This window comes from Pituophis catenifer, unplaced genomic scaffold, assembly GCF_029215685.1.
Source record: "Pituophis catenifer annectens isolate HBS135680 unplaced genomic scaffold, rPitCat1.0.hap2 SCAF_2, whole genome shotgun sequence".
Taxonomy (NCBI): domain Eukaryota; kingdom Metazoa; phylum Chordata; class Lepidosauria; order Squamata; family Colubridae; genus Pituophis; species Pituophis catenifer.
The window spans coordinates 285744672-285816760 of record NW_027256882.1 but is presented as its reverse complement, the minus strand read 5'-3'; the positions used below and the strand labels follow the sequence as shown (position 1 = coordinate 285816760).

At 43.6% G+C, this 72089-nt stretch overlaps 1 protein-coding gene across 1 annotated transcript; it reads right to left on the bottom strand.

Annotated features, from left to right (window-relative positions):
* Positions 1-11464: 11464 nt before the first annotated feature.
* SMAD7 (SMAD family member 7) lies at positions 11465-70976 on the bottom strand. The gene is made up of 4 exons (XM_070938942.1): positions 70048-70976; positions 68097-68150; positions 57813-57887; positions 11465-14192 (listed from the first exon to the last, which is right to left on the bottom strand). The coding sequence occupies exons 1-4, from the start codon at positions 70748-70750 to the stop codon at positions 13654-13656; spliced, it is 1371 nt and encodes a 456-aa protein (XP_070795043.1). The 5' UTR covers positions 70751-70976; the 3' UTR covers positions 11465-13653.
* Positions 70977-72089: the final 1113 nt, after the last annotated feature.

The following is a 72089-nucleotide window of genomic DNA, read 5'->3' as shown; positions in this document are numbered from 1 at the left end:
TTCTTGCAAACCGGTCCAAAGCGGGGCAACCCACCGCTGTTCCAAAGATGCTTTTTTCAAAAGGCTACTGGACTGTTTTTCCTTGAAGACATTTTGCTTCTCATCCAAGAAGCTTCTTCAGTCCTGACTGAATGATGGAGGATGGAAGGATTTATTCCTCTACCATTCAGTCAGAACTGAAGAAGCTTCTTGGATGAGAAGCGAAACGTCTTCAAGGAAAAACAAAGAAAGTCCAGTTGCCTGTTGGGAAAAAAACACCTTTGGGACAACCATGACGTGGATGACTGAGAATCTCCATAGATAGTTACAGTACTATTAAAAAGGGGGTAGGGCTTTGTTCTCATGGCCGCCATCTTGGCTTTTTTGAACCATCTTCTCCCTGCAAACAATCCCTGCATCTGAAACAACATTTTCATCTCTGCTCAATGGCAACGCCAGTTGAATAGTGAAGTGGAGCATGAGACCTGAATCTGTGGTGTTGTGGAGACTCTGGAAAGAGTGCAGAGAAGAGCAACCAAGATGATTAGGGGACTGGAGGCTAAAACATATGAAGAACGGTTGCAGGAACTGGGTATGTCTAGTTTAATGAAATGAAGGACTAGGGGTGACATGATAGCAGTCTTCCGATATCTCAGGGGCTGCCACAAAGAAGAGGGAGTCAAGCTATTCTTCAAAGCACCTGAGGGCAGGACAAGAAGCAATGGGTGGAAACGAATCAAGGAGAGAAGCAATTTAGAACTAAGGAGAAATTTCCTGACAATAAGAACAATTAATCAGTGGAACAACTTGTCTCCAGAAGTTGTGACTGCTCCAACACTGAACGTTTTTAAGAAGAGATTGGACAACCATTTGTCTGAAGTGGTGTAGGGTTTCCTGCCTAAGCAGGAGGTTGGACTAGAAGACCTCCAAGGTCCCTTCCAACTCTGTTATTCTATTCTATTCTATTCTATTCTATTCTATTCTATTCTATTCTATTCTATTCTATTCTATTCTATTCTATTCTATTCTATTCCATTCCATTCCATTCCATTCCATTCTATTCTTCCCTTAGCGCTCAAACCAAGCAAGGATTTTAATATTTTTTTTCTCCGCTTGGCTTTTCGTTTCTCCTTATAATGCAAGAACTGTTTAGTCACAGTTCTGGAATGTTTATTGCTTTCATTTCAGGAATCACAGTGGTATTTTTATTGTTTTCAGGACGCTTTTTCCAGGCACCCTGCATGGGAAAGGCAGGATAATAAAATACTTGAAACAAATAAATAACTGATAAAAGAACAAGGCCGCAAATGAGAACACTTCCCTGGCAATCTGTCCTCTGATCTCTGACAAGGAAGCCATCTGTGTTGATCCTGCCGGGGATCGTAACTCCTTCCCTTTGCAGGGCACATCGGATTAAGCCATCAGGATTCAAGAACAGGGCAAACTGTGCCAGACAACAGGTAAATGCCCATCAGATGCTGAACATGGAAAGCATTAAGTGTTGTACCTTATGATTCTTGACGAATGTATCTTTTCTTTTTATGTATACTGAGAGCATATGCACCAAGACAAATTCCTTGTGTGTCCAATCACACTTGGCCAATAAAAAATTCTATTCTATTCTATTCTATTCTATTCTATTCTATTCTATTCTATTCTATTCTATTCTATTCTATTCTATTCTATTCTATTCTATTCTATTCTATTCTATTCTATTCATAGTCCTAAAAGTAGCCACACCAGTCAAGAATGGTTGCAGGAATTCGGTTTATCTAGTAGTCTAGTGAAAAGAAGGATTAGGGGTGACATGATGGCAGTGTTCCAATATTTGAGGTGCTACCACAAAGAAGGGGGGGTGGTCAACCTATTCTCCAAGACACCTGAAGGCAGGACAAGAAGAAATGGATGGAAACTAACCAAGGAGAGAAGCAACCTAGAATTAAGGAGGAATTTCCTGACAGTTTGGCAATTAATTGAGAAGTTGTGGGTTCTCCATTACTGGACATTGTTAAGGACAGATTGGACAACTATTTGTCTGAAATGGTATAGGGCAGTGATGGCTAACCTTTTCTGGACTGAGTGGCCAAAGCGTGTGCATGCATGCGCTAATGCGTGCATGCCTGAACTCCCAAAATGCAACGAATGCGTGGGCCCCCCACACATACCCCTGTGCATGCATACGCGGCCCCCTACATGCACCCTGCCCCACCATGCATGCACACATGCACAGGCTGCCCTCACAGTACCCCCCTGCCCCCCCGCAAGTGTCCCGCCCTGCGCTTGCGGTCACAACCCAAACGCGCCCTGTCTCACCGGGTTCCTCCCGGTTCAGCCTGGTTCGGCCAAGCCAGTAGCGGTGATGATATGATGTCACCGAACCGGTTCTGGCCCCCACTCACCCCCCCCGCCCCCCATTCACCCCCGCGTTATTCTTACCTTTTATTTGGTCCCACCCCCAATCTATTGCTGCCTCCTGAGTCCCAGCTGATGACTAGAGGGAAAAAAACTGTTTAAACTCTTGCCGCGGGGCTTCAAAGGGCCGCCCTACAGCTGATCAGTGTTAAAAGAAAACAAATGAGTAGACCAGTGCTTGCAAAAATACATGAGTAGTTCAGTGCCTGCAAAAATAAATGGGTAGACCAGTGCCTGCAAAAATACATGAGTAGATCAGTGCCTACAAAAATAAATGGGTAGACCGCTACAGCTCTGCAAGCAGTTAAAAGCCTGGTAGACCAGTACCTCTGCTAAATCCTAAAGAATTGTCACATGACCATCAAGCCACGCCCACAAAATAAGCCATGCCCACAGAACCGGTAGTAAAAAATTTTAGAACCCACCCCTGCGTTGATTCTCTACCATCCATCTCCAAAGTCATTCCAAAGTTGGAGAGCAGATAAACCAGAATTTTCCAACCATGATAACTTTAAGATGCTTGGATTTCATCTCCCAGAATTCTCCTGACAGCTTGCTGGCCTCGGTTCCTAACTATGAGAATGTCAAAATGATGAAGGATGAGTTGGGATATCATGATATAAGCCAAGTCCTTTTTTACCTGCATTAGGGTGTCAGGATGATGCACACAAATACATAAAGGGTGGAGTTCGTTTAATGGAACCATAAAATACAGGGGTGGGGAGCAGGGGTGGGCTTCAAAAATTTTAGCAAAGTGTTCTCTACCCGGTTGCGGGGTGGGTGTGGGCCTCCTACACCATGGCAGGGAGGGTTGCCCTCCCCGGGCTCCAGAGGCTTTTCTTGAGCTTCCGGAAGGGCAAAAACGGCCTCCCCATGCTCCGGAGGCCCTCTGAAGGCTGGAAATGGGCCCATTTCCGGTCTTCCCAAACTTCCGGTAAGCCCATTTTTTTCGCCCTCCCCGAGCCTCCACACACACCCTGCATTTACCTGCATCCAAAACAGGCCGCGTGGGGACTCCTGGGAGGGGTGGGGAGGGGTGGGCGGGGCCAGCCAGGAGTGAGATTTGGGGGTTCGCCAAACTGCACAGAATCTTAGGTAGAGGTTCTCCCAAACCCCTGCGAACCCCCAGCAGCCCACCCCTGGTGGGGAGATTCCCAGCTAATCAGAAGACTATCTTTAATATACTTTTGGGGTTATCATTATCTATTTTGAAGAAGTAAGAGAGAGACAGTTTGGTCTAGTGCAGTGATGGCTAACCTTTTTGCCATTGAGTGCCTAAAGCGGGGGGAATGCGGGGGGTTGCGCATGTGCGTGCACACATCCATAATTCTATGAGCCCCAGCCCTCGAGCGCGAACCCCCCCCACTCCCCCCACTTTTGGTATGCGATGGCACGGTGGACCAGGTAGGCCCGTTTTAATTTAATTTAATTAATTAAATTAAATTAAATTAAATTAATTAATTCAATTTATATGCCGCCCCTCTCCGAAGACTCAGGGCAGCTTTTCACCCTCCCCTTGCTCCAGAGGCTTACTAGGAGCCTGGGGAGGGCAAAAATGGCTTCCCCCCCCCCCCCCGGAGGCTCTCTGAAGGCTGGAAATGGCCCATTTCCCGACTTCCTGTGGGCCCGGAAGGCCCGAAAATCAGCTGTCCGGCACATGCATGTGCGCTGGAACTGAGCTAGGGCAACGTTCGTGTGCCCACAGATATGGCTCCGAGTGCCACTTGTGGCACGCGTGCCATAGGTTCGCCATCACGGGTCTAGTGGTTAAGGTGCTGTCCTATAAACTGAGAGACATGGCTGACTCAGGAATTCTGGGAGTTGAATTCGACATATTGTAAAGTTGCCCACCTCTCGCCTGGAGCAATCAGGCCAGGTAAAGGATGAAAGGCATTTTTAAAAAATGCCCTCTGCACTGTCCCAAACAGTTGCCTTTTTCAGGAGGCAACTGGACTTTCTTGTTTTTTCTTTTGAAGACGTTTTGCTTCTCATCCAAGAAGCTTCTTCGGCTCTGACAGGATAGCGGGGAATGTAAGGATTTATATTCCTTGCAGATTTATATCCTTCCGTTCACCGCTATCCTGTCAGAGCTGAAGAAGCTTCTTGGGTCAGAAGCAAAATGTCTTCAAAGAAAAAAAAATCCCACAAGAAAGTCCAGGATGACCTGGATGACTGAGAAACTCTACAGACTGTCTGCACTGACAGCCCTTGAAGAAAATTTGACATATCTGATTAGGGAGAAGACAATAACTAAATGCACCAATGATTGGAAACCTCTTATGGACTTTTGGCTGTAAGTGGGAAGAAAATGAACATGGGATTTACGGGTTTGACTATTAGAAAGGGTAAAATGTTGGAAAAAGAACTTATGAATTTTAGGCAGGGGATAAATATGAAGGATTTATAACTGCTGTAAAAAAGATTGGAACTCTCTCTTTTCCTTTTCGTTCTTTCCCGACTGTTCTCCTCCTTTTTAATCTACCATCTTTTCTTACTTTTTTAGTTTTCTTATTTTCCTAAGTTTTTATTGCTTTCATCCTGAAAAAAAACAACAACCCATCCTTAATGAAAAAAATCATTTAAAAATGCTGCCTACGCTAAGCACTAAGGAAATATTTTAAATGTTTATGATGTGGAAAGCGAAGCAGGAAAGTACTGTTGACTAAATGCTGATGCGTGCCAAGCTCATTAGCCCTTTACTTTAAATCCCCAATTTCCTATTGGATGCTAAGAAAGGCATTTCATAAATGTACCCAAAAATACGGGTAGGATTGCGAGATACGTGTTCCATTCGGAATCTCAGTGTTAATCACGTCTTAGAAGCTGGATTGCTTTTAAGAAATGATTCCAGTAACCAGGTTCTGATTTTGAAATGGCTCTTATGTGTCTCTGAAGCAGTTTTCAATTTTTAAATTCTAATTAGGAAGCATAAGCTTGCAGAGAAAGCTTTTTAAGAAAGCGATGGGGTTGCATTGCCTACTACACTTTATACCATATATACAGGGAAGAGGTATATATATATATATATTCAAAATTTATAAATACCAAATTAATATTTCGCTGATAAAAAAATAAAGGGAGACTAGTATAGATCTATTTCAAGCTATTTAGCTATCATCAGCTAGCCATGCCCTTACTTGGATTCAAACTTGGACTGCCTATATGTTAGGCAGTTGTATTAACCTCTGAGCCACAAGTTCTCCTCCCTTCATCAGCTTGAGCCAGGGGAGAGATTAAGTGTTTTTCTATCGAGGCACCTGGTCTACCCCAGCTTGTGGGAGGGAGCATACTGCATCCTTTTCGCCTTTCAGCTCCAATCCAGGAGCCCTCATGCAGTCGCATTCACAACAAACCATTTTATACCAAATTTATATTTCTTTATCAGCGGTATAAAATGGTTTGTCGTGAATGCGACTGCTTGAGGGCTCCTGGATTGGAGCTGAAAGGCGAAAGGGATGCAGTATGCTCCCTCCCACATGCTGGGGTAGACCAGGTGCCTCGATAGAAAAACACGTTATATATATATATATATATATATATATATATATGTATGTATGTATGTATGTATGTATGTATATATTATCCTCTTTCTGTTACAATACAATATAGGTAGTCTTCGACTTACAAGAGTTCATTTAGTGACCGTACAAAGTTACAACGGCACTGAAAAAAGTTTTTCAGAGTTATGACCTTTGCAGCATCCCCATGATCACGTGATCAAAATTCAGATGTTTGGCAACTGGTTCGTACTTAGGACCATTGCTGTTTCCCAAGGTAATGTGATTATATTTTGTAAACTTCTGACAAGCAAAGTCAATGGGGTAGCTGGATTCACTAAATAACCGGGTTAGTAACAAGTGACGCACGCACTCACATTTGTGAATCGGTAGGGAAGGTAAGTGAATCCCACCTCTGGTGAGCACATGACCCCGGGACACTGCCACTGTCATAATTTTCAGTGCCATTGTAACTTTGAATGGTCACTAAATGAACTGTTGCAAGTCCCTGTAAAAGGCTGGGTTCAGACACAACATTAATAATGGCTGTTTAGGTACAGAACATTGTTCTGAATTCTTCTGAACAAAGAATTGTTTTTAACTTTTGTATTTCTGTATTTTATCCTGTGCCTGTTCACTGCCCTGAGTCCTTCGGGAGTAGGGCGGTATACAAATTTAATAAAACCTAAACCTAAGAACATTAGAATTTTCCTCTCCTCTCCTCTCCTTTCAGTTCTCCTCCCTCCCTCCCTCTCCCTCGTTCTTCCTTCCTTCCTTCCTTCCTTCCTTCCTTCCTTCCTTCCCTCCCTCCCTCCCTCCTTCCTCTCCTCTCCCCACCCTTCCCCTCCCCTCCTTTCCCTTCCCCTCCTTTCCCTTCCCCTCCTAATCCATCCATCCATCCCTTCCTCCTCTCCCTCCCTTCCTTCCTTCCCTCCTTCCCTCTTCTCCTCTCCTCTCCTCTCCCCACCCTTCCCCTCCCCTCTTTTCCCTTCCCCTCCTAATCCATCCATCCATCCATCCATCCATCCATCCATTCCTCCTCTCCCTTCCTTCTCTCCCTCCCTCCTTCCTTCCTCTCCTCTCCTCTCCTCTCCTCTCCTCTCCCCACCCTTCCCCTCCCCTCTTTTCCCTTCCCCTCCTAATCCATCCATCCATCTCTTCTTCCTTCCCTTCCTTCCTTCCTTCCTTCCTACCTTCCTTCCTTCCCTCCCTCCCTCCCTCCCTCCCTCCTTCCTTACTTCTTCTCCTCTTCTCTCCCCACCCTTTCCCTCCCCTCCTTTCCCTTCCCCTCCTAATCCATCCATCCATCCATCCATCCCTTCCTCCTCTCCCTTCCTTCCTTCCTTCCCTCCCTCTCCTTCCTTCCTCTCCTCTCCCCAGCCTTCCCCTCCCCTCCTTTCCCTTCCCCTCCTAATCCATCCATCAATCTCTTCCTCCTCCCCTTCCTTCCTTCCTTCCTTCCTCCCTCCCTCCCTCCTTCCTCACCTCTCCTCTCCCTGCCCTGCCCTTCCTCTCCCCTCCCCTCCCCTCCCCTCCTTTCTCTTCCCTTCCCCTCCTAATCCATCCATCGCTGTTAGACTCCTCAACCCTTATCTTTTACATTTCTTGGCATCCAGGTGAATGAGTACCATCTCCTCCATTTTAAACCTCCCAGTTATAATGGAATAAAAATCCGTTTCCCACTACATCAGGCGTGCAAGGAGGCCTGTCTAAGGAACCTCCCGAGTTGTGCTGAAATCCCACCCCACCGCAAGTTAAATGGCAAGACAGCTTCTCCCCTCCATCCTCCCATCCTCCCTCCTGGTGCCTGAAACCTGTTCCATTATCAGCTCTTGACAATCTTTTTTTTTCCCAGGTGGTTTATTGGGTCCTTGCTTTGTGCCTATTTTTACTGCACTCTGCAATTATAGCTCAGCCAAGCTATAGTGAGAAAGGCCCACCATACTGTAATTTACTGAATGGGGATATATCATTAGAAGATTTAGTGCTGATTATACTGGAGTCTTGGTGGAAAGCAAAGATTACAGGCCCCGACGACATGAAAAGCGGGATGTCAGAAGTTGGATGCAAACCTATTTCTCAAGAAGGTCGCGCACGACTTACCAGAAGCACCAGCTCAGTGCTTCTGGTAAGTATCACTTTTTTGGCTTCCATGAAGATTGAGCCATGTAGACCAGGAATGAGATATACAAGAAAGGCGGCATACTGGTTTACCTGTTGAAGTGTGGTAAGGAAGGCCATAAAATGGAACAATGGTCATTTAACAACTGTTTCGTTCAGCAACGGGAATTTTGGGTTCAATTGTGGTCATAAGTGGAGGAGTACCTGTATGATTGGAGTGTGCTGGCAAATGCTGTGCCAGTTCAGGCTAAGGAAGGGTGGAATTCTGCAGCAAATCTGTTATCTTCTTTAGTCTCTTTCATCTGACCCCTCCTTTCTCTTTAGGTCTTTGATGTTTGAATGTATTTGTCAAATTCGGAGGAAGAGATGGGAGCCATCCCTTGAATTCCTTGCGACAAGAGGCCCGTCCTTCTCTCATCTTGCCAAAGGAAAAGATGGGAGAGGATGATTGAAGAATTCCTGATAGGAAGCAGCAGAAATTGAACTGAAAGCCTTAGAGGGAAATTTTCACAACCATTCTTTCCAGCATTCCTTGACGGTAATATATCTCAAGGCATCCTCAGGGTTTTGAACCCATCTTATGGCCACCTTCAGAACCTCGGAGGTTAGAGTCATGCACAGTGCCCTAAACCCAAGTTAACACAAGTTCCAATATTTGAGGGGCTGCCACAGAGAGGAGACGGTCAAGCTATTTTCTAAAGCACCTGAAGTCCAGACAAGGAATAATGGATGGAAACTGACCAAAGAGAGATTCAACCTGGAAATAAGGAGGAACTTTCTGACAATGAGAGCAATCAACCAATGGAACAGAAGTTGCCTTCAGAAGTTCTGGGAGCTCCATCACTGGAGGCTTTCAAAAAGAGACTGGACTGCCATCTGTCAGAAATGGTGTAGAGTCTCCTGCTTGGGTGGGGGGTTGGACTAGATGACCTACCAGGTCCCTTCCAACTCTGTTAATCTAATCTAACCAAATGGCACAGGTAATTCCTGACTGACAACTACAATGGAGCCCAAAATTTCTGTTGCTGAGCAGAATTTTGTGAAGTGACATACCAATTTTCTAAATAAATTGTGCTGTTTAATTACTATGTACTAGTTAACTGTATTGACACTTTCCAATCAGGCTTTTATTACTGATAACTGTCCAGAAAAGTCTCTTCAGTTTTCTTGGCAAGATATTCAAAAATTGTTTGCCATCAACTTTCTCCTTCCCAGGGCTGAGAGGGAAGGACTGGCCCCATATAACCCAATTGGCTTCATGCCTCAGGCAGGAATAAATCTCCACTACTACTAGTAGTAGTAAATACTACCTAGTGCCTTTAACCACTGCACTAAACTGGCTCTTACCAACTTTTAGAAGTCTCCTTTAATTAGGACCTGAACAGCTCTGGAGCCTTTTCAGAAGCCGGACGACAGGAAAACAACTGCTCTAACATCTGGCTGACCTTGGTTGTCCTTTAAGCAGGTTTTATTGTGTGTGATACACCTTTACGATCCTGGGGTTTTGCAGCCTTGTGTTGTGGATGACACAGATTGCAGTAACCTCTGGAGTTCAAAAAGTCACAAGAGGAAGGAAGATCCCAGAAGCTGAATTTTTGTCTTCTGAAAATAAATGTCAGTCAACCCCAGAGGGAAAAACAAAAGGCATTCTTGCATTTCAAAGCCGGACTTCAACTTTGACAAATAGCCTTGAAAAATAGCGTTATCAACGTATCTTTTGACTATTACCTTAGTTGTTTTAGAAAGAATTGCACAGACTAAAAAGCTTGGGCAACATCCAATGACTTTTGGTTCATTTACGAAAATATTAGGAAGTATTTTTCCCATTTTTTTTTATAGAAAAAGTGCAGAACAAAAAAAAGTTTTAAAAATTAAGTTTTTTTCTGAATACACGTAGTCCTCAATTGACAATTGAGCCCAACATTTCTATTGCTAAGGAGCCTTGGTGGCGCAGCGGACTAAAGTGCTGTTAAAGTAGCACTTAGCTGCCAGCTGCCTGCAATTACTGCGAGTTCAAATCTCACCAGGCTCAAGGTTGACTCAGCCTTCCATCCTTTCGAGGTAGGTAAAATGAGGACCCAGATTGTGGGGGCAATAAGCTGACTTTGTATATATAAAAAAAGAACACCGCTTGGGGGGGCCGAAAGCCCTACTAAGCAGGTATATACAAAAGTATGAAGGCTATTGCTTAACGCATTGTAAGCTGCCCTGAGTCTCCGGAGAAGGGTAGCATATAAATCGAACCAATAAATAAATAAATAAATAAATAAATGAGACATTTGTCTGAGTTTTGCCCCATTTTATGATCTTTCTTGCTGCTGTTAAGTAGTTGTTAAGTTAGTAAACGGTCGTTAAGTGAATTTGGCTTCCATATTGACTTCGCTAGTCAGGTCAAAAAACACTGACACTGCAACCGTCATAAATGTGAACCAGTTGCCAAACGTCTGAATTTTGATCACGTGACTCTTGGGATGCTTCGACTGTCGTATATGTGAAAAACAATCTAAGTTACTTTTTCCAGTGTCGTCGTAATTTTGAATGGTCACTAAACAAACTGTTGTGAGTCAGGGACTACCTGCATTGTGTCTTTTCCTTAGGTTTTTCACATTGTATGAGGGTTTACAACAGGGGTAACAGTAACAGAGTTCGAAGGGTCCTTGGAGGTCATCTAGTCCAACCCCCTGCTCACGCAGGAGACCTGCAGTAGGGATTTGAACCGCCGAACCGCCAACCTTTCGGATCGGCAAGCTCAGTGTCTTAGCCACTGAACCACCTAGTCAGGCCAGATGTCAAAGTCGATTTCATTGAGGGCTGCATCAAGGTTGTGTTTGACCTCGGATGGAGGGAGGGGTGTGTGTGACCAGCTTGACGTCACTTGTGTCCCGGGAGGGGGGGGCGGCCCCTGTGGCGGCTGAGCGCTCTGCCAGTGAAAACGGGCTCCCGAGTTCCGTTTTCACTCACAGAGGCACCAAGGGCCAGTCCTTCACTGTTTGCAGGTCAGCCCCACGGGCCAGGTCTAAATCCGCAGGCCGGATTTGGCCCACCGGCCTTGAGTTTGACACCCCTGGTTTACAACATTAATGTCAGTTCCAAAGTTGATGAGAAATTGAAGTCCTTGGAGATAACCTTCTTTCTTTCTTTCTTTCTTCCTTCTTTCTCTCTCTCTCTCTCTCTCTCTCTCACACACACACACACACATACACACAGAGCCATGACCTAGCCTCGTGTCCCTTTTTGGTCACAATTTCCATCTTGTACGAAGCTGAGTCCACTACCCTTTCAAGCAACAGGCTACAAACAGCACACCATAAGAGAGAAAACGGCCACCAATTGTTAATTTTTATCTTTTTTTTTTTTAATTTGGCATTTTGTTATTTGCATTTATATTAAAGCAAAGTGCATCTTTTCTTATTTTTCTTGTTTATACACATTGCACAATACATAAATAATGATGCTTATAAAACGTCTTTGTATTTACAAGTAATAATATATTTATATATAACATAAAATACATTTTTCTTTAATAAATCTCAGGGTTTTTTGTTTTTGTTTTTTTAAAAAGAAGTCTGTTGTTATTTTATTTTTTTCCAAAGCACTTCAATGCTAAAATTCCAAGGACGATGCTTTTCTTCTTCACTTATTCCTCTTTTGCATTTAGAAAAATAGCTTATGTTAAGGTCTAAACGTGCTCATTGAGCTAAGAACAGTGTAAAATTATCATACTAAGTGTATGAATCGAAGAAAAAAAAAATACTAACATACTAGCCAAATGACTGCAGTTTCTGGATGCAAACAGTTATTATCTTAAATCTGGTCAAAACAGGGGACAGGGAGTAAATACTGAACTTCAGCTTTGTCCATTGAACAGAGAAGAGGGGGTACGAAGTCTGACTTGCAAATCCATTTGAAAAGCCCAGGCCAAATAATTTTTTGGGGGGTGTTTACAGGCATTGTAAGTGATAGCCAAGCCCAGAAAAATGGCCATTTCTTTCCCAGCTTCTTCTTTTTTTTTTCCATCCACAAGGTCAGTCAAAAGGATTAAAGTTACAGGTAGATATAATAGAGAGGAAGGGAAGGAAGAAACTTTCTTACACCCTGTTGACAGTGACTCTTGCGAATTGTGCCAGTGGCTATGCGCCACCCTCATACCGGCAAGGAGCTGCTTTGCTTTATTTTATCATTTTATTTATTTATATTTCATATTTCTTGAACCTCTCGTCTCCCTCCCTGCATCTCTCTTGCAACAAAGAATAGATGGGAGTGACCTGAAGCAAGGTAGAAAGATCCATGGGTTTCACATTATCGGAAAGGAAGGCATCTCGTCGAACAGGAGTGTTCCAGAACCATTCATCTGATTTCAAGAATGAAACACAGGTAGTCCTCGGACTTACGACCGCAATTCAGCCCCAAAGGTTCTGTCGTTAAGCAAGGCAGCTTTTCAGTGAGCTTGGGCCCATTTGGTGATTTTTTTTTCACCACCGTTGTAAAGTGAGTAGCTGCAGCTGCTAAGCTAGTAACATGGTTAAGCGAATCGGGCTCCCCCATTGACTTTGTTTGTCAGAAAGTTGCAAAGGAGGGGGGGAAATCACGTGACCCCGGGACACTGCAACCGTTGTTAAGTATGAGCCCGTTGCCAAGCGGCCAAATTTTGATCACGTGACCATGGGGATGCTGCAATGGACGTTAAGTGTGGAAAAAATAGACACAAGTCACTTTTTCCCCCCAGTACCGTTGCAATTGGCCGCTGAATGAATGGTTGTAAGTCAAGGACTAATTGTAATAGCTTGCAGGAATCTGTCCTACCAACCTCTTGCAAGCCAGATAAAACTCCAGACCTTCCTCCCATCTATGGTCACTGAAGGAAACCAGATCTTGGTGTATTATGGCACTTCTAAGTGTGGATTGATAAGCTCTGCTGAAATCAGCAGAACATCCCAAGTGTGCAAAGAAGGTGTGTATTTATTGGGGGAACCACAGGATTCTCCTGGGAGAGGAGAAGCGTGTGTTAGCCCTGACAAAGGGAGGCGAGAAAGATAACACAGCCTGAATTAAAGAAAAGGTACAGTGAAGATGGTAATCTGCAAATCCTGTAAACTGTGATTGAATCCCAATTGAAAAGAGATCAGAGTGAGCCTCTCTGTAACCACGTCCAACTTAAACCTTTCCCAACCATCTTCCTCTCCGTGTGTCTCCTCTCCTTCTGGGTTGTTGGTCATCTACATTTTTAAAAAAGTATCTCCACATTGCCCGCCCACCCCAAAATAAAAAGACAGAGAAAAGGAGGGAGGGAGAGAGAGAGAGAGAGAGAGAGAAAGAGAGAGAGAGAGAAAGAAAGAAAGAAAGAAAGAAAGAAAGAAAGAAAGAAAGAAAGAAAGAAAGAAATCTTCCCATAAGCTATTTCTCAAAACAGAACAAACAAACAAAAAACGTTTGCACACCATAGCAAGCACTCAAAAGGAAACATTTTAGCAGCAAAGTCATTATAAAATGTCACTGGTTAAGCAGCGGTTCCCAAGCTTGGACACCCTGGAAGAAAGGTGGACTTCAATTCCTAGAGTTCTCTTGCTGGCTGGGGAATTCTGGGAGTTGAAGTCCACCCCCCCCACACTTCAAGATGCCAAACTCGGGAAGGCCTGCGGTTGAGTCATCGGTTATTAAAAATAATCTCCAGCCAGCACGGACAACTGCTGATGAACTGTCTGGTGTAGCACTGGCCCCAACCTTTCACGAAGCTGATTTGCACCGTGAAACCCGTCCAAGGTTGCTGCATGAATTCGTGGTCGTTGGGCCTCTGCAAGCTGTACGCTTTCTCGTAATCGAACGCTTTGATGGAAAAACCCGGAAACACTTTGTGAACCAACAACGTCCTGGAATCCGGGTTGTCCAGTGTGGCCGACTTGATAAAAATCGGATAACTGCTGCGGTTATAAAGCCATACGCCGTCGACTTCCTTGCTCAACTGGATGCCATAACCGATCTTGGCACGGACCTTCTGCACCAGATGGTTTTTATTGTCCGAATTGAGCTGTCCGAGACAGAAGCCGTTCCCCTGAGGTAGATCGTAAAAGATATCCAGGGAAGGTTCTTGGACCGAGTACAGGCGCCCCACACGGGTTTTCTCTTCCCAATAGGCCACCACGCACCAGTGTGAGAGATCCCCAGGTTCCTGTAGAACTTGAGAATCTAGGAGAAGACGAGAAAAAAAAAAGAGAGAATATCTCAGGTTAATCTCACAAAAGGCCAGCGTTTTGGACTGAAGCAATTTAACAGGCCTGAATACAGGAAGTCCTTGACTTATGACAGCTGCTTAGTGACCAGAGTTATGATGGACCCATCCAGAAGATACATATGACCCGATTCTGAAGTTCTAAGCTCACCCCCACAATCATGTGGAGGTTTAGGATGTTTTTGCTAAAAATCAGCATTTATTTCCACTTTGTGACAAAAACACCCAATAGTTCACTTAACAGCTGTCATGTTTGCTTAATAGATGTTGTGTTTGCTTAATGACCACTGCAAAAAGTCAATAATATCGGGTCAGTCGCATGGGTGATCTCTTTATGACTATCATGACATATGTCCATAATGGGTATGGTTGTTATGGTCATAAATCAAGGACTTCTTGAGGTGGTGGGTTTTTTGGTTTTTTTTGCATCTATAAACATCATTTGTTTAATGATAGAATAACAGAATACAGAATAATAAATGATGTGGCTAGTAGCAGCGTCACTGTGAAAGAAACCTTAACGCCATTTGTGTAATTGAATGTTATTATGTAAATGATGTTGGCTTACAATCGCTCTGATTTAATGGACTTTCATGAATAACAGACCATCTCACCCCTTCGGTTATAATGAACTTTATACTTCTCAAAACCTTTTGAATCAAAAGGGATCGAAGTGAGAAATCTTGAGAGCGTATCCATTTTCAAACTGTACTTTAGCAATTTTCAATGTTTTAAAAACACTTTTGTAAAAAAATAATTAAAAATCCTAGCATTTCTGTTTTAACTTGGCCAGATTTTTACTGATTCCATGAAAGTTCAGCGGCGTCTCCACATCTTAGAACAGTGTTTCTCTACTTCGACGACTTGAAGATGTGTGGACTTCCAATTCCCAGACAGGTTTGCTGGGGAATTCTGGGAATTGAAATCCACACATCTTCAAATGGCCATGGTTGAGGAAAAACTGCCTTAGAAGATGATCCAGGGATTGTACTGTCACTTTCGAGCACTTAAGGGTAATATTTGGCCAATGGGTCTCTTGAAACTGATGGAGACTTCATGGCTTTACTCCCAGACATGATGATCAGATGTGAATATGGATTTGGAAGGGAATGGATTCCAGTTTAGGTGACAGCTTAAAAACCCTCCATACATACGGAATTCTACACCGAGGGATGAACCAAGAACATTTATTTGAGATTCATATTTGCATCCCTTTTCTTTCAATCGCCAACAATTTATATTATTCATGGACCGCGGCCAAGCAAATCAGTTGTGAAAGTAATAGGCGAAGAAGCTGCTTTCAAAACTGCTTTATGTTGTGTTGTCTTCTATATGAAATAATTCTCCCACCCACCCTGCAATTCCCACCTCCCCCTCCTCTCTCTTGGCATGCACCCTTTCAGTCCAAGCCAAGAGTAAATCAATGGCAGATAACATCTTATCGAAGATCTGCTAATCAACCACAGATGTCTTTTTGTGATGTCAAATGTGTGTAAGCGGAACTGACAACACACAGCCTAACCCGCTGAATGGATCAAACGTTTCTTAAAAGGGAGTCCCCCTCCATTTCCTTTGGCGTCCTTAATTTTCTTCTGGCTATATCACAAGTCATTAAAGGAGAGGCATCCGTAATTCTAAACTGGAAAACTAAACCGAGCTATCCCTTAGCACAGGTATAGTCCTCGAGTTACGACCACAATTGGAACCAGGATTTCCACTGCAAAGCAAGGCGGTTGTTAAAGTGAATTTCACCTGATTTCAGGACCTTTTTCTTTTGCCACTGTTATTAAGCAAATTGCTGCAGTTGTTAAGTGAATCATGCGGTCGTTAAGTAAAAACCTGGCTTCCCCCATTGATTTGGCTGGTCAGAAGCCAGCTGGGAAGGTTACAAATCACATGACCTCAGGGCATACTGCAACCATTGTAAGTACTGTACAGGCCAGCTGCCAAGCACCCAAATTTTGAGCATATGATTTTTGGGATGCTGCGACGACGGTTGTAAATGGAGGACTACCTGATTTAGAGGCATTGCTTATGCTAGATTTCTGCTCATAAATATTAAAAAGGAATCAAAATTAAATTGCAGGCTTCAAATCTGGCCCACCGAGCCACCCTGGAAACAGCAAAGGACTGGTTCGCAGTGCCTCTGCCAGCGAAAACGGAGCTCGGGAGGACCAAGAGGGTTGCAGGAGGCCGTCGCAGCCAAAAATGGGAGCTCGGGAGCCTGTTTTCACTGGCAGAGCCCTCGGGCCACCACAAGCGCCCCCGACACAAGTGACATCGAGCTGGCCATGCCCCCACCCCCCGAGGTCAAACACAATGCGGCCCTAATGAAATCGAGTTTGACACCCCTTACATTAAAAGAAGGGGGGCGAAGCAATTATTACAAACTTTCCATGATGGAAATCAAAGGCCAGTTCTTGCTCCATGCTCTTCTTCAAATCTTGAGGTGTCTGATTATTTTATACAGTTTTTTAAAGAACCAGAAAGATACAGGAGAGCTTTGCCAATGTTTGCAAGGATAAATTTTTGCCGGAGAAACCGATTGAGTTGCCCTTCCGCAAATTTTTAGTCCATACGCTGGGCCAGTAGCCTAAACATTTCCAAACCTTTCGACTGTTTATTTATTTATTTACGCATTCTCAAAGCAGGATGGATCAAATTTCCATCTAAAAATTATTTTAGCCAAAGGCGGAAAATTAAAATCAGTTCTTCTTCACTGTCAAGGAAGTCCCCCATGTCTACTTGAAAATCAGGCCAACGAAGCGATAGAAAAAAAAAAATCAATACAATTTCTAGACAATCACAATGAGCTCCACAAGCAAGTCTATGCTTGTTTTTATTTATTTATAGCATTTTTGCCCTATTTTTAGTCCCGGAGATTCACAGAGCAGTCTGACACAGACAAAATAAAAATGGCTAAGCTTCCCACAGCTAGTCTGGAAAAGGGGTCTCCAACCTTGGCAACTTTAAGCCTGGTGGATTTCAACTCCCAGAATTCCCCAGCCAGCAAAGGGAGTTGAAGTCCACCAGGCTTAAAGTTTCCACACAGTTGGTGTGGAAGATACCACACCACAGGAAAAAAAGCAGGAGGAGGGAAGAAGAAATAAAAACATTTCAAGGTGGAAAGAAACACAGTTCCGACACTGAGCAACGAAATTTAGGATTATATCAAACATTTCTTTTGATGCTTGCTGGGGAATTCTGGGAGTTGAAGTTCAAATATCTTAAAAGTTTTGAAAAAAACACGGATTTAAATGAATCGGTAGAGAAGGGCACCTCTCTTTTTCAGCACACCTTTGGAGCAGAAGTGAAATGCTCCCGGATCAGACCGGATCAGCTGATCCGGTAGCAATTTTTCCCTGTAGTTCGGCAATTCGGTAGCGATCACCGCCTGGGTGTCATTATTTCCTGGTTTTAACCAGGAAGTAATGTTTTTTTACCTTCTACGCATGCGTGCACGCACATGTGATGCGCGTGCACTTCCAAACCGGTAAGGAAGGTAAGTAGATTTTACCCCTGCTTTGGGGTTGTTGTTTTTTTGCTCTCTCTGCTTCTTGTACCCGTTTTTAGTACCGCACAATTTTTTTTTTTTAATTTGATTTATATGCCGCCCTTCTCCGGAGACTCAGGGCGGCTTACAGTGCGTTAAGCAATAGCCTTCATACTTTTCTATATTTTTATACAAAGTCAGCTTATTGCCCCCACAAACTGGGTCCTCAATTTACCTACCTTCGAAAGGATGGAAGGCTGAGTCAACCTTGAGCCTGGCGAGATTGGATCTTACTTTAATTGCAGACAGCTGGTGTTAAATTACAGTGCTTAGTCTGTAGAGCTATCCAGGCTCTCTAACTATCTGTTGCCTCTAACTATCCCCACTGAAACCCAGGATGGGAGAATTGAACAAGTCATGGTAGAAACAAACTTCAGTGTTTGCCTCAGATCGCCTTTCACCACACTTCCGCCCCCAAAAGTCTACAGGACACAGTTCTTGCAACCTGGACAGGGAAAACTTGGTTCAAACTTTACAACTCTTCGGGGAGGCGTTTTTCCCCTTAAAAGAAAAAAACAAAAAACAAAAGTCTCTTACTTTCATGCCAAAAGCAGCCAATTGCAGACAAAGAGATTGGCAGCATGAAAAGAAAAAAAAAGAAAATAAATTGGGTAGGTCTATGGAGATTCTCAGTCATCCAAGGTCATGGTTGTCCCAAAGGTGCTTTTTCAAAAGGCAACTGAGCTTTTGTTTTTGCTTGAAGATGTTTTGCTTCCCATCCAAGAAGCATTATCAGTTCTGGGTATATTTTACATCCAGGGTATATTTGTGCTGAAGGCTTTTGGGAGCCACCATATTGTAAGAAAGAAGGTGAAATTCATTCGCACCTTCCTAAAACCTGCGCTGATGCCCCCAAGCAATCCTGAGACAGACCGATGTTAGTTCAAGAGATGTTTTCGGATTACCTTAATAGCTGGAGCCTAGATAAATTGCAGGGCTCCCTCTGGGGTGTGTGTATGTGTGTGTTTGTGCAGAAAGAGAGAAGGAGACAAACTTTCATTATATAGTTCCCTTAGAACAGGGGTCAGCAACCTTAAGCACTCAAAGAGCCATTTGGACCCATTTCCCACACAAAAGAAAACACCGGGAGCCACAAAACCCAAACACTGCATATATCGTTTTTTACCTTTATGCTATGTATAAAAAAAAAAAAACTATTGTGTGTTGAATTTATGAAATCAATGAATTGCTACAGAGTTTTATTTTTGCATGCAACACATATATTTTGAAACCCCCCCCCAAAAAAAGATGGGTCAAAAAGCTCAAGAAATCACGTGCCAGCGGATGTCACACATTGGTGGTTGTGACACATATTTTGAGCGACAGGGAGCCGCAACAGAGGGATGAAAGAGCCCCATGTGGCTCCAGAGCCACAGGTTGCAGACCCCTGCCTTAGAACATAGCGGCACACCTGTGGTGTAGGGTTCCCTGCCTAAGCAGGGGGTTGGACTAGAAGACCTCCAAGGTCCCTTCCAACTCTGTTATTCTATTCTATTCTATTCTATTCTATTCTATTCTATTCTATTCTATTCTATTCTATTCTATTCTATTCTATTCTATTCTATTCTATTCTATTCTATTCTATTCTATTCTATTCTAATCTAATCTAATCTAATCTAATCCTACCTCACAAGACATTGTGGTGACTTCTCTGAGAATGAAGGGTGGGTTTGAGATGTCTTTCCCAAAGAGCGGCCTAGTTCAGACTGAACACAGATAATCCTCAACTTACGACCACAATTGGGACGAGAATTTCTGTTGCTAAGCAAGAGGGTTGTTAAGAGAGCCATGCCTGATTTTATGACCCCTTTTGCCATGATTGTGAAGGAATCACTGCAGTTGTTAAGTGAATCGCATGGTTGCTAAATGAATCCAGCTTTCCTCATTGGCTTTGCTTGTCAGAAGCCAGCTGGAAAGATTGGGAATGGAGTTCATGTCAGCCTGGGACTCTGCCACCATCTTAAGTATATGCTGCTTGCCAAGAGTCTGGATTTTGATCACATGAACACGGGGATGCAGCAAACAGTTTTAAAGGCAAGGACTGGTTATAAGTGACTTTTTTCGAAATATGCTCAACAGCTATTCAAACTCTTCCTCCATATTTTGATAAGCTATGGACATTACTTAGGGTTACCATTGGAATTGCCACAAAAATTTCCATGAATGAGGCAACGCTTCTGGATTTGATTCAAAAAGAGTTACCTCAAATGCCAAAAGATTTGCTGTGTGTTTTAGGCCCGTATTTCTCAACCTTGGCAACTCTTATGATGTGTGGACTTCAACTCCCAGAAATCCCCTGGCGAAGTAGCTGGCTGGGGAATTCTGGGAGTTGAAGTTCGACATCTCTTAAAAGAGTTGGCAAAGTTGGATAAAACCAATCTAGGCCGGCGTAAAAGTCAAACGAGATGCATTTGTATCAATACTTTTCAGATTCTCCCATCGCTCACTATTCTAAAATTCACAGCTGTCTAACTTAAGTTACACCTGAAGACGCACCTGCTCGAATGCAGATGAACATCAAGTTTACAACTCAACTGAAAAGCGATCTCTTGATTTGTTGCCTATTTTAATGAAAACACCTTATAACCACCTAAGTTCTCCTTCCTCAATTGCCTTCCACTGTACAATTTCCAATTGTTTTGTGGGAGCCCACTTCACAGATTGTCTCATTATTCAGGCCCCCAGCTGGGCAATTTGTTCAGAAGCGAAAGACCACATTGGCAAATACGTCATGAGACAGAAGATCCCAGCTTATTTACATGTCAAGCTGCAGGCAATTAGCATAATTTGCTAATCATTCTGGAGAAAGAGGCAAGCTCCAAGCTGTTGGGTGATTATGCTGCATTCAATCTTAGTTTATAGCTCTACTGAAATGGCTTGGCTTCCATGGTGAAAAATTCACATTTTTACTTCTCCCCCATGTCTCAATAGACCAGGGGTGCCAAACTCAAGGCCTGGGGACCAGATCCGGCCCGTGGGGTCCTTAGATCTGGCCCGTGGGGCCACCCTGGAAACAGTGAGGGACCGGCCCACGGAGCCTCTGCCAGCGAAAACGGACTCTCGAGCTCCCGTTTCCAGCTGTGATGACCTCCTGCAACCCTCTGCCAACAAAAACGTAGCTCAGGAGGGTCGCGGGCAGCCCTCCTGAGCTCCGTGTTTGCTGCCACAGGCTGCCACAGGCACCCCTGACATGAGTGACATTGAGCAGGCAATGCCCCCCCCCCCGATGCAGCCCTTAATGAAATCGAGTTTGACACCCCTGTCCAAAAGCTAAGTAATAAATACTGTATTCATTTATATTTGACAACTCATGAACAGCTGAGGTAACTCTTTTATTAACTGGAACTGACAACCTAACCAATTAACATATACATGCGAACGAACACCCGAGCCCTTCTTGACAGCTCTTATATACTCCCCTGTCAGCTAGGTCAACCAATCACAACACGTTCCCATATATATTCGTTCCAACAGGGGGCCTAAACATTGGAGTATGCCCAGTACATAACACCCCTTTATCCCTAGAATGCACATGCGTAATCCCGCAGGTGCCCCGGCCAACGGCGGACTCGACTGGAGCGGCGTGGGACTACTGGTTCTGCTTGCTGACCCTGACCTTCGCTTATTTCCTGTGCCGTACCGCGACAGTTACTCCTCGAGTCAGGTAAGTTGTTATTTGGTTCAGGGACATAGCTAGGAGTTTGCCCGTTATTTGTCTCGGTGGCATAGCTAGGGGTCTGTCTCTCCGCAGATGGCCTTTCGTTTAACGAGGCTGTATCCTTCTGGCTGCTTGCCATTTGCTGGTCTTGTGGCAGCCGGTCCCCCGACAACTCTTGGAGCAAGGGCAGGTGAGCTTGGTTAGGGCGGGCATTGGCTTGTGTCGTAGGGGCCTCATCATCCTGATTAATGTCCGTGTCTACCTCGCGTGGCCCCGTCCCCCTGGCTCTAGGGTCGTGCCTAACCCGTATCTGGTCTAGATGCCGCCTCCACATCCGATTATCCCCCATGTCTATCTTATACGAACATGGGCCGGTAACCTCTGCTATAACCCCAGGAAGCCATAAGGGCTGGCCCGTATAGTTACGGGCATAAACCAAGTCCCCTTCCTCCAGCCTGCCAGTGGCCCGGCTGGAGAGTAACGGAGTACGGTGCGTGTATTCAGGATGTAATCTGTCCAGCACCGTACGCAAACGGCGGCCCATGAGAAGCTCCGCAGGGCTGCGATTGGTCAGGGGACACGGAGTGGAGTGCTGCGTAAGGAGATACTCAGATAATTTTGATTGCCAGTTGCTAGTTCCCATGCGCCCCAACGCCTCTTTCGTTGACCTCACTGCCCTTTCAGCCCGGCCATTACTGGCCGGATGGTAAGGAGAAATAAGGCAATGGCGAATCCCATACCCTGCAAGGAACACTTCAAACCCCGTGGAGGTCAATTGAGGGCCATTGTCGGACACGAGTTCGTCCGGCAATCCGTGGGTTGCGAACAGGGTGCGCAAAACACGGCAGAGTGCCTCTGTGGAGGTGGAGGCCATGGCCACCACCTCGACCCATTTGGAGAAAGCATCGACCAGGACCAAGAACATCTGACCGCGGATGGGCCCCGCAAAATCCACGTGCACACGGGACCAGGGTCCTCTCGGTTCTTCCCACTCCCTGGGCACCCCTCTAGGTGGCATTGGCCGGGACTCTTGACACACCTGGCACGTAGAAACCCACGTTGAAATGCAGTCATCCAATTTTGGCCACCAGAGATACGCGCGTGCAAGGGCCTTCATCCGGACAATCCCCGGATGGCCCATATGTAACGTTGACAGAACTGAGTCCCGCAGGGAGGCGGGGACTATTACCCTGTGTCCCCAGAGTAGACAGCCCTCTTGAGTAGAAAGCTCAGACTTCCTGAGAGTATACGGTCTCCATTCGGGGCCCAACTCATCACTAGGCCACCCCCTGAGAACCCATTTCAGAACCGTGGACAACTCTTTATCCCTAGCGGACGCCGAAGCAATGTCCGCTGCAGTGACAGGCAGGGGGGAGTCATCAATCAAGAGGACGGATGACACCGGGGCTGGGTCACAGAGGAGCAATTTAAGGGGGCAGCGACTCAGAGCGTCTGCATGTGCCAGATGTTTTCCAGGCACGTATGTAAGGGAATAGGAATAAGCAGATAGGAAAACAGACCAACGGGTAAGCCTAGGCGATAGGAACTGTGGAGATTGACGATCCCCGGCCAACAACCCTAACAGGGGTTTATGGTCCGTCAGAATGGAGAAATGCCGGCCATATAAGTAATCGTGAAACCTCTTAACCCCTGCGATAATGGCTAATGCCTCCTTGTCTAATTGCGAATAGTTTCTCTCTGCAGGGGCTAAGGTGCGGGAATAGAAGGCAATAGGAGCCTCACGGCCATCAGGGAAGGTATGACTTAACACTGCGCCCACCCCATAGGGAGAGGCGTCGCATGCAAGAACCAAGGGGAGGGTAGCAGAATATTGAACAAGAACAGCATTAGACACAAGTAAACGCTTAACAGCGGCAAAAGCAGTTTCAGCCCGGGTATCCCACACCCACTTAGCCCCACGGTCCAGCAACCGGTGTAGGGGCTCAGCCACAGAAGCCTTATGTGGCAGAAAAACGGCATAGAAGTTTAATAAGCCGAGGAAGGCTTGAAGTTCAGCTTTGGAAGTTGGAGGTGGAGCATCCAGGATGGCCTTAGTCTTCGCGGGGGTTGGGTGGATGCCGTGGCGGTCGATAAGGAATCCGAGGAATTCCACTTGTGACACAGCAACAAGACACTTGTCCTTCTTAACGGTGAGCCCCGCCTGCTTAAAAACTGTGAGGACGCGTCGGAGACGAGACAGTAGTTGAGGGACAGAGGCAGCTGAAACGATGATGTCATCAAAGTAAGGGGCGACCCCTGGGATTCCATAGAGTAACCGCTCCATAAGACTTTGAAAAATCCCAGGAGCAACCGAAACACCGAACTGTAGGCGGCGACAACGAAAAGCCCCCCGATGTGTGATGATGGTCTGTGCGTCGGCGGTGAGATCATCCACAGGCAGTTGCTGGTATGCCTGGGATAGATCAAGCTTTGCGAAAACTGACCCCTGGCCCAGGGAATGCAGCAAATGCTGGACTACCGGGACAGGATAGGCATGATCCTGCAGGGCGTGATTAATCGTTGCCCGGTAGTCAGCGCAGATGCGGATGGAGCCGTTGGCTTTAATTGCGATGACAGTGGGGGTTTCCCAACGGGCGTAATCTACAGGTTCTAAAACGCCTTGATGAATAAGCTTGTCCAGTTCTTCGTCTACGCGCGGTCGTAATGCAAGAGGCACCCGGCGTGGCTTAAGGCGTTTTGGAGGAACCGCAGGATCAAGGCTGAATGATACGGGAGTGCCAGTGTATTTGCCCAACGAATCGGAAAAAACAGACGGGAATTCACGCGCCAAGAGGTCTAATTCAGATGATTGGATAGAGTGAATGCCCTGTATAGTAAGGCCCAGGGCGGCGAACCAATTCAGGCCGAGTAAGCTAGGTAATGGGCCATCAACGACTATTAAAGAGAGACGACCCTGAAATTCACGAAAAGTAACTCTGAAGGTACCGGTTCCCACAACCGGAATCAGGGTGCCCTGGTAGTCCTTCAGCAGCAGAGAACAAGGTTTGAGGTGTCGCTTGGCCAGCTTCGGCACTAGACGTTTGATCGTGCTCCACGATACGATGGTTGTGGAGGATCCCGTGTCCACTTCCATGTTGCACGGGCGCCCTTCTATCTGAACTGTCAGAGTAATCTTTGGATTTACCGCTCGCTGGCGTGACGTCACTCGATTGATGGCGGAAAATCCCTGTCGTTGGCGCGCATGCGCGGGTCTCGGGCCGGAACGGCGTGGCGCGTTGTTTTCAGCAGGGGAACGCGAGTTGATCTGCGGCTGCGCCGAGCGACACACCCTGGCAATATGTCCTCGCCGCCCACAGAGCCTACAGACAGCGTCTCTCCAACGGCATGACGCACGAACGTGCTGTCCCCCGCAACTGTAACACCCGGGGAATCCATCAGTTTTGTTCCTCTCCCTCACTTGCCTAGCCTTAGTCCCTTTAATTTGGCAAACCTCGCCTTCCTCTTCTTCTGAGTCAGAATACCGTTCAGTCACAATTTCATTAGCTGAGTTCGCGCCAGTCTCAGAACTGGGAGTGGTCTGGCCACGGGGTAGTTCGGCAATGGATAGGGTAGCTAATTCCGCGGCACATGCCTCCCGTAAAGCCTCTTGAAATGTGAGGTCAGCATTGGCGATCAAACGCTGCTTCAAGTTCTTATCGCGCACGCCACTCACAAGGCGGTCTAACAAGTAGTCATCTAGGTTGTCAAATTGGCAGTGACGGGCAGCCCTTCGCAACGCCGCGACATATTGATTAATCGATTCACCTGGGGCTTGGTCACGGTGATAGAAATGTTGTCTGCGGGCGATTCGGGAGGGTGCAGGTGCATAGTGTCTTTTAAGTTTGGCCAGAAAATCCTCCCACGTACCGGCATGAATTGATTGAGGGGCCATAAGGGTCATAGCTGTGTCGAACATTTCAGGGCCACAAAAACTGAGGAAATATGCCCTCTTCCTCTCAGCCGAGAGATTAGTATAGTCATTGGCAATTAAAAAACATTCAAATCTGGCAATATAAGCATCCCATGTCTCTTTGCCTTGGTCAAATGGGGGAAACATCTGTTGTGCCGCCATGGCCTTATATCTGCTTCGTTTCACTGTTACCTCAGAGGTTACCTCAGGCTGCTGTCCTCGATTGCGTTTCTTCCGCTGGGTCCGCTATCCCATCCTCGTCGCCAGTAATAAATACTGTATTCATTTATATTTGACAACTCATGAACAGCTGAGGTAACTCTTTTATTAACTGGAACTGACAACCTAACCAATTAACATATACATGCGAACGAACACCCGAGCCCTTCTTGACAGCTCTTATATACTCCCCTGTCAGCTAGGTCAACCAATCACAACACGTTCCCATATATATTCGTTCCAACAGGGGGCCTAAACATTGGAGTATGCCCAGTACATAACACTAAGCATAGGAAAGAAATTAAGAGTTATGGGGGAAAAATATTTTCTGAGATCGGCGCAGTGAAAAACAGCAGATAGGAACCCATTGGAAATGGCTGCTCCGTGCTTGGCTCGCGCACCTAAGATGGTATGGTTGCCACAAGCGCATGGAGAGCATTTTTTTTACTTTGGCTGTACACCGCCCTGAGCCCTTTGGGAGAAGGGCGGTCTATAAATTTAATAATAAATAATTTTCTCCAGGTAGACTCTGAGTGGGACACTTGAACCGCCCAACAGGTGGGGCCAGGGTCAACTAGACTCATAATGCACTCCCAACCAATGTGATTTAGTGTAAGATTAAAAGCAGGACAATATAGCTCAGTCAACCAACTATAGCTAAAAATCCCAGTTTAGGGCGATATGTGAACCCAACCAAACTCATCTATTAGTTCCACACACCTTCCAAAATGTTACTCAATCAAAGATCAGGGGGAAAAATAAACGTCTAGACATGGTGTAGGAAACAAAGACCGCAGGTCTTCCTGAAGATTTTAAGAAACCCAGAGCTGGGTTTGTAGTGCTACTTTAACTTCCTCTTCCATTCATTCATTCATTCATTCATTCATTCATTCATTCATTCATTCATACTAACTCAATACGGTGATTCAATGAACATCAAGGGGAGGTTTCATTTTTATTTAAAAAAATCCTTTAAAACCTTTGAACTCCTGGAATATTCTGGAAAGGTTTTCCATTACGGAGAGTTATCGTGGCCTGAAAGCCACCAGTCAATTTAAGGAATATTACTCTTCTCTACTTCTTTAAGAGAAGTAGCGCAGCAGACTAAAGCACTGTTATTAACATCAGCTGCCTGCAATTACTGGAAGTTCAAATCTCACCAGGCTCAAGGTTGACTCAGCCTTCCATCCTTTCGAGGTAGGTAAAATGAGGACCCGGATTGTGGGGGCAATAAGCTGACTTTGTATAAATATACAAAAGTATGAAGTCTATTGCTTAACGCATTGTAAGCCGCCCTGAGTCTCCGGAGAAGGACGGCATATAAATCAAATTAAAAAAAAAAAAGAAAGTGAAAAATAAATTAATAGCCTTCTATCCTAGATTATTTTTTTTCCACTGGCCAAATGTGACTATTCCTTCTTATCTTGGCCTTACTCTTTCCACATCTCCTATAAATGCTTTCTTCTGAGGAGATCTGTCTTCTCCATTCATCATGAGAAGCCACTGAGCTACCAGAATCTATGAGAGGGGGCAGAAAAGTCAAGTTCTTAATTATAATTATGAGTTTCAATTGTACACACATAACTACTATCCTGTCTTTGGATACACACCAATGCCCGAGAGTCTACCTTGAAGTATGTCTGGCCTTACCAATGTTGTTGTTTTTGCATCCCTATGTACAGAACAGGTAAACACGGTCTGGCTGCTTCTTGATTTTGCCCACTTTGCTAAAAACTAAGGTTAATTAGCAAAGAGGAAGGGCATGAATTACAACTTGAGGAATGGGTTAAAGGGTTGATGGAACGAAGAGGTGGGTTTAGCTTCTATCTCTTTATTTGACAAGACTGATTGACTTGCCACATCACAAGGGACTTGAGCTGGCCAAAGAAAATCTCCAACAAAAAAATAAAATAAAATAGTTAAATCAGAACAAGCATCAAAAGTGCAGAAAGCGAAGCTAAATCTTCAAAGGGGAGCCAAGACAGGTGTCCACGGTCAACCATCGAAGCCATGTTCATGCCCAAGGTTACGACAGCATATGGCAGCATAAAATTTGGAAGCTTGGCAACCGATTCATATTTATGACGGTTGCAGTGTCCCCCCCAGGTCACATTTTTGCAACCTTCTGACAACCAAAGTCAATGAGGAACTGCAGTGATTTACTTAACATCTGGTCGTAAAATGGGGCAAGATTCCCTTAGCAACTGTTTCACTTAGCAACTGAAATGTTGGGCTCAGTAGTGGGATGGATGATGGATGTCAAGGACTACTACCTGTATTTCAAAAAGCAGAGCCGAGACCTACCGAAGGGGGAAAAGGAAAGGCGGTTGGAATTAAATAATTAGGCTGGCCGTATACCAAACAGCATAAGAGGCCATTTACAGTAAATATTATGAATGGATCTGGCTGGGTTTCTTCATTCTCTCTCTCTCCCTCCCTCCCTCTCTTCAAAAAACCTCTTTTCTTTTTCCTGAGCTAAGTAAAAATTTGGCCTTCAGACACGACAGTACTCTGTAATTTGCATGGCTGATGAAGTCTATAGCCTGCGACAGAAACATGGAGTCAGTTGGCTTTAGTCTAACCACTAGAGACAGGCAGGGCAGCCTTCTTTGGTGTGTGCATTTGTGTTTTTTCTAGCTATAAAGCAAACTCATTCACGGTCTGCGTGGCTCCGGCTTGCTGGCTTTTAAAGAAAATACAATTAGGCTTCAAAAAAAATCCCCCCACCCCTTCTTCTCCTCTCTCCCTCCCTCTTGCATTCTTCCTCTTTGGATTGTTTGCAGCAGAGTAATTGATTATTTGTCATAATTAGAGGGCAGCAGTGACTAATGAAGCATTTATGAATCAATTTTTGTTGGGCTTTTCAAATATTCTTGTAGACATGTATAGAGACTGGGGTCTTTCTGTCCTGGGCCCCTCTCTTAAGTACTGTACACACAGACGATCCTTCCCCCCAAAAATAATTCTAGGCACTCCGTGCTTATTTACACATTATTATAGTTCCATTAACCTGTAACCTAAAGCATTTTACGTGTTCCTTAAACATTGCAAAGAGAACATGTTCCTGCTGATCCTCACATTTGGAGATATGAAGATATCAAGTTGGGGAAAATATTTTGGACTTTCATGCAAGAGGAAAAAGAATGAATATTAATTCCTTAAAGTAGATTTCGCCAATCACCTGCAATTTCAGACTTCTAGGCCAAAATATCTAGAAGGTTGGAATAACAGAGTCGGAAGGGACCTTGGAGGTCTTCTAGTCCAACCCTCCGGCTCAAGCAGTAGACCCCCCCATACCATTTCATTCAGACAAAATGGTTGTCCAATCTCTTCTTAAAAACTCCCAGAGCTGCAGCACCCACAACTTCTAACTTCTGTCAAGAAATTTCTCCTTAGTTCGAGGTTGGGTCTCTCCTTGATATCACATAACCCCAGGACACTGCAATCGTCATAAATATGAACCAGTTGCCAAGCATGATCATGGAGATGCTGTAAAGCAGAGGTCTTCAAACTTGGCAGCTTTAAGACTTGTGGACTTCAACTCCCAGGCTTCTCCAGCCAGCACAACTGCCAAGTTTGAAGACCTCTGCTATAAAGGTTGTAACTGTGAAAAATGGTCCTGTGAAAACTGTTGTAAGTCGAGTTATCTGTAACTGTCTTGAGGAAGGCAGAAAAATCCAGAGTCCACCAATGTACAAGTGGTCTACTACTGACCTCTGGAAAAACTAGACTTTGCAAATATCAGTGGGCCTTGAACAAGATCTCAACAGACTTCAAAACAAAGCCCAGCAAGCAGTAAATTTATACGGCCTACTCAATGCCATTAAGGCCTAATAATGGGTCATAAGTTATTCTTTAAAAAAAGAGAGAGAGACTTCCATATCCAAGACCAAAATTTGTTTTATTAACACTCTGACAACCCTGTTCTAAACGGAACAGCGCTGTTGTAACTTCAAATGGTCACTAAATGAATGACTGTGAGGACTTCTGTACCGATGGGCCACCTCTTTTGGTGCCTATCGGGCTCCCTTGCTCCACCTGATGTTTTACATTTCTGAAACATTCTTCTTTAATTAAAGGTAAAAAAGCCAGAGCCTATCGTATCAACTTACATACCTCAAAACTGGTCCCTCAAGCTGTCTTAGCAAATAATTTTAAACGAATAAATTTGTGCAGGGTTGCAATCCGGCATTTGAGTGAAGAGCACCGTTTACCTGTCCCCTAAACATCAAAGGTAACCGAGAAGAAGAAAGAAAAACCATGTGAATCTACAAGCTAGACAAGAGTTAAAGCCGGCAACCTTCTTGAGGTGTGTGTTGTGTAGCTGCTTGTGTTCCCATTTAAAAAAATGGGAACAATTTTTTAAATGAGCATTTAAAAAAAAAAAAAAAAGTATGACCCAGCCAGACTAAACATGTCTGAGAAGTTTTTCTCCCAGTTTCATTGAACTTGAAGACTGACCAGAGCATAGCAGAGCAACCTAAGTCATCGTATTTTAAAACTGTTTATTCCTTATCTTTTAAGAAAATATGGCATTTGTGTATTAAGTGAATTCCGAAAGGTTTTCTCCCTTGGGAAAATGCAACTGATAAAAATCATCTTTCCAGATCATCCAGGCAAGGCTTCCTAAACAAACAAATAAATCTTGTGGGTTTTTGATCTGCTTTTGAACTTTTGCAGGCTTTTTGCAAGCGTCTGTGCTGCTGCCCTAATATGCCATATTAAGGTCCCAGAATCGTGAAAAGGGGGAAGGTATCCTGTTGTCCCATCCTTCCTATTTGACAGATGACATTTCTAAAACTTTGTTCACGATACTTGCCAAGATGTCTATATTAAGAAGGCTTGTAAAAAAACAGACAGCCAAACCCCGTCCCCTCCCCTTCCTAAACGGAGTGGAGCAATACCAAGATTAATGCCAAATATTTAGCAGCGTTCGTTTTTCCTCCTTTCCCTGCAGACGGCATTCCTTCCAGCTACGCTCCGATTGCACATAAGGGTGGGAGCAAAAATAGAGGAGAGAGACAGCTCACTTTAAGCCGCTGCAACACGGGATCAAAACTTCTCCGCTTACAAAGACCCCCCAAAAAACTCAAGGATTTGCCCCAAAGCCTCTGAATTAAAACAGCTCCCCAGATCTCCAAAACTCAGAGTTTCACCCCAAAGCCTCTCAATTATTATTATTTTTTTCCCTAGAGAAGACAGCAAAGGAAGCGTTTTTTTTCTTCTTTAAGATGGGTGAACCAAGTTATTTCCGCACACCGTTTTTGGGATTCTTGTGCCTTATTATCAAGGATGAAAAACTGGGTAGACGAGACAGCCTGCTGAATGTTTTACCAAAATTGCCAACCAGTTAAAAGTTCTGTTCCCGGATTTGATAGAGGAAAAATATCCCCTGCTCTACCCCGTACGCCCTCTTCCTCCTCCAGCTTTCCTCCCTCCCTCCCTCCCTTTGTGCTTCCTTCCTTTACAACCTAATACCCTGTCTCCTTTGGCCAGGCCTCTACTTAGAGGCAAAACCAGCATTCAGCGTCAGTCTGGAGACAGACTGCAGACTGGAAAAGTTAATCATTACTTCTGTCTGCCTTCATAATCTAATCACTTCTGTGCCTCAGCGTATACAGAACAGGCCATTTCTCTTTTTTCTCTCTCACACACAGACACAGGCAAACTGCCTTCCCCAAGCTGGTGCCCTCTGGACGGCTGTCCTGCAGACTGGGAATCGTGGGACTTGTAGTCGGAGCATCTCAGGGAGGGCACCCGAATGAGGAAAACAAGAGATTTGGTTCTGTGGCCAAATTTGCTTCCTTTCTTTCCTCAACTGGGAGACTGGGCCCTTACTCCACGCCCAGAGAATGAAAAATAGAGTGGAGGGGGGGGGAATGCTCTTCCTAAAAATAAAAAAAGGAGAGGTTGCATTTATGATTTCCCCAACCTGTTGGCACCCCTCCTGAACGCAGGGAGTGAACAACACTTAACGAATCTGACATCTTCGAAAGTAATTAATCCTCCCCGCATTCCTGGGAAGCTAATGGCACAAAACAAGGAATGGCGAGAGGAGAGGAATGACTTTTAAAGTTTACTTTAAAAAACAGGCTAGACAGCACTTTATTCTTATTACAAAGCCGTTCTAAAGAGGACAAGCTGGCAGATCTTTTTGGTGCTAGTAAAAACAAGACAGGTTGGTCCTTCCTTGTTCATCTCCATTATCTAGGGCTAGGATAACCGACCTGATACTCCACCTCCCCACTTTCATCATCCTTTGCCACGGGGAGCAGAGACCCCCAAGTCATATGCAGGGGCCTCAGAAGCCCCCGTTGGGGCTTCTCCATCCAAGCAAGGCAGCTAGCCGAAGATAAAATTCCAAAGGACCATTTAAAAAAAAAATCCTATCAAATACAGGTAGTCCTCAACTTACAACAGTTCCTTTAGTGACCATTCATTTAGTGATCGTTCAAAGCAGGGGTGAAATCCAAAATTTTTCCCTATGGGTGTGGCTTGGTGGGCATGGCAGGAGAAGGATATTGCAAAATCTCCATTCCCACCTCACTCTGGGGCCAGCCAGAGGTGGTATTTGCCGGTTCTCCAAACTCCTCAAAATTTCTGCTACCGGTTCTCCGAACTGTTCAAAATTTCCACTACCAGAACCTGTCAGATACCTGCTGGATTTCACCCCTGGTTCAAAGTTACAACGGCAATTGAAAAAAAAGTGACCAATGACTGTTTTTCACACTTGCGACCATTTGCAGCATCCCCATGGTCATGTGATCGAAATTCAGACGCTCGACAACTGACTCATGAGGATTGCAGTGTTTACTGTAATCCTCCTTTTGTGACCTTTGACAAGCGAAGTCAACGGGGAATCCGGATTCACTGAACAACCGTCTTACCCAGCTTAACAAATGCAGCGATTCACGGAACAACCGTGGAAAGAAAAGCCGTATCATAGGGGCCACAACCCCACTTGACAAACGTTTCACTGAGCCATCTAAATTTTGGGCTCCATTGTGGTCATAATGTACGACCACAATGGAGCCCCGAATTTCTGTTGCTAAGTGAGACAGAGGTTAAAGTGAGTTTTGCCACATTTTATAACCTCTCTTGCCACAGTAGTTAAGTGCTATTACTGCAGATGTTAAGTCTGTAACACGGTTGTTTTAAGTGAATCTGGTTCCCCCGTTGACTTTGCTTGTCAGGTCGCAAAGGGGGAACACGTGACCCTGAGGTAAATATGACCAGTATAACTTCAATAATTGTCACTAAATTCAGAGCCCTGGTGGCGCAGCAGACTAAAGCACTGTTATTAACATCAGCTGCCTGCAATTACCGCAAGTTCAAATCTCACCAGGCTCAAGGTTGACTCAGCCTTCCATCCTTTCTAAGGTAGGTAAAATGAGGACCCGGATTGTGGGGGCAATAAGCTGACTTTGTATAAAATATACAAAAGTATGAAGGCTATTGTTTAACGAATCGTAAGCCGCCCTGAGTCTCCGGAGAAGGGTGGCATATAAATAAATAAATAAATAAAAAAGCTGTAAATCAAGGATTACCTGTATATAATAAATTGAATGCAGTTGTTGTTCAGGCATTAAGTCATGTCTGACTCTTTGGGATCCCATGGACCAGAGCACGCCAGGCCCCCTTGTCCTGGGGTTCCCATGTCCCGTATCTCCTGGGGTTTGCCCAAATTAAGGTTTGTCACTATCTAACCATCTCATTCTCCGCCAGCCCTGTCTTCTTTTGCCTTCAATCTTTCCCAACTTCAGGATCTTTTCCAATGAGTAATTTAAGGGTAAAGAGGCTAGCAAATAAAATACAGGTAAGTCCTAGGGTTACAACAGCAACTGGGGGGGGTGGAATTTCCACCACAGTGCGTTTTTAAAACGTAACGTAACATTGACCAAATTGCTCAGCAATGGCAGTTCCAGCAGTCTACGTTGGCTGTTGTTAAGTGAGGATCATGCGGGTTATTGAGAACGGATGGGAAAAGGCAGGAATCTAGGCAGGCACGCAGGTCAGTGGATGAGAGCTACCGACAACAGGCATTACAGAGTGCAAAAAGCAGTGAGTGTGTTGCAGGGGTGAAATCTACTTACCTTCCTTACTGGTTCGGAAGCACATGCGCCCAGACCTTCTGTGCATGCGCAAAACCTTCTGTGCATGCGCAGAAAGTAAAAAACACATTACTTCCTGGTTAAAATGAGGAAGCAGGGTGGATAAAAATCAATGATTTTTTTAAAAAAATCAAAGAAATTGGATTTTTTTAAATTTAAATCGGATTTTTTTTATTTTTATTCAATTTATTTTAATAAAAAACTTTTGGGGTAAAAATCTATTGTAAGATAATTTTCTATTTAAGATACATAAATAATTTAGTTTATTCAGCATGAAATGGAGCTTAGTTATGTAGCACAAGGCTGTATATTCTGCAGCACTGGGACTATTGGTGAGTCAACAGCAGGTCAAAGGAGTAGCAGAGATGACAGTTGCTCTTTAAAAAATATGATTTAAATCGAATTGATTTAAATCAAGTCTTTTTACTAGTGATTTAAATCATGATTTAAATCCAGTCGATTTAAATCAAATCCACCCTGTGAGGGAATAATGACACCTGGGCAGTGATCACTACCAGATCGCCGAACCACCGGCCAAGATTGCTACCGGATCAAGCAATCCAGTCCGATCCGGGAGCATTTCACCCCTGGTGTCTTGGCTAAGTCTTAAGACGTATATGTCAGTATGAAGAAACTTGTAAATTGACCAATTCTCAGTCATTGCTACGGATAGACTGGCTAAGCAAGTTCCTTGCAGAGGAAAGTTTCAAACCAGCAACTGCTAAATTGATAGTTCAATTTCTTAGCCACTCTATTTCACTAGCTCTCGATGACTATTACAGCACAGTCAGCCTCATTAAGCTCAATGGGACCTATCAATCCAAGGAGATTTCGGAGGATTGCATTAAAAATGTCCTAACGTAGTTGGGACATGTGGATTTGCGGTGTTCTCTTGGGCTCTCACCTGGTTGACCTACTTGAAATGAGAGCAGGTGAGCAGTTTTTTTTTCAAAAAGATCTTTTGCTCTTTTTTTTCCTTCCTTTTATCGTCCCAAATGCGTCAACTTAGGGTCTGCCTCCAGCGAGAATGGTCCATACGTCCATAGAATTGTATCTTTTTTTCTCTCTGCAGATTTTCTCAAATCAACAAGTGATAAAGGCCCCCCCCCTGTCCAGTGGTGAAATTTCATTTTTTTTACTACGGGTTCTGTGGGCGTGGCTTGGTGGGCGTGGCAGGGGAAGGATATTGCAAAATCTCCATTCCCTCCCCACTCTGGGACCAGCCAGAGGTGGTATTTGCTGGTTCTCCGAACTGCCATATTTTTCGGAGTATACGACGCACCTCCCCCCCCCCCCCGCAAAAAAGGGTGAAAATCTTATACTCCGAATGAAGCCGCACCCAGCTTCTCAGATGGAGAAATTCACCTCTGGAGACAGCTGATTGGGGGTATTCTGGGAGGCCATCCACCTGCCAATCAGCTTTTTTCTTATTTTCCTCCCCCAAAACTAAGGTGCGTCTTATACTTCGAAAAATACGGTACTCAAAATTTCCGCTACCGGTTCTCCAGAACCTGTCAGAACCTGTTGGATTTCACCGCTGTCCTTGCCCCATAAGGCAAGGACCAGCCCTTTAAATGTTCCTTGCTTTGGTTCAGCGATCAAATGCATTTATCTATTCTGACAAAAGATAGCATCAAACAAGGTTTCTCCAACAAAGAACTGGGGAGGAAGAACTCAACCTACCTCTATAAATGGCAACCAGAAGGAAACTCTTTTATCTTGCTGCTATATATTTGGCTAAGGAGGGACATCTAGTAAATGAAAGAACATGTCAGCAAGAAAAAAATAATCTCTTTCAGCCATCTAAAGTGCATTAATTTGAGGAAGTCTGGTTTAGGTAATTTTCAAAAATTCATCCTTGTGCAATCTTTCTATTCAATAAAGTCTGCTATGGAAATCCTTGATACCCTTAGTATTGTTAGATTTACTCTGGAAATAAATATATTCATCCATCCAAGTCCCACTGACCCTCAGGAGGTAAAGAAAAAATTGCCCTCAACTCTTCAACACAAACACACCCACCTATTCTGGAACAGTGTTTTTCAACCTTGGTGACTTTAAGACCTGTGGATTTCCAACTCCCAGATTTCTAGTACCTGGAAAATTCTGGGAGTTGAAGTCCAGACATCTTAAAAGTCATCAAGATTGAGATGCGCTGTTCTAGAATATGAACCTGGGAGGCGGTTTCAGTCATGTGATCCCGGGATCATGTGATCTCGCCTTTTGCGGCCTTCTGACAAGCAAAGTCAACGATGAAGACAGATTCACTTAACAACCGTGTTACTAACTTAACCCCTGCAGTGATTCTCAGTGGCAAGAAAGATCGTAAAATGGGGCAAAACTCACTTAACCACTCTCTCCCTTAGCAACAGAAATGTGGGGCTCAATTTGTGGTCGTAAGTCAAGGATGACCTGTATCCTTTCCCGCTATCTTGAATGTATTGTATGTACTGGAAAAGAACATCTTCGCTCTTCCTTGGTGTGTGTTAGAAATACTTTATAGATGCTGCTGAACTTGTGATCTTGCTCAAGTTCTTGCTATTTGTCTGTCAAACTTACTGAAAGTTCCAGAGCATCAAAGAGTATCTGTAAATTAAGTCCACCCACTTGCCATTCCAAGTGATACAGCCCGAGGCCATCTTTAAAAGCAATAAAGTGAAAGCTCTTTAGACATTCTCGGCTCAGGTTGATTGGGCTTCAGAAGTTAATGAGCTTCTGCCCAAATGTGACTACGCAACTTGCCATAAAATGAATCTGGAGCTTTTTAGAATGCAGATATTAAATTACCAGGCAGCAAACCTCCATTGAAACTTGATCATTGCTTTGATTTGGAAAAAAAAAATTAGACAAGAAAAAAAAATTGAACCTCTTGTCAACAGAAGGGAGTCTGTGACAAGGGTCTTCAAACAAATTACAGGTAGTCCTCGACTTACAACTGTTCATTTAGTGGCTGTTTGAAGTTACGGCATCATCCCCATGATCACAAATTTGGATGCTTGGTAACAGGTTCATATCTATGATGGTTTGTAGTGTCAGACCTCCTGACAAGCAAAGTCAATAGGGAAGCCAGGTTCACTTAACAATCACCGTCTTACTAACTTAACCACTGCAGTGATCCACTTAACGACTCTGGCAAGAAAAATTGTAAAATGGGGCAAAACTCACTTAACAACTGTCTTGCTCAATTATGGTAATAAATCGATGACTATCTGATAAGCACCCATGTGTGTTTATCAGATGCCTATTTTATATACATGCACATTCTGTTCGGATAGATCTGTTTATAGGTATAATCTTGCTTAATCTGAATAAATGAAAAAACACTCTTTTTTGAATGAGCTAGGCAAGGAAGCCATTTCCGTTCTCCAAATAGATTTCAGTCTTAACCTCCAACCAATGGATCTTCATTTGACCACATTTTACACGGAACCACATTTTACATGGAAACTTCTTCCTCGATGTAATAAAAAAATAATGATTGATGATAAAAGTGTAATTGACAATGATTAACAGCGGAAAAGGAAAAATCTGTCAAGCAACCCAAAAGACTACGCCTAATTCTCACTTGTTGGCATGTAGCATGCCACTAGATCTAATGCAGTCAGGAAAAGAGATCCATATTTTCTTCCTTGTGTTTTGTATACGTTTAAGTGGAACTTAGCATTCAATTCCTGCCAAAGCAGAATTGTGGCTGGTGGTTTTACATTTTTTAAAATCACGCCAGGAAGAAAAGGGAACAACCAACTGGATGAAAACGTCAATTTGTGGGCATTCTTGGAACAGATAAAGCAAAATGTAGTAAGCATTATGAATTAAAGAATGATTCCTTCACATTTGCAAAGATTGTCTTCTGTAAAATGATTTAAGTATTTCTTTAGACTGCCTTGACTCCCAAATGGGGTTTTAACATTTTAAATATTTCTTAGGCAGCTGTGGGCAGGATCAACATCTCTTCTATATACGGAACTTTCCAGAAACAGGAGGAATACTTCTTCATATCAGTTGGAATGCCTTTTCCTCAGTTCTCCTATAGTCTTCTCCTTTTTTGTACAACCCATACTCTAAATGGATCTCTCAGCAGTCTGATCAGACCTTTTTAAAGTTTGTTGGCTTTCTTCTTCCTATCACAATTCGTCCCTCCTAAAGATTTTCCCCAGTGTATCCTTTTCAAATCCCAGAATTCCCCAGTCAACTTGATTGTTGCTGAGAATTCTGGGAAGTGAAGACCATACGTGTATATCTGAAGTTTGGTTGACTTGGTTGAATCTATCTGAAAGATTGAGAACGGGATATATGCACCATCTCAAGGGTGGATCATATGTACAAGCTACACAAGTAATGGAAATAGAATAGAAAAGTATTTTATAAACTTAATTCTTTAAGACTCACAACAAGCAACAATTATTCCCTTTGCTATCCTCACAGAAAAGATTGCTTCAACAAATATCTGAACCAGATCTTTGCAATATGGCAAAATTTATGCATACTAGAACTGCAGCATTTACAATTCTAATTCAATAGAAGAGAGCATTTGTAGCTCAGGGTTGAATTGTGAAGTCTTTGGCAGTCCCTGAGCTTGTTTTTTTTTTTTCTTGCATATGGTTTCATTATCCACATCTTCAGAAGATGGGAAGATGCTACCTAGCTGGGCAATGAAAGATCTGCAAGAAAATAACCCAACTCAAAAGAGAGCAGCAAGGACTCCACAATTCTAATTCAACATTGTTTATTGGTATATGACATTTTCAAAGAGCCTTGCTAACATTTGCGTGTGCTTCAAAACATCATTTTCAAACCAAAATGCGTAACGTTTTCATGAGGCTTGTTAAGTCAACTCTTAGGTGATGGGCAAGTTGTGAAGGACCAGCCCATCTAAAACAGCTGCAGAAGGCCGATTTTTGCAATGAAAGGTCAATGCTCATTTTTCCAAAGGTCATCTTTTAAGCAGCTCATTTTAGAGACACATCCATTCCCAAGATACACCTAATTTTTCAGGCCTAAATGCAAGATATCTAAAATGCACTCATTTGCCACTCAGTATGTACATTTCATTCAGTCTAAAATTATGTATGGAGAAATTGCAGACCTAACAGTTGAAAAACAAGACACACAACGCTAACGCGTAGACTTTCAAATGAAGGATGTTTCAAAATTGTGCCGGTGGGTATAGGTGGAGGGGGAAAAAATAAATAAAAGAGAGCCAATGAAACAAGCCAAGCCACCTCAGTTTTTGTTCAAAAGGCCTAACTAACTCTGTAGCGTAGTGGTGCCTTGCTGTGTTTTGACAAATCTTCTCATACTGACAAACTACAACCTCCAGGCTTTCATTATTGTTATGAAAACAAACCAACGTCAAAAATGAAAGAGAGAAAAAAAAAAGTCAGACCAAAAAAAACAGTCTTTGCTGTCTTCTCCTACAGCAACCCTTCTCTGAGCCAGTTTGGTATAGTAGTTAAGACGCTGACTTAGAAAAACCAAGAGATTTCTAGCTTTAGGCATGACAGCCATCTGGAAGCCTTTGAGCTGATCACCAGTTTTAATCCTGATTTAGGCAAGAAAGCTGTCTGGACAATTCACAGCCAATCACCTGGAGATTGTGAGTTCTAGTCCTGCCTGAAGGCTGGATGATTTGGGGCCAATCACCAGATGATTGTAAGTTCTAGTCTTGCCTTAGGCACAAAAGGCATCTGGACAATTTGGGGCCAATCGCCAGAAGACTGTGAGTTCTAGTCCTGCCCTAGGCCTGAAAGCTGGCTGGGTGACTTTGGACCAGTCTCTCTCAATCAGTCCAAACCCACCTCACAGGGTTATCACGGGGGGGGGGGGGGGGGGGGAGAGGGGAAAGGAAGGTTCTGTATTTATTTATTTTATTAAATTCACATGTCGCCCATCTTGTAGTTCGCAGCGACTCCGAACAGTTTATATACAGTGTATTATGTATGCTTGCTGTTTTGAGTTACTTATAAAGTAATAAAATTAGGATAAAAATGAAATTAAAAAAAAAAAACCAATAAAATAAAAACTAAGTTACTTGGCTAGGAAAGACTAAGTTTCTGCTTTGTGCTCACTCAAGAAAGGAAGTCAGCTCCGTAATCCAGGCAAGAAAGCATCTATGAATCTGGGAAGCCAGTCAAATTAGATGCAAATGCAAAATTAAAAAGATAGCCTCATTCTTCCACGTATCGGCAACTTGCCCTTAGTATCAGTCAGATCCAGGCATCTGGAACAACTGGGTTTGAATCAGTGGTGGGTTTCAAAATTATTTACTACCAGTTCTGTGGGCATGGCTTGGTGGGCGTGGCATGGCTTGGTGGGCGTGGCAGGGGAAGGATACTGTAAAATCTCCATTCTCACCCCACTCTAGGGGAAGGATACTGCAAAATCCCCATTTCGTCCCAATCAGCTGGGACTTGAAAGACAGAGAATAGATGGGGGCAGGGCCAGTCAGAATTTTTACTACCAGTTCTCTGAACTACTCAAAATTTCCGCTACCGGTTCTCCAGAACTGGTCAGAACCTGCTGAAACCCACCTCTGGTCTGAATAGATACTCAACAGAAACTATGAGGACTAGATATTGGTTGTCAACTCATTCATTCCAAAGGACAAAATTTGTCTTGCACTCCAGGGGAGCCTGGAATTACAGTACAAAATCAGCCAAAGGGCCTAAACCCATCTGTGTGCAATAATTGCATGAAATTAAATGGCAATTTGCATATCATTTTCATGAACCGAGGATGAGCCAAATTATCACTGATGTGCATGTTGGTGCATTGGTTTTGGCTGAATTCTCATTCTGAAAGCTTCGAACTATCAAAAAGGACACTTTTTATCATCTCTGGTGTTCTTGAGATAAAGCCAAGATTTATCAGATTTTTTAAAAAAATCTTATTTCAGAGTCTCTTAAAATAAAGATAAAACTGAAACCAGAAGTCTTCCTTTTAGGTTTGATGGACAAAGATCTTGAAAGAAAATGTGGGGTTCCATTCAGGGTTGAAATGCTCCCGGTTCGGACTGGATCACCTGATCCAATAGCGATGGTGGCGGATGGTTCGGAGAACCAGTAGCAAAAATGCTACAGATTTTACATTTCACCACTGGTTCCACTCCTATTTATGTGGACAGCAGAGAAAACTTTATATGCACAAAGATGGAAAGAGACACTAATTTGCACCATGGGAGATGAAAGTGATGAATTGGCCAAGATAGCAAAATTGACTGCTTTAATTAAAGAGAAGAATGTGTCTCATTTTACTTGGAAACCGCTTATGGACTTTGTGCTTGAAACTGGAAAAAAATATATGAAACTTTGATTTTAGGTTTTGATGTTACAATGATTTTGTTGTTATTGAAATGACCTGAAATACTGAGAAATGTAATGCAAAAGAGGTTGAGGCTGTAATTTTTTTTTTTGTACTTTATCCTACTGAAAAAAGTTGGAAGTCACTTTCCCCCCTACCCCTTTTCCTTTCCCTTTTCTTCCAAATATCTCTTCTTTCTTCTTTAACTTTTCACTTTTATTTATATTTTATCTTAATCAATTTCAATAAAAAAAAAAAGAAGCTTCAAAGGGTGGGAAAAGCTGGAGAAAAACCTTTGGATTTAGACCTTCCAGTTGTGAAAATCGAGGATCTGTAGAAAGGATTTCACAAATGTTGACTATCACAGCTAGACTATGAATTTTCAAAACAAACTCATCTGTCTGATCATAGGCAGAAACAGAAAACTCTGGCTCCATCTGTGACTAATCTTAGCCAGGCCATTTCAGTATCTCATTCTTATCAAAGGTTAGTTTGGAATTTATCTCTAATGTGGTTTAAACTTCTCAGCAGATCTGCAAACACTTTCTTAGACATCTTACTGGAATCCAAGGCTAGCTGGAAAAACGGGAAAAATGTTAGGATCTGGGAGAATTTATTGTCGAGTCCATCTGAACCTACTTCTCTTCCTAAGTAGTCAGAATAACAAAATCCTACAAAAAAAAAACCCAGGAAGATTTAGGATCAAGGTCACTGCTTTGGAGACAAAGAAATGTGATTACATGATCATTAGCAAGAAGCCATAATCCCCCTCTCCACATTTGCTTAACGAAGGGGTTAATTGCAGATTTTTTTTGCAGACAAGAGGCCAAATCCACCAAGATCGCTATAAAAGTAATTTCCTTTTGTGTGTGTGTGTGTTCTGATACAAAAAAAAGCTTTCAAAGGAATTTCTGGAGGGGAAAAACCAAGGAGAAAGAAAAGCACTATAGTTCCACGCTTTTCAAGGCGAATGCTTTAAAGGGGAGATGAAACAGAGATGGATCCCACCCACACCCTCCTCTCTACAAGGTTAAAAGGGTAACGAAGCACCGAGCAAATTTTTATGAAGTCTTTCCTTTCTCTCTCTCTCCCCTCTCCCCAAAAATCCGCCCCTCCTCTTGAAACTGAGATAATGACACTGGGTGGGAAACCAACTTTTCAGTCTCAGCAGTAACTTTTTAATGGCCTTTTGGGGAAGGAAGCGGAGAGAAAAACGCAAGGGGGAGGGGAAAAAAAGAGATTTCTCTGTAAGCCGAGACAGGAGGCGGCGGGCAGCGTTCAAGTAGAGGTGACTCTGCTATTCAAATATTTTTTGAAATAATAAAAATAAAACCAAGCCTTTTGGGCAGGCTCTCTCTTGCGCTCTTTTTGAACAGCAGGGCTGTTAAGAGGTTGACCTCCCTCTTTCTCGGCATTTTGTGATGCAATATCCTCTCCTTTTTCTCTATTTGCCCATTTTTTAAGAATGGGGTGAAAGTTACTATTATGTCTTTAAGCAAACATGACCCCCCCTCCATAAAACATGACTCTTTTTTTTTTTTTTTTGGTCGTTTGGGGTAAACTCTGAGGAGGCTAATGCTTGCCCAAAATATTACAGGCGGAAAGTTTGCCAACCTCTATGTTGTGTACCTTCACTGCTTTCATTGGTGGGCGGCCTATGTTTTTCAGACACCTGTAGGCTTTTGATTAACCAGTCACTCCAGTCCACAAGCAAGGATTAGGGATATGCCCTCTAATTCAGAGGGCTCATCGTGTTGTTGTTGTTTTTTAAAATATCTCCCAAATTACCACCTCAAGCCGCAAAACAGCCCGACCCATTTTGTATCTCTGCGCTGCCAGCTAAAACATCTGGGGAGCAAATGTAAAAGCCAAGATGGCAGCTTCCATAGAGTGGCTGCCATCTTGATTTTTGACTTATTCCCTGTACTTCCGATTCTCTCTATACAACCATTGCACCTTTTTGACCATTGGAAGTTTCCCCACTTTGGCATTAAACTATGGTTAATTTCATCTTTGTTCTTATTGAACAGACGGATTCCCTTTCCAGGTCCTTGGTGCTCTCTGAGTTTGGTTGCTTTCTTGCAGACATTGCATTACCCAACGAGGTGACATCATCAGTGCAGTCGCAAGTGGTGTTACCTTGTTGGGAAATGAAACCTCTTCCAGAAAACACCCAAGCTCAGAAAGCAACAAGGACCCCACAATTCTAATCTGGACTACAAATATTCTCTTCTATTGGTACTGAGTTTTAAACCATGGGTTTTACACATAAAGTGCAGAGCTCGGTGTGTCACTCTAAGCCCAGCAAACAAGCCACACAATGTTTGAATCATATGGGATGTTACACATCAGCTGTTAAGTTTGCCTAATCCGTCTCTCCTCCACAGTTCAGCAGAGGTAGAGATTGTATCGGCAGAATCTGGCTCAACCACGCACCAAGGTTAACCTTGAAGGACATTACCTCAAGGCCAGGTAACTGACAGCCAGAGCCCCATGAATGCAGCTATTCAAATGTGACCGAGTTAAAAAATAACTGGAGAGTTTACAGAAATCGGTCCTTGCATCGCGTCGTGACTTTATTACATATTTTTTTACATCTCTTGTTAGCAGCCTTAACCTGGAAGATTTGAATATGATCCAAAGTTGTGAAATGATGTTGCAGCAGGCAGAGCTTCCTGGTCACACAAAACAGTTGAATATAAAGTGCGTACACACACACCTAGACTGACAACCGAAAGAAATATATTCCATGTAGGGCATCCTGATTAAAATTCCCTTGCACGAAGCTGCAGACAATGTGGCCCCACGTGATGAAATGACTTACACATTCCCTGCAGCTTAACACCAAACAAAATTAAGAATACACCCAAGATTGTTAATGTTGCTTAAAAGAACTAATTAAAAGCCAGCGGCTAAAGATCCCAAGAGCTGCCAAGCTTTTTTGGTTCTCACCATTTTGCCAAGTGTCCTGAAACAACACCAGCCCACATTCTTGCTTTTAACAACGCAGTTCCTGAATGGGTGGAAGACGGTTCCCCAGCGACACCTTAGAACAAATTCTATGGAAAAAAAAAAAAAAACCCACAACAACCAACCAACAGCAACTGGCCCGTAAAAATGCCCAGTTATTTGGGTAAAAAGCGAAGGAAGTAAATATGAACTTTGCTTTCTTCCTGTGCCACGATTTGAATGAAAGCCAGGTAACTGCACTTAATATCATTGAACTGAAAATAAACTGCAAAGGAAACTATCTGAGACACTGGGCAGGAAGCCAACCTGCCTTCCATGGGGCACATTCAATCCGATTCAGAAACGTGGCCCTGGCTGGCATGACCTTTGTTGAGGGTTGTTATGACTCCTTCCTGAATCTTTGGGGAAACCTGAGGCCCAACAGTTAGGAAACAGTACCGAAAGACTAGATTCCTGCAATTCTTCAACACCATCCATGTTGAGACTCCAGGAGGAGGACAGGGCAATGAAGATGGTCCGGGGGCTGGAGACTAAAACATATGAAGAACAGTTGCAGGAATTGGGTATAATGAAAAATTTAGTTTAATGAAAAGAAGGATTGGGAGTGACATGATAGCAGTGTTCCAATATCTCAGGGGCTGCCACAAAGAAGAGGGAGTCAAGCTATTCTCCAAAGCACCTGAAGAAGCAATGGGTGGAAACTAATCAAGGAGAGAAACAACGTAGAAACTAAGGAGGAATTAATCAGCAGAACAGCTTGCTTTCAGAAGTTGTGGGTTCTCCAACACCAGAGGTCTTTAAGAAGAGATTGGACAACCATTTGTCTGGAATGGTATAGGAATAGGACATGCCCTGCTTGAGTTGGGGTGGAACCAGAAGACCTCTAACAATTCCCTTCCAACAATTCTGAAATCCAATATTTAGATTTCAGTCAGCCAGCCATCAGGGCATACTACAGTCCTCAATCAACACAACGTCCACCTTTACCATCCTAGAGATCTATCAATGGTCGTGGACTGCTTGATACACCAAAGCTGAAATTCCTGGCGTAACCTGAGTTACTCAGGAACAAGAACTCAAGAAGACAACTAGCACTTAGTAGAGCAGTCACAAATTATCTTGGGAAAGATAATTCAGATACCGTCTATGCATAAAAAGATTAAGGATTGCACAAGCCATGGCATTCCCAGGGACACTATGGGAGAGAAAGTCAGAAAGAAGCAGAAGACGACAAAATGACACGTTTGAACTTTGGTGTTGAAGAAGACTCCTGAGAATATCATGGTCAGCCAAGAAAGCAAACAAACGGATCATCAAACAGATCAACTCAAAAGTTTTCACTAGAGGCACAAATGACCAGGTTTGATTTAATTCCACTTTGGACACATTTATGCAAAGAAGAACCAGCTCTCTGGAGAAATCTCAAAAGACGGCAACCAGAGACAAAGCGATAGTGATGGATGTACCATTGGAAGACCTGAAAGGTCAGATCAGGAGAATGCGGTTTAGGTGAGGACAACACAACACACTAGCTAAGTTCAAAGTTACCTGTTGCAACTCAAACAACTAATTATAGACAGAAATTATAAAGCACGGGAAGAATGACTGGAAGCAAAATCCATCAGAAATTATCCTGAAGCACCTGCGGGTTTGCATACTTAATGAAAGAAACAATGGAAGTTTCTTTATGACACAGAATATCCCACATAAATGCATTTAGAAAAAACCCCATGGTTGGCATTCCAGGATGGCAGCCGATCTTATGAAGAGAAACTGCAGGAAATTTCCATTGTAAATTGAGTTTATTCCGCAGCTTTTGAAGAAGCTTTGAGAAGACCAGGCTGGAAGGTTGAGACTGACGACAAAATATGATCTTTTGCTGCTCGATGGATTCCAGATGGGTTGAATTTCCTTCATCCTCCAGCCCCATAATTATGGACCGTAAGAATTAAAGAAACGAGGAAAGCTGAGAAAAATTGCTCCGTGGATTGTGGGTTCTTTTTTTTTTTTCTTTGACTTACTTGCATGTTGTAAGCGGTAAATCTCAAGGTACAAGTAGTCCTCTATTTACAACCATTCATTTAGTGACCATTTAAAGTAACAACGGCACTAAAGAAAGTGACTTATGACTATTGCAACATCGCTATGGTCACATGATCGAAATTCAGGTGCTAGGCAACTAGTTCGTACTTATGACGGTTGCAGTGTCCCGGGAAGGAAAGTCAATGGGGATGCAAGATTAACAGCCATGTTATTAATTTAACAACTGCAGTGATTCACTTTAACTGTGGCAAGAAAGGTCATTAAATGGGGCAAAGCTCACTTAACAGCTTGCCTTACTTAGTAACAGAAATTTTGGGCTCAATCGTGGACGTAAGTCGAGGACTACCTGTATATTCTCAGTTCATCAAAGGCCATGTAGCTGCATCATCAACTTTACAGTTTTCCAGGTGAAACCATATTAGGGAGAAAGAAGAAATTAATCTATTTTCTGCCAGCCAATTATATGCCATACTGCAGTGTTCTTAACCTCTGACTCTTCAGGAATGTGGCCTCGATTCCCAGAATTTTTAGCCATGCCAGTTGCATAATTTCATAAGTGGAAGATCACACATGTAAATGCAATAAACAGACAGTCACATACTCAAGTTCTCCTTTTCCCCCAATTCAATAGCAGCAATAGGCCTAGTTAGCACATCTATTACAGCTTCTCCTGCATCGACAGGTGGCACAGTGGTTAGAAGGCAGTATTGGAGGCAAACTATGCCCACAGCCAGGTGTTCGATTCTGACCGTCTCAAGTTTGACTCAGCCTTCCATTTTTCCAAGGTCGGTAAAATGAGGAGCCAGATTGTTGGGGGGCAATAGGATGACTCTGTAAACTGCTTAGACAGGGTTGTAAAGCACTATGAAGAGGTATATAAGTGCCATTGCTATGAAAACCACACCATCGTGAACAATGGGTTCGCTTAACGACCGCAATATTCGCTTCACGACTGCCACAGAAAAAGCCACAATAGATCAAATAACGTGGCCAACCTGTTTAATGACTGTTGATTTACAACCATAATGGGCAGCCTCCATTGTGGTTGTAACTCAAGGACTGACTACCTGTGTTCACACTATTTAAACCAGGGGTGGGGAACCATGTCCCCTTCATGACTTATGGACTTCAACGCCCAGAATTCCTGAGCCAGGCTGGTTCAGGAATTCTGGGAGTTGAAGTCCACAAATCATAAAGGGGGACATCGTTCTCCACCTCTGAATGGAAGCGTTTTCAATCTTACATAACCAGCCACTACTTGGTTTTATTTTAAGCAGGGTGGAAACCTGTCACTATTTTCTTGAGGAAAAGGGAAACTAGGAATCTTAAGTACCTGGTGAGGCACGCAAGATACTGGATTCTTCTTTTAGCTCCCTCCTCTGTTCCTCCACTTGCTCTTCGCTCCAACCGCAGCTATTTAAAATTATCCATCTGACTCAATTGCCAACCCTTTACATGTTGGAGGAAACCATCTCAAAATGCTGTAAGTTTTCACCACTTCCTCTGGGTAAATTTTATTTAGCTGGCAGATACATAAATAAATTCACGCTCACAAACTTTAGGATCGTATTCTTAAGACTTTTAAAACGCACCTCTATATATCACTACGCCAGGGTCTTTGAAAAAGAAGCTTGCTACAAAGAAGATTGAAAAAATTAGGAATGTGACATGTAGACAGGAAAAAAGTTGCATTAGAAAACCACTCACCAAGTTTTTATATAGCTCTTGATAGCAAGGGCTGTTTTTAACAAGAGTATGACTCCCCCCTCCTTCTCTCACTGCAAGTAAAATCCAACAAATTCCCACCAAAAGCTGGACTTTATTATTAATGGCTTCTATCCAGATATGCCATGAATTTTAGATACCCAATGAATTTTAAATTGGTTGCAACTAACTTCCACTGCTCCTACGGAATTTGAGCTATAATTCTCCACACTTACCTAGGAATCATGAAGCGTGGCCAAATATAACAACCTCTCATGCCAAGCTGGGATATTTTAAATCCCACTCTTAGTTACAAGCAACTTTAATTGGACTACAGCCAGTACTATAAACAATTAAACAAAAATATTTTATCAACGGGGGTCTCATACCAGCAGGGGTGAAAAAGCCAAAATGGAGCTATGCCTGCACAACTGACACATTTTTTTTTTTTAAAAAAACTTATTCCTTTATAACATGTCACAGCACATATAAAAAGAAGTGGGACTTTTATTTGCCTCTGCCATCTTGGTTCCCCCCTCCCCCCCTTGCAGGCACTCATCTCATAAATTTCAATGAAGATGAAATCAAGAACAGCTGCAGTGGATTAATACAATTGCTGGGAAAAAAAATAATCAAAACTGGGGATTCTTTACTTAAATAACTGTTAATCAAGTTCTTCAATCTGCTTTGTTAACTCTCAAAGGAGTATGTTAATATTTCTTCCATACTAGGAGTAAAAATTAAAAGCCTCTAGTTCCATGATGGCGAACCTATGGCACGTGTGCCACAGGTGGCACTCGGAGTCATATCTGTGGGCACGCGAGCGTTGCCCTAGCTCAGCTCCAGCGCACATGCGTGTGCCGGGCAGCTGATTTTCGGGCCTTCCAGGCCCACAGGAAGTCGGGAAATGGGCCATTTCCAGCCTTCGGAGGGCCTCCGGGCCGGGGGGGGGGGCCCACAAGGCCATTTTTGCCCTCCCCAGGCTCCTAGTAAGCCTCTGGAGCCTGGGGAGGGTGAAAAATGGGCCTACCTGGTCCACCGTGCCATTGCATACCAAAAGCGGAGGGAGTGGGGGGGGGCGCACGCGCATGCACGGGGACCAGGGCACATAGAATTATGGGTGTGGGCACGCACATACGCAAGCCCCCGCATTCATTTCATTCATTTTCATTTCATTTATTTCATTTATTTCATTTCATTTATTGGATTTATATACCGCCCTACTCCCGAAGGACTCAGGGCGGTGAACAGCCACAGAATAAAACGTGTGCCATAGGTTCGCCATCACGGCTGTAGGTCTTCAATCTGTTCTTCTAACACTGTCCATGAAAGCTGTGGAACATCCAAAGGTGCTTTTTTCAAGAGGCAACTGGGCTTTCTGGTTTTTATTTGAAGATGTTTCGCTTCTCATCCAAGAAGCTTCTTCGGCTCTGAAGAAGCTGCTTGGATGAGAAGCGAAACGTCTTCAAATAAAAACCAGAAAGCCCAGCTGCCTCTTGAAATAAGCACCTTTGGACAACCATTGATCTGGAAGGCCGAAAATCTCCACAGACAAATCTGTGGAACATTTTTTACAATAAACCATGGGGAATGTCTGTTCTACACTTCGCGCAAATCTTTTAAGTATAATCTGTATGGAAGTAACACTGGAGAAAGAAGGGACAAAGTAAAATTAAAGTTTAGAACTCAAAATCTACGTGAAATGACTCGCCCAATTCCCAGTCTCTCTTTATACTGCTGACTTGGTTACACTGTCGTAGTCAGAAGATGTATGAAGGGAATTCCTTCCCTAGCCTGGCAGGCATCCTTCCTTACTTCAAAGACACTGCTGCTCTCAACTTACTTCTGTCTCTGATAACCTTGTCATTTTGTGGACCGGCCTTTTTTTTTTTAGATAAGCCATTTCAGGTTTCTGCACCCAGTTTCTTTTGCAAAAATTCAAGCAACAAGAGAGCATCTCCAGCTCATTTACTTAGAGAGTGGCTTACTTATTTGGGCATGGTGGATTTCCATAAATACCAAATAAAGAGATTTGAGGAGGGGGAAAAGGCTTAGCCGAGATAAGCTAAGAGAAGTGGGTCTTTGTTTATTACAAAGATATCAGGTGGTGTTAACATAAAAGGGAAGGGAAGAGACTGAAAATATAATTGGCATTTATACGAGTGACATCATTTCACCCATGCTGAATTGGAGAGCTGGACACATAGCAATCTCCACTACCCATGTGGTAGCCAGGAATAGGGGGGAAAAAATAAAATAAAATAAGGAAATTATGGTGAAGAGACACAGACAGACAAGGAGATGAATGTTTATCTCTTCATAATGGGCCCAGCAAGGATCAAAAGTCAGACAGGATTTTTTCCAGAATTACTTTCCATCTCATAATGAAAGACAATCAACCAACTGCTCTTCAGAAGTTTCTTATTTAAAAAAAAAAAGTGAATGGAAGAATAATTAAAGCTATGCAATTGAGCCAGCCGATCTGTAAGCCAGGAACACCAGGTTGCAATAGATCTTTACGTCATAAGACACAGAGGTAATCCTCAATTTATAACCGTTCGAAGTTACAACACTGAAAAAAGTGAGTTATGACTGTTTTTCACACTTGCAACCATTGCAGCAACCATGATCCCATGATCAACTGGCATGTATTTATGACGGTGTGATCCCCTTTTGTGACAAGTCAATGAGAAACCAGATTCACTTACCAACTGTGGCAAGACAGGTCATAAAAGTGGAGAGGGGAGGGACTCCCTTAACTGTCTCACTTAGCAATATAAATTTTGGGCTCAATTGTGGTCGTAAACTGAGGTCTACCTGTAATTTTTTTCTGCCTTAACAAATAAAAGAGTATTTTAAGAGCAAGGCATTGTGCTGGATAGAGCAGGTGCAACTTTCAAGCTACCTGAAACCAGTGTTGAGGTTTTGGTATCTCACAAAACAAGAGGGGAGTAAGATAAAGCAATTGTGCCAATGGAAAGCTTACTCACTTACATTGACCTAGCTTTATTATCCTCACTTCCAACTGTCCTCATTTGCCCACGGTGACATCACTGCCTGTCGTAATACTCCCAGGTTGCTTTCCCCAGAATCTCACTCATCTTATTAATATAGTTTACAAGGAACAGTAGCAGGTAATGTAACTCCCTGATATGTAAAAATATTTTTAAAAGAAAATCTCCCCCTACCCCAAGTAATTCTAACAAGTCGTTCCTATCCCCGGGGAAATGTCAAGTTTCAACTCAACTCCTGATGACTGGAGAAGATTCAACTGGACTCCATGCACTTCCAAGCTGCTAAATAACTCAAAGGAGACCGGGATGTAATTTGAAATACAATGGGAACCCGCCACTGGAAATTTAAGTATTAACACAGAATGGCTGCAAACAATCTTGATGAAATAACTGTCGCCCATTCAGGCATTGCTAAAATATTGCGCGTTCCTCTGCCTGCACCAAATGGCTAGATAACCTTCCTCCAACCTTGCTTGGGAATAAAACACTGAATTTATGTTTGCAGGAGAAAAGGCAGGCCAGCTTCAAACAATGCACAGGGCACAGCTTCGTGGGAAAACAAATATGTGTGCAAGCATAACTGGTCTACAAGCCAAATACTCACAGAGGGTGCAAAGCTAATTCAGAAAGCCATCGGAGAGTTGTTGGTGAATACAAGTAGCCCTCGACTTACCACCATTCATTTAGTGACCGCTCAAAGTTACAACGGCAGCACAAAAATGTGATTTGCATCCATTTTTCACTCCGACGACCACTGCAGCATTCTCATGGTTACATGATCAAAACTCGGGACACTTGGCAACTGACTCATATTTATGACGGCTGCAGTGTCCCGGGGTCCCCTTTTGTGACCCTCTGACAAAGCAAAGTCACTTCACTAAATTAACAAATTGCAGTGAATCGTTTAACGGCTGTGGCTGTGGCTGTGGCTGTGGCTGAGACTTTCTCCAGGTTGGAATCCATCACCATCATAAGCTCTGAAATTCAGAATGTGGTCTGCCGTTTTTTAACTGGGATAAAATACCCTCCTTTCTGCCCCCCCACCCCCCCAAGCGTGGGAGGTCACTGCAACCTAGGAATCTCTCCCCATAGCACTGGCTCTGGACAGCACAGTAAACATTATCCATCCCTGCTCCAAAGACATAAAGCAGGCATTGAATTAATGAGGGAGGGAAAAGCTAGCCGAGAGTGATTTACCCCAGGAGGACAGGATTAAGGGAGAAGTGGGGGGGGGGCAGGGCGGGGCGGGGGACGGACGACAGATCCAAGCCGCAAATTCCACCCATCTTTTTTTTTCCTCCCCCCTCCCTTCTCCTCAATTTGAGGTTTTAACCTTTTGGAAGATGCTCCATTAAGAAAACAAGAGTGAAACTCGGTCCTAGGAATTCAGTTTGGCTAGTCTGCCCAAGTTCCCTCTCCTCCCACCTATTTCCTTCCTCGTTTATTTTTCCAAGCGCCCCAGATGACATGAAAAAGAGCATCGGGGAGTGAATTAAAGGTCATTGCTGCTGGAACCGGTCCTTTCTGAAGACCCCCATTACAAGGATTAAAAGTTTGGACATCCCCCCTCTCCTCTCAATATACACAGGTAGTCCTCGACTTGCAACCATTCCGTTTAGTGACCGTTTGAAGTTACAATGGCACTCGAAAAAAAGTGACACGAGCGTGTTTCACACTTACAACCGTTGCAGCATCCCCGTGGTCACATGATCAACATTCGGACGGACTCATGTTTATGACCATTGTAGTGTCATGTGAACACTTTTGGTGACCTCCTGACCAGCAAAGACAATTTGGGAAAACAGATTCACTTAACAACCGTGTTAGTAGTTTTAACAACTGCAGTGATTCACTGAACAACGGTGGCAAGGAAGGTCGTAAAAGGGAGTAAAATTCACTTTAACAAGTGTCTCACTTAGCAACAAACATTTGGGGCTCGATTGTGGTCATGAAGTCGAGGACTACCTGTATATATTCAGACTCCTTTTCTTTTCTCCAGCTAAAAGGATCCCAGTCCTCCTTGAACTCCAATCCTCCCAACTCTTCCCATCCTGAACTGAGCTTCATTCATTAGCTAGAAGTCCACAGCTTCTTCAACCAAGCCAGGATGGAGAAAAACATCGAACGGAAGAAGTGAAGGACAAGGTCAGGTTGAATTATTTTCAAAAGCAGGCAATCTCTTTTACTTGTCCTTCTAAAGCAGATCACTCACACACATCCTCTGGACATCATCTTCCCAGAGAATCCGCTCAGCCCCATAAAACAGAGCAAAATTCTTCTTATACTTCTTACTCTCAAGCTTCCTCTTTCCGATATATATTGAAGATGGACAGTGATTAATATATGTATTTATTTATATGTACGTGTGTGTGTGTGTGTGTGTGTGTGTGTGTGTGTGTGTGTGTACCATTTGTCAAAAAGCAAGATTTTCACCAAACTAGATCTAAGGAAAGCCTACTACCAGATTCGCATAAAGGAGGGAGACTAATACACACTCCCATACATATGTATGTATATAGCATGTGTATGTGTGTTATGCATATGTACACTTTTGAGAGCAGGCAACAGAATTTCATTTTTAATGTGTGCCAGTGTGCGAACAGTAAAAAATGACAATTAAGGCTGCCTGTCTCTCTGTCTATAAATCCATCTCTATCTAGTTGTCTATCGATCAATCATCTATTATCTATCTACCATGTTTTCCCGTAAATAAGACCCTGTCTTATATTTTTTTGAACCCTGAAATAAGTGCTTGGCCTTATTGCCATGCACTCAAAAGCCTGATTGGACTTATTATCAGGGGATGTCTTATTTTTGGGGGAAACAGGGTATCCATCCATCCATCCATCCATCCATCCATCCCTATCTATCTTTCTTTCTTTCTTTCTCTTTCTTTCTTTCTTCTATCCATCCATCCATATCTGTCTGTCTGTCTGTCTGTCTGTCTGTCTGTCTGTCTGTCTGTCTATCTATCTATCTATCTATCATCAAAAAAACACCAGCTTTTCTCTGAATTCTTCAAATGACGTTCAGATGCGAGTGCCTGCCCTCCAAAAGCTCAAATTTCTTCTTCCACACATACAGGTAGTCCTCGACTTACAACAGTTCATTTAGTGCCCATTCGAAGTTACAACAGCACTGAAAAAAGCCACTTGCGATCGTTTTTCACACTTACGACCTTTGCAGCATCCCCGTGGTCACCTGATCAAAATCCGGGATGCTTGGCAACGGGTTCATATTGACGACCGATGTGGTGTCCCAAGGTCGTGGGAGATCACCCTTTGCGACCTTTCTGACAAAAGTCAATGGGGAAGCCCGATTCACTTAACAACCGGGTTAGTAACTAACCATAGGCAGTGATTCACTGAACGACTGTGGCAAGAAAGGTCATAAAATAGGCCATAAAACTCACTTCACTAGAGAAATTTTGGGTTTAGTTTGTGGTCGTAAGTCGAGAACTACCTGTATGCACTGAAGGACAGTTTATTCAGGCGACAAGGCACAGGCCCAGCTTATGGGAAAACCGAACATATGTACAACTGTAGAGAATCTACAAGCCCTCATTCTCTAACTGTAGATAGTCTACAAGCCTTAATCCTCAAAAAAGATGCAGGAATATTCCGGAGAGCCATCTAAAGTAGGGGCCTCCAACCTTGGCAACTTTAAGCCTAGCGGACTTCAACTCCCCAAAGCTGGCTGGGGAATTCTGGGAGTTGAAGTCCGCCAGGCTTAAAGTTGCCAAGGTTGGAGACCCCTGATCTACGGGATTGTTGGTAAAGAGAGCGCATCTGATTTGCAGCAGAAACAAGATTTCTTTTTATTTCCCAGGTTGGCATCCGTAGCAAAGGCAACCATGGAACCTTTGTCAAGAGATCTGGTTGCAATTCAGAACGCGGCCAATTCAGAAAAGGCAGTTTCTACCCACTTCAAAAACATATGAAAGGGGCAAAAAGCAAGGGAAAGGGAAAAAAAAGGGGGGGAGAGGAATGTTTACTTTCCTGTAACCCATCCCCTATTTAAACCTCAGTAAGTTATTACAACTTTTCATTGCAGATAAAAGCTACACAGATGTCCGATAACCGCACATTTTAAAAAAAATCTTGTTCAAATAACACTTTCCAGCAAGCTATCTCAGCGGTGCAAAGACAAAAAAAAAAAAAGAGAGAGAGAGAAAAGTCAAGAGTCAATGAACATTTAGCACTTTAAAGAATTCCTATGTAAAGTCTTGGCCGGTGCGATCACCAGTTCCACATTTTAAAACAGAAAACCTCAGCTGCGAATGCTTCTACTTGTCTTTCTAGCTAGGCAAACTTTCAAGAATTGTTCCAGATTTACCAGAATTCTATTCCTTTGTCCATTAAAACAATCCTTCCTCTTCATTAAACATACTTGCAAAATTATCATTAACCGTATTAGGTTGGGTTAGGTTCATTCTAGGCTCTCTACAAGGCCGGAACATCAAACTTGACAGAGACCTTACAGAATCAGAGAGAGGAGATCAAAAAACAATTGCAAGGATGAAAAAACTTTAAGAGAAAAAACATCATCATCATCATCATCATCATCATCATCATCATCATCATCATCATTATTATTATTATTATTATTATTATTATTATTATTATTATTATTATTATTATTTTTACCCCGGGAGAAGTTATCTAAGCCGTCTCTCTTAAGAAAGCATTCTGCTAACCAGGCGAGCTATGTTATTTCCTGCTGCCCCCCAAAATCCCCACCCTTCTTCCTTTTTCAGCAGCAGACCAGACAATCCGAGATGGTTATCAATTCGCAAACCTTTTAAAAAGAGGCTCCTTTTAAAAGCTAAGTCTTTGGTTTGCTTATTTCATGTGGTATCCTGCGGAACTGAACCCCACCCTCTTGGCATATTTCATTTTTTTCCCCCTCTCCTTTTCAACTATTTAAGCATTCTTATTGTACAGCCTGATTCTTCTGTTTTTGGTAGTTTCTCCCCCCCCCCCACCCTTAACTTTCTTCTATATACAACTCTGTTTCAAGAAGGTTGAAAGAGAATACATGTTTTTTAAAGCAAGGGGTGGTGGAAAACCTTACTTTTCTCTTTTTTTCCCTTTCCTTCTGATTAATTCTTATTAGCTGCCTTTGAACATACAGAATCCTCTTTTCTCAAATAACACGCCCAGGTGGGGGGGGAGGAATCAAACAGGATACACGTAAACACAACCCAGGCTGAAAGCAAGTCTTAAGACTGAAAAGCCCACACATACAAACAAGACACACAAATGTTGAGCACGCTTACTGGGGGGGGCGGAGGGGGGGGGGAAGGATAGTCTTCCCACATTCCAGTTGTAAACTAATGAATGAGAGTACGGATCTTGTATAAATCCAACACAGATTCCTCGGCCAAAGAAAACTTAGCTTTCAATAGATGCGCAAGTCCAAACGAGTATTTTTGGGGCATTAAGCAAAAAGCTATTAAGGGCTTGCACGCTGCATCAACCAAGAGAAAAAAAAAATGGGAGAACTACAATGCCTTCCCGTGGGATGGGGGTTGGTTGGTTGGTTAGTTATTCAAGGGTTCCTCTCTAGAGTAGTGTTTCTCAAACTTTACTGTATATATGTGGACTTCAGCTCCCAGAATCTCCCCCCACCCCCCCCAGCTAGTATGGTGTTCCTTGGGGGCTAATCTTAAAATGTTCTTTTTTCCAAGTTCTCCTCCTCCAGAAATCAGCCATTCCCAGATTAAATTGCAAGCCACCAAAACGCCTTACACCCAAACCTTAATCACCAGAAGCCAGCCTCAACTTGCAAACTTGCAAAAAAGCAGGAGCCTGCTCTGGCACACCCTTTAACAGTGGACAGTCTATAATTTAGCTCCCTGTGCATAAATCACATAGGCAGACGTTGCCTTCAGCGAACTGTGGTACTGCCAGCATCTTTGTCTAGGCTCCCATATAGCTCTCAACAAGGGAGGACAGATAGAAGCTTGTAAGACCAGAAATGTGATATATGACCAACTTAATTCCGCAGCTGGTAAAACTCGGTCTTGCAGCCGTGCAACCTGAGGCCAGGCCAGATGTTGCTGAACTACAGTTCCCAGCATTCCCAGGAATGGCTATTTTTTGCTAAGGATGCCGTGAAGTATAATTGTTCAATGAAACAAAATTGAAAGAAGACAGACCACGCTACAAAAAAAAAACCCTCACCCATATTCCTGGCCTGTATGACTAAAGTGCAACACATTTTAAAATGCTCAGAAATAATCAAAATCTGGAACATCCATAATTTATTCTCGTGAGGCTAAATTATCATACACATTCTTATAAACTGGAAGATTTTCAGATATGGGCCTGTGGGGGAACGAGACTTCTAGCAGAAACGCAAAATAACTGTGACCTATTTGCAACCTTTCATGAAAATGCAACAGAGGATTTTCAAATCACACGGAAAATGCAGACTGATTTATGTCTGGAAAACAGGGGAAATTCTGCACAACAATCCATCCATTCCACATCTGCTCAATGATGAGATCCATCAGCGTGCTTACACACTTCATTAGCTTGACTTTCTCTTCATTCCCAACACTGGTGAATATACAACAGCTGTCCAACCCCTGATGTCCACAGATGCCACAACCACCACTTCCAAAATTTCTAACCCCCAAGGGAAAACTCCTGCTAAAATTTTCATTCCTGGAAAAGCATTAGTTCTATTCTACCAGGCAACAGAGCTTACATCAAGATGCTGCTTACAACACAAATTCACAACCGGTTGGGAAAGAGCCATCAAGATGGATGTTTCTCACCCTTGTCTACTTTTAAGATGCATGGATTACAACTTCCAGAATTCCCCAGCCAGCTGGGAGGTTGAAGTCCACCCATCCTAAAGCCAACCCAGTGAAGAAACATTTCCCCATCTTAACAACTTTTAAGATAGTTGGACTTCAACTCCCAGAATTCTCCAGCCAGCATGGCTGCCTGAGGAATTCTGGGAATTGAAGTCCAGCTATGTTAAAGTTGCCAAGGTTAGGAAACACTGCTCCAGAGGTCAAACCTCCTTTGTTAGAAACAAAACCATACAACAACAGAAGGGGCACAGAAGAGATCTTGAGTCTTACCTGCGAGCCCCTCAGGGGCCAGAAAATTAGTTCCCCTCGTTTCGGTGGAAGAAGGCACAGACTCTGGACAACTCGCTAGAAGACAAAAATGAATAGAGAAATAAGTATGACATGAGGCTGCCCCCCTCCCCAATACTTTAAAGCCAGGGGTGGGTTACTGGGGGTTCGCAGGGGTTCGGGAGAACCTCTAGCTAAGATTCTGCGCAGTTCGGAGAACCGCCAAATCCCACTCCTGGCTGGCCCCGCCCACCCCATCCTGCCACTCCCAGGAGTCCCCATGCGGCCCGTTTTGGATGCAGGTAAGTGCAAGACACGCGTGGAGGCTCGGGGAAGGTGAAAAACGGGCCTATTGGCAGTTCGGGAAGGCCGGAAATGGGCCCATTCCAGCCTCCAGAGGGCCTCTGGAGCCTGGGGAAGCCATTTTTGCCCTCCCGGAGGCTCAAAGAAAGCCTCCAGAGCCCGGGGTGGGCAAAAACGCACACACACACCCCGCCGTGGTGCAGGAGGCCAACTAGCCCACACCCACCATGGCCATCCCCACCCAGCAACCGGGCAGAGAACCCCTTGCTAAAATTTTTGAAGCCCACCCGTTTAAAGCCCAATACAAGGAAGTCTTTAGCGAAATGAAACGCATTCCACAGAGTTTACTAGGAAGCGATTACTAATTGTCTGCACAGAGCTATGTTTCATGCAACACCCACCCTTGGTCTTCACCACCACGTCTGCTCCATCATTAGTCAAAGAGACGAAGATTATAGACTGCCTGCAAATCATCCTCCCTCCCAATGCACAACCCCTTTCTTCGGTTCAACTGGTTTTGTTTTCCTGGTCAACCCTGGCGACCGAATTCCAGTTTGCTGAACTGAAGAAGCTGAGAAACCCAGAAGGAATTTTCATGACTACCCTATGGCCTGTCCATTGAGAAACTCAAGCCAACCCAGAAAGCATAGCACCAAAGATGTTTCATTCTGTTCTCCTTAAAAAAAAAATTTTTCCCTCTTTTCTCACTACAGGTAGTCCTCAACTTACAACCGTTCGTTTAGTGTCCGTTCGAAGTTACAATGGCACTGAAAAAAAAGTGACTTATGACCGTTATTTCACACGACTGTTGCAACCTCCCCATTGTCACGTGATCAAAATTCAAAAACTTGGCAACTGACTCATATATGTGACAGTGGCTGGGGTCAAATGATCCCTTTTTGCGACCTTCTGACAAGCAAAGTCAGTGCGGAAGCCAGATTTACTTAACAACCGTGTTACTAACCTAACAACTATTGTGATTCACTTAATAACGGTGGCAAGAAAGGTCGTAAAATAGAGCAAAACTCACTTAAACAACAGAAATTTGGGGCTCAATTGTGGTCATAAATGGAAGACTGCCTGTGTTTCGCTGAGAATTGCCCCTATATGTTAAAGTATGATCAACTTATTCTCTCTATTCTATTCCAAATATGCTTCCCCATCAAATCATTGGAAAGCGTAATCTTTTAAAACCGAGGCCAGGAAAAATATATAAATTAGAAGTTGATTTATCTAACGCTGTGCCCAGCCAAAAACAGCTGGCACTTGATCAATATGGCTACGCAAATTTGAACAACCTGTCGGAAAAGAGATACGTACTTTAAAACGGCCTATTTTTAAACAACCGAAAATTATTTTTCCGATAATTGCATTCCTTCTTTCACAGAAATGGAAAGAACCCACTTTTTAATGCCGGTGACATTCCATAATCTCCTTTTTATCAGAGTTAAGTATAACCCTGAACAGGAATATACAGTTGAACAGGATGCACTTAATCAAACTGAAAACAATGGAACATACAGGAAATTGAGTTACTTGTGAAATACTGTAGACTTTCTCAATGTGTGGCATTTCAGTGGTCTAAGGAAACAGCTATTTTATAATTAAAACTTTAACAAAGGGGGAAAGTGGCCATCAGACAAATGCTTTGGTTGGAGACTTCCCTTAACCAAGGATCTAGGCCTCATTGAGGCAGTTTGGGTAATACCACCTCATAACAAGAGGTAAATTAGGTGCATGTGAGTGTGTGTGTGTGTGTATGTGTGTGTGTGTGTGTGTGTGTGTGTGTGTGTGTGAGAGAGAGAGAGAGAGAGAGAGAGAGAGAGAGAGAGAGAGAGAGAGAGAGAGAGAGAGAATAGAGACCGAGTATTGGAAATTAAGCTCCTCCTCTTCAGATGTTGTGTGATGTCACAAGTACAAAAGGGGTGGGGCTTATATGATGATGCTCCATTCCGCATCTTGGCCATTCCCCTCTCCCTGGACACCTGAGGCTGACTTTAACTTTGCACTCTTCAACTATTTCATCACTTGTAACCCACAGCCAGCACAATGTCACACACACAATGTTATTTTTAAACACATTTAAAGTATTGGGGGAGGTCAGCCGCAGTCTTCCTCTCTCGCTCTATGCAAGCCAAGACTTTTTCTTTAAAGTAGGGAAAGAAATTCGGAGACCCAAAATGGCACAGAACATTCAAACTCAGACCCACTATATAAAACAGCTTACTTAACTATTTACAAATAGTCCTCAATTTACAACAGTTTGTTTAGTGATTGTTCAAAGTTACAACGTCACCGAAAAAAGCGACTTATGACCGTTTTTCACACGACCATTGCTGCACCCCCATGGTCAAAATTCGGATGCTTGGCAACTGAGTCGTATTTATGACGGTTACAGTGTCCCAGGGTCATGTGATCATTTTTTTGTGACTTGGATTGCCCAGCACCCAATTTTGACCACGTAACCTGGGATTGCTGGAATAGTCATAAGTGCAAATGACCTGTCATGCATCAGCTTTTTTCAATGCCATTGTAACTTTGAATGGTTATTAAATGAATGGTTGTAAGTCGAGGACTACCTATCACTTCCGCCCAAAATGAGGATTTGCTTTGGGTTTAAAATTCCTGATTTGCATGGAAAGGACAAATCAGTAATCAAAATCAAGTATAAAAGTCTTACTTACAAAAACTGGTTTTACATATGCAACTTTACATGAAATCAATTAAGAGTACTATTCTGAATGCCAACTGATGACTCGTATGGTTAAATCCGCTAGGACAGATCCTAATGATATAAAGAAGACTTTCCCCTAAGCAGATCTATTAGATCTGGGCTGCAAGATCTGTAGATCACTAGACAGATTTTGTGTCTCTGCTTTGCCCTGGTTTTTGACCAGAATTTAGCAGCCAGATATGGCAGCTTTACACATGAGTAACACAGTGCTAATTCAGCTTTTAACAATCAGCTTTTGCATCAAAGTGAAACCAGTGAAAACGCCCCAAACCATCAAGGTGAAAACAGTGAAAGTGAAAACATGAGGTAACAGCATGACAAGATTTCACCCATCATGGGGGAAAATGGAAATGCACAAGAATGTGGAAATACATGCACCAATGTTGTCTCTCTGCCCCTTTTAAGAAGACCACAATGCTATCTCTTTGGTCATCTGCACAGAGTTATAATAATTTACCATCCTGTTTTACTACTTATCTTGTCTTTAAAAAAAAACAAAACCTATTTTAATTGCACATCTTTGAATATTGTATTTGATTAACCTGAGATTTTACAACCTCTTTAAAAGGTTTTAGAACACCCTGATCTGGGGAAAATACCCCATGTTTATCTATCTCACAAGAGCTGGTTATTGGGAGGGACTATATATGATGTCCTCCAGTTGCCATTTCAAGAACAGAATTTTGTAGTGAATTTTGTAGAAACAACAACTATCATCAATGAGGTGAAGGCCTATTTTGGTAAAGATAAATTGCCAAAACAATGTCCAGCAATATTTTGACTTAATTCAATGGGTTCGTTATTGGCTTACAGCAAGCAAATTAAATCTAGTCATGCACTTCTAATTTTAATGCTTTTCTTGCTTCCAGACGCAAAAGTGACCTCCAACCAAGAGAGATACAGGTAGTCCTCAATTTACAAGAATTCGTTTAGTGACGGTTCAAAGTTACAATGGCACTGAAAAAAGTGACTTATGATTATTTTTCACACTTAAGTCCGTTGCATCATCCTCTCGGTCACGTGATCGAAGTTGTAAAATGGAGCAAAGCTCACTTAACTAATGTCTCGCTTAGCAAAATAAATTTTGGGCTCAATTCTGGTCGTTAAGTCGAGGACTTCCTATACACACTGCAATCTGTTAATATACAGACAGATGAGGCTATCTTTCACAAAATTTTCCTGATTTAATCATTGGACAGTCCCTTATTGGTATCTGAAAATGATCCTGTTTAGACTCCACAGTTGCTAATATTAAACTACTTAAATTAAGTGTTATGGCTTTCTTAGAGTCCACAAGAAGTCATCCTGAACAAGACATTTAAGAGTGACTAACGCTTCACTCAACACTTCATCTAAAAACATTTCTGACAGAAAAGGTATCTTGCGCCAGGATGCTGAGAACAGACTGAGAAGAATTTAAACTCTCTTTAAACCCTTCGGTCAAATAAATCCTTCTTTAGATGGGAGAAATTGGGAAGAAGGAAAAAGGGCGAGAATAGATGATTCTTCCAGAATGTGTGAGAGAGTGGGGGGGGGGGGAGATCGATAGATAGAAAGATAGACAGACAGACAGACAGACAGAAATGATAGATAGATGATAGATAGATAGATAGATAGATAGATAGATAGATAGATAGATAGATAGATGATAATCTCATGCACACATGAAGTCACAAATGCATTTACTTTAAAACACTGCTTCTCAACTTCCGCAACTTTAAAATGCGTGGACTTCAACTCCCAGAATTCCCTAGCCAGCCATGAAATCACCCATCTTAAAATCCCTGAAATTGAGAAACCCACTCAACTTCTCTGTCTAGAAATCTTAACTTTTTTTCTCCTGAGTATCTGAATGCAAAATTCACCTTTTGACAGCAGGCCAAATGCTACACCTTTGCATCATGGCTGATTAAATCCATACCATTTGGATAGAACTGGTGTCTGGGCATAGTTAAAAAATGTGTGAGATAACTGTTCCAGGCCTGCAAAGATAGAGCCTGGGACATGGGCTCTTCCTCCATATGGTTAATAAGTGCTCTATAAAAAAAAAGAGAAAACAGCTCCGGAAATGAACTTTGAATCTTCAAAACAGGCTTACTAACTCCAGCAACCTGAATCCTTCCTATTCAGGAAAAAAAGCAAACTCCTACTCTGAATTCAAACCATTTCTTTAGCAACACTCAAGCACCCAGGGGGGAGAAAAAGAGACCCCCTCGCAAAAAAATTTGCAAGAGAATAAAAGACATACAATTTCCTTACTTGCTCTCCTCACAATGGCCTTGATTAAACAGGAAGTTTGATGAGAGTCAGAGGTTATAATAACCACCTGCAGTGACAGACTTATGAATTATTTTTGTCTCCTATTCAGGGCTCCACTGCCAAATGGGCTTCGAGGAAGAGAAGGAGTCCTCCGGAAGCTCCTTTGCTTTTTTTACACTTCCGACTGGCTCTATTAATCACTTCCCATTAGCCGATATGCAGAACTTTTCCTTTCAAAAAAACAAAAAAAACAAAACGACCCAGCATTGTCAAAGTTTGTGGTTCCTTTTGACTGTTTACACACCATTCGTTACTGAATAAATATTGCTCTCCTTTGAGCTGAGGAGCAGGGCCTGCTTGTACAGCAGGAGGGAGGTTTAAACACCTGCTCGAAGGTATTATCCTAGCATCTTTACCAAAAACGATAGCCCCTTCTGCCATTATTTCTCTCTCCCACCCCTCCCATCCCCACTGTGGCTGGTTACAGGCCACACTTTTTGAATGTCCATACAACTGTTGGTAAAAAGGGAAATAAAAAAAAGTTTAACCAAGTTTACATGTATGTATGTATGTATGTATGTATGTATGTATGTATGTATGTTTTATTTATTTATTTATTTATTTATTTATTTATTTATTTATTTATTTATTTATTTATTTATTTATTTATTATACTTATATGCCGCCCTTCTCCCAAAGGACTCGGGGCAGCTCACAGGAATTAAAACGATGAAAACAATAAAAATAGCTACTAAAATAATCAATTAAAATCTCCCAATTAAAAATGACCCATCAGATCAGCAAATTTGTTGGAAAAGCCATGTCTTCAGGTCACGGAGGAAAGAGGGGAAGTCGGGGGCCGTCCGGAGCCCCGTGGGTAACCCATTCCAGAGGGTCGGTGCGCCCACAGAGAACGCCCTCATCTAAGACTTGGACAAGCAAAAGTGGCAAACAAATAAGTATTGGAGAGCATAACACCAGATATGCCACTAGAAGGCAAAAATCCTGAAACTGCATCTCACTTATGTTGGCCATATCGTGGGAGGGAATTGACTGGAGAAAGAAATTACGTTTGGAAGAGTTAGTACGCCAAAGACCACAGCGAATGGACACTTATCAAAGGTGGCACCAGCCAGAACAGAACTCAAAGAAGTAGTGCAAGATCAGAAGATGTGGAGAGACCTGGCCCATAGTATCGCCAAGAGTCAGACACAACTAAATGGATAACATCCTTTTTCTCATCATCTGTAAACCAATAAAACAACTAAAATGTAGGTCTAGGAAAGCAGGTTCAAATCCACCATGAGCCAGCCCATTCTCTGTTAGGCAAACTCTGCCTCTCTATGTTGAGGTTGTGAGCTAAACTAAAGGAGCACCCCTTAAATGATAAAGCTACCAAAGATGTGAGAAACTTATGTCTTTTTTTTTTGGTATATTTTCACACGTCGCATTTCATATTCCAAACAAAAATGTTTGGGATTGGAAAATTCCTTAGCAGTCAACAGAAATCGCCACAGCAGAACTGGATTGAGAGAAAATAAGCACAACATGAGATGAACATCTCCTGGGGTTCCTTGAGAATTCTCCTTCCCCTACAAAGATCATCAAAGTAAAGCTTGGATTATCCATTACCAAATAAGTTAGTTGCAGGAAGTACCATCTAACCTTAGATGTCCACCAGCTCAATTAGGTGGAATTTTAAGGAATCTCAGATTTTTACCCAAAAGATTCATCAAGACCACCTACCGATAGTAGCTCAACAAAAGGAAAACTTGACCTCTTCTCCTGCTTTGCATTCATTTGGTTTCAGCTGTGGGGTGAATCTCAGACAACTGTGATTAATGCAATAAATCCTAATTTTGGCAAACCACCACAAGTGAATCCAATCAGGACAAGATACCCCGTCTGAGTGCATCAAAATTAAAATTAGTATCTTTTGCCTCTCTCTCTCACACACACATACACAGAGAAATCTCCTCCCCAAATTCTCCTCATCATAGCAGCCTTGTTGCTATAGCAAGCCAGAAATTCTTTGTGATCTACTATAAATCACACAAGGAACTACCAGAAGATCCAGATCTTCCAATCCCTGAGGCAGAGTTGCTTGATCAACTGCAACCGCTTCTCCTGCCCAAGTCACAACAGAAAGTTCACAAGGCCACAACAGTGTACAGTAGGCATACATCACAAACTTGTTTCAAGATCAGCAATCTTAATGACCTACAACTCTCTTTATCCACAGTAAACACTGCCAATGGCAAGGATGCTGGGAACTGTAGTCTAGTAGCACCTGCCTTTGCTATATTTAGGACTGTCCAGCTTTATAATCTTCTACCTTCGCTCACCTCTTCACCTCTCTCCATAATCCTGTGTAGGCAAATGCTAACTGCCCTTTATGAGAAGACCAAAAACTTGCAAGCATTCTCATTTCACAAGGGGGTGAGGAGGAAACCATGGATAAACGGTATATCTAAGCCAGATCTCTTAAAATTGAGGGCTCATCTGCAACACGGAAATGTCACAATAGGCCATGAGATCAAGGTCATGAAGAAATCCCAGTGAGGTTGTATACAAGAGTTTGTGAAACTCCATTCTGCAAAAACTCAGTTGACACCTTGCCAAGACAGATTTTCTGCAATTGATCAACAGAATAAATGCTACCCACTCAACCTAAAAATAAATAAATAAAGGGATGGAAATAAACTTGTTCCCCAAATTGATGCATTCAAGATGGCTCCTACAGCTATCAAAATTATCACCCAATACAGGTAGTCCTCGACTTACAACAATTCATTTAGTGACAGTTCAAACTCGCAACAGCGCTGAAAAATGTGACTTATAACCCTTTTTTTCACACTTATGAATGTTACAGCATCCTCAGAGTTGCATGATCAAAATTCAGACACTTGGCAGCTGACTCATATTTATGACAGTTGCAGCATCCCGGAGTCACACGATCCCCTTCTGCGACCTTCTGACAAGCAAAGTCAATGGGGGAGCCAGATTCACTTAACAACAGTGTTACTAATTTAACAACTGCAGTGATTCACTTAACAAATGTGGCAAGAAAAAATAGTAAAAATAAGGCAAAACTCACTTTAACAAATTTCTCACTTAGCAATTACGGTCATAAATCGAGAACTACCCTGTATTCAATAAACACAGCATTTTTCCTAATCCCAACGGTCAAGAAAATTAGCTCATTCCTTAAGCGCATTATCTCATTCCTGGATCCCTTTTCTGGTCGTACAACAATGTGACCAATCATTGGGAACTTGATAACCCCTAACTTGTTTCTTAGAAGGACAGATCAGCACTTCCTTCCCAAGCTGTTTCATCTAACTGTAATCTTCCAACCTTCCTACTGGATAAACTTGGCAGAGGCAGCCCCAGTTCTCATATCCTTCCTTAGCATGGTCCCTTATGCCAAAGAACTCACAATGTACCACAGTATCAAAGATGGGTCACTTTGTCAAGAGCACCCAATGTTTTTCAAGGACCACGTTTAAATTAGGCAAGCTTAATCAGATCCCGAGAACAAAGCAACTATTGTCCTTTTTTTTTTTTGGATGAGTAAGGATGAGAAAGGTAGGTGACAAGCATGAGTTTGTAAGAGGATCTTTCGAAGCCATGCCCAACTTACCGCCTTCCCTAACATTAGGGTGTAATCAGTGCGGACAACCTCTCTGTAATCTCTATTTTTGCTCCATTAATTGTCAGAAGAGATATGAAGTGGCTTTGTGGAATTTTATTTCTCCTCCCTTTGACTGCATCTACATTTCTGGGGTTTCCCCCCCACATACACTCTCGCCCTCTCTTTTCCACAATGCCAGCCTATTTATCTAGCAGAGGGTGAGCCCGCTGCCAGCCAAAAGTTTATGCAGACAACCGCAAGAGCGCTTGGTGCCAGCCTCAAACGGGCTTCTACCTTGGCAGCTTGCCACTCAATTACAAGCAACAAGCATGCTGAGCAAACTGTGCTAAAAACATCCGTGTGCCTCTTCGCATTTTTTTTTAAAAAATACTTTATTTGGGCCCAATGAAATGCAAAACAGAAGGTTTCAGGAAATGCTGCTTACCTGAAAGTTCACTTCTTCTAGGATTAGTCATTTTTTTTTAAAAAAAAAATTAAAACGTTCCAAATGTTCCAGATATTATAAAAAATAAAGTTGACAGGAAGCTATGAACTTTCATTTTGCATCTTAACCGGTTATGAATTTTCTTTTCATTTTCCAAAGAAAGAGTCTGAAGATCCCAGCTACAATCCCTACAGACACTTAAAACTTGGCAGATGAACCATCTGAATTTACTTCCAAGTAAACAGCCAGAAATCCTCTCATAGATGATTTAAGTAATTCCCCTGCAATAGTGCAGAAGGCTGAACTAGATGATCTTTTGAGGTCCCTTCCAACTATAAAAGGCCATATATAAAAGTGCAGGTGTCCTATTGCAAGAGGACCTGATTAACTAAAAAAAAAAATGGAATAGCACCAAAGACACACCTAGAAAATCCAATTTAACACCCTCTCCTAGAATATATAGATAGATGTTGACTGCAATCCTATATCTATAGACCCATGCATGAGCCCTTTAGAACATGGGATTTGTTGCAGTAGACAGGAATCTACAAGAACAGCCCTTGTAAAAAGAACTCAGACAAGCCCTTTTTGTTCAGGAGTCAAGCTCACTTATCGTAATGGGAAATCCTTCCGATTAACTTGGCAAACCCACAGCAAATTAAGAGCTAAAAAGAGCAAAATAGCAGCAGCAATAGAGTCATTAAAAAAAAAAAATCAAGAGTTTGGAATAAGGGAGGACAATGACAGGCGAGAGAGAGAGAGAAGAATAAAAAAGAGAGAGAGAAAGAAAGAAAGAAAGAAGAAAGAAAGAAAGAAAGAAAGAAAGAAAGAAAGAAAGAAAGAAAGAAAGAAAGAGAAAAACTTCCCACCCAAACGCTACTTTTACTTAGTTTAAAAATGCGGTCTACTTACCCGTTGGTTTGAGAAAATCCATTGGGTATCTGGAGTAAGGAGGCGGGGGAGACTCTGGAATTAGAAAAGTACAGAGAAAATAAAATCAGAGCCATGGGAAGGGGGGGGAGAGAGATAGGAACTTATGATAAGAGAGGCATTCTTGTAACAAAACTGTTTGTCTTAGCCTGGCGCTTGGAGGCAGGGCAACTTGGCGGTAACTGCCTTGATATTTAACTGCCAGATAAACAAAGGGGCCTCACTGGCGCCAGCCTCTTGCGCTATCTGTGCTCCTGTAGTTGTCTCGGCAGGGGCTTTCTGGCTGCACCCAGCGGTCCAGTCCTGGAAATCGCCCATTGATCCAGCGCTCCCGATAATCCCAACCAGCTTACTTGCAAATGCAATTTAACAAAAAAACAAGGGGAGGGGGGGAAGACAGGAGGGGAAAAATAGCAGGGGGGGCACCCAATACAAATGCATTGTTCTCCCTGCCTGGCACCCCCTCCCTCCAATTGAAAAATCCGCCTGCACTGTTGGACATAACACAGCGCCTAAAAAAGTTTGCAAAGTGGGGAAGGAGGGAGGGAAGAAGAGGTGGGCTAAAAGTTTTAGTATTATTTTTTGGGGGGGAAGTGGGGAGGGGAAAGGCAAGGCTGCCCACTTAATGGGGTTTAAACCTACCAAAGCAAGCCTCTCCCTTCCAGATCATGAACTTAATCCCCTCCCTTTAAAAAAAAGGAGGGGAGGAATAGAGAAAGACCCTTTGCAATTTCAACCATGATGTAGGGAAGATTCTCTTTCTCCTCTCCTACCCCCACTTTTTTTTTTAATTTTTTTTTTTTTTAGCCAATGTGGAAACTTAAAAGCAACTTGGCAAGAGGAGAAAAGCAAACAAGATTGAAGGCCTGGAAATTATGTGTTGGCTTTTATAGTTTTGAGGCAAAGAGGCCCAAGGTAGGCGGGAGGGCACGGAGGATGCAGGAGCCAGCCAAGGGTTGGAAAGCTTTTTTTTTTTTTTTTTTGCTAAAATGGCTAGATTTGTGTATTAAAGCTACAAAATCTCTTTTGGAAGAAGATTTTTCCAAAAGCCTTCAGTTTTTATTTAATTACACACCCTTGTAGTGTTTTTGTTTTTTGCACAAAAACACTACAACTTTGCCTGCCTGCCCCCTGGTTGCATCACCGTTTTAAAAATAATTTACTGTCAAATTCGGAAACATTTCTTTGCTGAAAAGAACCCCAACACATACAGTTGCCCTCTTCATCCATTCCTCCCCTCCTCCTAACCAGGAACTTCAAATGCACACATCTACATAGAGATTCTCAATCATCCTGATCAAAGTTGTCCCAAAAGTGCTTTTTACAAAAATTGGGTCTTTTTTTTTTTCTAACGCACCCACAAAAGTATCCAACATGCAAGCCAATTTTCAGAAGGGGCCTAAAATCAAGAGTGTCCAGTTCTGCCTCCCACTCCCCTTTGCAAAATTCCACTCGGAATATCAAAAAATAATAATAATAAAATAAATTAAAAGCCTCTTTTGGGGGTATATGTTTACATTTATTTCCCTTCCCCTCAAGAGAGGTTGGTGGGACACACACACACAAACAGAATCCTGGCTGGGACAAATACTCACAATCCCAAACTGGATCTTCTTAACCTATAGTCTTAACCTTTCCCCCTCCTAAACTGATGCAGGTGCAAGAGATTTAAGGATAGAGATCCTGGCATCTCAGGCCGGTTCACCTGAATTCTCTAATGTTAGATCCCCATCTCACCAAGTGGGAAACCCAGAGGAAGTTTCCAATCAAGGTAGCATCCCTCCCCTCCATCTCAAGTCTCAAAGAGGGCCAAGGCTTTGTTTTGCAAACTGTGGGCATTTTGGGGAGGGGGGAGGAAAGGGGGGAGTCAGTGTGGGCAAGAGCCCGATGCAATCCGGCTTTTTTTTTTTTTCTTTTGTGGCTCAGCACGTACCTAGCTCGCAGAGTCTGCTCAGGTGATAGGGGTTGCAGCAGGCTAAGTCCAGGTGAGTTTTCCCGTAAGATTCACAGCCGCAAAGCCGCTTGACTTCCGAGCCAGGCCGGAGATCGGGCCATCGGAAGATTTTGCAGAGGAGCAGCGGGAGAGAGTACCAATGCTGGCCCAGTTTGGAGTCCACCTTGGTGGGCAGGAGGAGGCACGAGGTCCTGGTGCCTCCGCGGGATTCGACGGCTTGGAGCAGGACCTCCAGGTGCTTCTCCTTCAGCCGCTTCAGCACCGAGTGGGCCAGCGCTTTCAGTTCAGCCTCCGACGATCCGCCGTGAGCCTTGGCCGCTTTCCCCGGCTTGCCCAGGCAGCAAATCCGGCTCCCGCCTCCTCCTCCTCCTCCGGCCCCATGAGGCCGTCCGTCCGCAGCGCCTTCTGCGATCTCGCCGGCGCCTTCCTCTCCGCCGGGCGCCCGGCTCCGCCAGAGTCTTCGGACGAGCACCGATCGTTTGGTCCTGAACATGCGGGACGAGAAGAAGGTTCCCCGGCTAAAAAACGGGCATGTCGTCCGCAATTCATGAAGGAGTCGGGAGCCGAGTCCAGGCAGCCAGTAGAAGGAGCCTGAAATGATCGGGACGAAGAGGGAGCTGGGGGGCGGCGGAGGGGGCGCTGCGGCGGCTGCTGGAGCGAGACCCAAAGCGAAGTGCAGCATGCGCCAGTCTCTTAGCCGAGGCTCGGCTGGAAGGCGCCCGCCAAGGCTCCCCTTCCCCTTCGTCTCAAAGCCGCCCTTTATGGAAAGGGGGCGCCGGGAGAAGCAGACCCCGAAGGAAGCCCGGGATAAACCGGCATGCCAAACCGGGACTTCTCTCCTCGGGGGTCGGTCGGGGGTGGTGCCCAACCGAAGCGGAGGGTCAGATCGCAACCCCGCCGGTGGGCTTCTCCTCCGAACCCTTCCCGGTCCCCCCCACCCCACCCCGCCCGTCCTTTTCTCTTTCTTCTCTCCCTCCCCCCACCAAGCGAGGCTTTAGTTAGATCCTCGGCGGCGATCCAGGGAGATCGAGAACCCCCTCCAAAAAAATTTTAAAAAAAAAAACCCGGAGGGGGAAGAAGAAAAAAAAAGAAAAAAAAAACCAAGCAAAAAAAAAAGAAGTCCGAGAGATCAACTCAGGATCAGATCTTGGGGATCGAGGCAAAAATCTACCTGTTTCACACACACACACACAAAAAACCACCACCCAAATAGGCAAGAGAGCGGAGAAGCCCCCTTTTTCGTCGCCCGGTATCCAACGGCCAAAAGGGTCTCCCGGAGCTTCTCCGGCCGCCTTTTCCGCCCGTCGGGGTCTCCCTGCAAGGAGGAGGGCGGGGTGGGTGGGTGGGCGCGCGTGCCTTCCTCTGCCGGGCCCCCTCCTCCTCTTCAGCCCCTCGGAGTCGCCGGCTCCCTCGGGACGGTCTGCCCTTCGCCCGGCCGCTTTGATCTTCCTCCCGGGCCCGCCGGACGACGGAGCCGCGCTTGTTGTGTTTCCTCGCCCGTATAGACGGAGAGAGAAGAAGAGAGGCGAGGAGAGGAGAGGCTGGAAGCGCGGCGATCTCCTCCTCCTCCTCCTCCTCCTCTTGCAGCTCGCTTACTCTCTCTCTCTCTCCGCCCCTCCGCGCGTCTCCCCGCCGGCGCCTTCTCGCGGGCAGCCCCAGAAGCCAGAAGGAGGGGACGGCGGAGCGGCGTCAAAGAAGGACCCGGCCGGGGACGGACAAACAAACAGCAGCCTTTGCAGTCTTTGGGCAGCGGCGCTGCAGTGGCCGGGCTCAGCTCTTGCTCTCCTTCTCTCTCTTCCCCCCGCCGGCTCTCGCCTTAGCTTAGCTCGCCCGCCGCCTCCGCCTCCTTCCAGTTTGTGCAGACGGAGGAGGAGGAGGAGAGGGAGGCGCGCTCCCGCCCGGCGGAATGGAAGAGGAAGGGTTTGCGGGCGTCGGGAAAGGCGGAGGGAAGGAGGGAAGGAAGGAATCCACCTCTCTCTCTCTTTCTCTCTCTCTCTCTCTTTCCTTTCGCCTGGCCCTTC

Bases quoted from the DNA above. Each gene is read 5' to 3' on its own strand.
- SMAD7 (XM_070938942.1), bottom strand. From the start codon at position 70,750: ATGCTGCACTTCGCTTTGGGTCTCGCTCCAGCAGCCGCCGCAGCGCCC. The intron at 57,888-68,096 runs GTAAGTAGACCG...TTTGTCTTCTAG, and splicing joins GGATTTTCTCAAACCAACGG to CGAGTTGTCCAGAGTCTGTG. The intron at 14,193-57,812 runs GTAAGACTCAAG...GTCTTCTCCTAG, and splicing joins GGCCCCTGAGGGGCTCGCAG to ATTCTCAAGTTCTACAGGAA.